The 72,089-nt window shown below is 36.9% G+C and overlaps 2 protein-coding genes and 1 long non-coding RNA gene across 5 annotated transcripts in view; 1 reads left to right on the top strand and 2 right to left on the bottom strand.

Moving 5' to 3' along the window:
* LOC141342102 (uncharacterized) overlaps positions 1-583 on the bottom strand; it is a 2,008-nt gene extending 1,425 nt beyond the window's left edge. Inside the window, exon 1 of the long non-coding RNA XR_012356660.1 lies at positions 197-583. This is a non-coding gene — a long non-coding RNA (uncharacterized lncRNA). The remainder of the gene's footprint in view (positions 1-196) is intronic.
* An 11,824-nt stretch (positions 584-12,407) lies between these two features.
* scn1ba (sodium channel, voltage-gated, type I, beta a) lies at positions 12,408-39,620 on the top strand. Of its 3 annotated transcripts, none has more exons than XM_073847200.1 (6): positions 12,408-14,163; positions 28,127-28,293; positions 31,156-31,393; positions 33,896-34,037; positions 37,112-37,183; positions 37,275-39,620. In XM_073847200.1, exons 1-5 carry the CDS (start codon positions 14,112-14,114, stop codon positions 37,176-37,178), a joined length of 666 nt encoding a protein of 221 aa, XP_073703301.1. In that variant the 5' UTR covers positions 12,408-14,111; the 3' UTR covers positions 37,179-37,183; positions 37,275-39,620. The 3 variants fall into 3 exon arrangements, with proteins under 3 accessions (XP_073703301.1, XP_073703302.1, XP_073703303.1); XM_073847202.1 differs by lacking the exon at positions 12,408-14,163 and adding an exon at positions 26,755-27,665; XM_073847201.1 differs by lacking the exon at positions 37,112-37,183.
* Positions 39,621-42,624: 3,004 nt separating this feature from the next.
* Positions 42,625-72,089, bottom strand: part of gramd1a (GRAM domain containing 1A) — a 126,686-nt gene continuing 97,221 nt past the window's right edge. The window contains exon 13 of the mRNA XM_073847753.1: positions 42,625-42,720. Within this exon, the coding sequence (XP_073703854.1) occupies positions 42,625-42,720 (96 nt within the window). The remainder of the gene's footprint in view (positions 42,721-72,089) is intronic.

Raw genomic sequence — 72,089 nt, 5'->3', positions numbered from 1 at the left:
GTAATAATGTTTTGAAAACTCAAGAGCAAGCAAAACAAGCAAACAAAAACAATGGTATCAATATTGGCATTAGATTATCGATAAACAACTACTTGTACCTCTAATAAAAGATTTACAAACTGACTGTTTGCAAACTTTGCTTTAATGAATTGCCCATAAATGGCCTGCGTTTCAAACACCATATAATATTCCTTACTTGCTGATGGCATGGGGTAATTATCTGGTTCCACCTATTTGAAATTGTAAAACACCAAGGCAGGCTCCACTGTCCCCTCGGATTCTGAGCTGCTGTCCTCTTCCGCTAAGGCATCAACTCTTGCCTTTCGACATCTCCACTTTCTTTGATAGTCAGAGGACATGTTTAGCAAATCTGAAATTACAAAATACTTTTAAAGCACTTATTGAAGTCAGCCATGCTCAAATTAATTTACAGATTTCAGTGAATTATTCCTGAGCTCCTTCTACAGTTTTAACATATCACAGTCTTTCATTTCATTTATTTTCAGAAATAAACTTTCAGAATGCTACATCTGAGTAGTACTTTTTAATTTAATCTTTAAACATGTTTAATCAACCGATGTGCTCTTATGTGCTGCATGTCATTGATATCAAAGCACATATATACATTTAACTATTGTTTTTTTCCCTTTTATAGCTTGCCTAATAATAAAGAAATATATATGTGTGTGTGTTTGTGTGTGTCAATGCATATAGTATACTGAATATATAATTTTTAATATATCTCATACAAGTCATTAACACAAACACACTTTAACATTCTGTGATAATGCTTACACATAAAACAACAAATTGAGAAAACTTAAAAATATTCGAAAGCTGGCTACTTCAACTTTTAATTTTCATAAACTTTTTATTTTGCCACTGATGAGTTTCTTTTTAGGGTTAAAAAAGACCATAGCATTAAACATTACCTTTTAGCATACTAGCTAACTTTAGCCCAAGTTAATTTAACTTGACAGTGTGCTTATACTTGCTTTTGGTTCCTCCGAGTAAAACAAGTAAAATTAAAATACATTAATTAAATATCTCAAAATGTACTTACCCATCGGTGAATTTTTAATGATTTGTAAACTCAATAAACTCTCTCCTCGTGTACGTTACGGCTCACTCCTCTTCTTCTGGTGTTTTTGGCGATTTTGCCAAACCAGCATAAAAAGATGCATTACCGCCACCTATTGATCTGGAATTTTGAGTGTACAAACTGTCATATCTCGAGATAATCTGCTGTAGAGATACCATATCGGGAGATTTGTAACAACATCTTGGCAGCAGTTTTTGCATCCAGCTCAGACTTTAAATTGTGACTTTATGAATAACTTATGTATATAGCCTATATATATTTAATCATTAAAAACGAAATAATTAAATCATATTGTAATGTATGGGAAACTAGTGGAATAATGGGTAAATGCAGTGATTTCACACTTAACTACAATCAATTTGTGAATAGAATTTGACATAAAACAAGATGTAAAACAAATGGAAGTTTTTTAAATAAAGATTTCCGTGCTGGTTTGCATGGGTCTTAAACGTTTAAAGGACGTCAGTGGACGTCTATTAACAACCTCTTAAGAAACTACTTTGGGCACTTAAATTAATTACTGTAGTATGCCAATGTGAATGTGTATGTAAGCACAATTGCTTTTGCATATTTCATAAGGATTTTATAGAGGTTGACGATGGACTATAAATGCACGTGAAAAAGACGTCACCTGCTGGACGTCCTTTCACAACCGAATCACAACCGGGTATATTTTGAATTACACTCAGCTAAAAGTCAAAGTAACAACTTTACATGCAACCACATATAATTGTAGACATGTACAAATGCATCTGAAAGCATTTTTAAGAAATATTTTGTGTTAAATTTTTTTGCATATTTTGTCGTCCTACCGCGACTATTTTTGGCCAGGGACAGGACGTCGCCGTCGGACCAATGTTTGCTGGGAAGGCATTTCAAACAGGGCAGGCAGTTCTGCTGCGCAAAACCGGAACATACAAAGTCGCAGTGGTAAAGTAAACGAATATTGAACAAATATATAAAGAATAAATAATAATATAGAAAACTTAAAAAACACAACTTTACCACGTGGCTGAAAATCTCTCTGCGGTATGTGAGCACAGTGGAGCGGCAACAATTTCCCCCGCACTCCTTGCATTTAATAATCCAGCTCCACTCCTCTCTCACTGATGTCAGAAACACCGCTCCGCGTCAAAAAACAAAACAAAAAAAAAAAAAAAAAATTAAGTATGTTTGAAATGTAACAGTCCTGTTCATAAAATATAATAAAATAAAATAACAGGAGAGTTTCAAACATAGTGTGCAATATTTGTTCCGACCACAGCTAATAATTGTCAGCATTAAAAGAGTATTGCTGCTTTATCCAGTGCAAAGTTTGTAATGAAAATAATACGTTTTCGTCAGTTATTTTACCTACAGATCACATTATTTCTGATTTGAGTGATCCATCTCTATCAAGCTAAACAGCGGTGGTGGAGCGCTCTTGAAGAGAGTGAAAACCATGACGCTCCGACTTTTAAAAAAATCCGCTCCTTCCTCCATTCAAAATCACACCGCTCCACTCCGCGCTCCGCTCATACTCTGCTATGTGCGAGAAATCACTGGCGCTTCCGGGGACGCACGCATGAAATCATGAAATCACGCCCGATATATGTGCAAGTTATGACGTGAAAATTGGCCCGAAGCCCGGCCCTAGGGGCAAAAAAAAAAAAAAAATTCGGGCCCCGACGGGCTCGGACTCAAATGCAGGGCTCTAGACTAAAGACCCAGGCAAACAATGATTTAATATTTTCTGTTTCTTATAGCATTATAGTTTTGTTTTGTTTTGTTTTGTTTGAAGTGTGATTAACGTTTGTGTCAGCAGTAGATGTGTTAGGGAGGTTAAAGGCTAACATTTGAATTATATTTATTGTTAAAATGAACGAAATTACTCGAAAAAAGATTCGTTCATTTTGCTGAACGAGACTCAAAGGTCCGAGTCGGTAAAATGATCCGAACTTCCCATCACTACTTCCTTCACTTTCACTTTCGTGTTTGCACAGGCGCAGTGCCAGAGTTTTGGGGTAATCAGGTCGTAGACGCTCGTAGCATTGCTTCAACGGTGCGATACACTCACGAGGGCCGACCAGAATTTCAAACCAGTTTGATTTTCATCCGACCATACGATTGTCGATCGTGAGAGGGTAATCGCTTCTCGTTACCCTGTGTATACTACACGATGTGAGACGCACGAGTCAGCTGAAAATCGGCCCGATCCAAGAAATTCTCGCACGAGTGAAAAATCGTGGCAAAAAGGGTCAAAAATCGTACAGTGTATGCCCGGCTTTAGGTACTCCTCTTAATAAAATATAGTGACTCAAAATGTGCTCAACCATTTGGTCGAGCGGGCAGTTAAAGGGTTAAAAGGGACATTATTAACCCTAGGATTACTTTTTAGTGCAATGTTCATGTGTCATATTCAATCTACTGCCTTTTGATCCAGAATTTTAGATAAACCAAGGTTATAGTCAGACTAGGCCTATGCAATGGAAATATGCAATTTCTGATAAAAAATAACTGTTTATTTAATGCAAAATTTTTCATACATCTTTTTCAACAACATGTCTTCTTTGTGTGTGGATGATTTATAAATTCAGGGTGTGAGGTAAATCAGGTTCAAGCAGTTCAAACGTTTCCCTTCACCATGCCCATTAGAAGGTCTGGACCCTCGACGTCCCGGAGGTCTTTCACCTGAAACTGATGATTTCTCTTTAGTTTCTTTTGGTGGCTGAGCCCTCTTTATCTTGACATCCTCATTGTCAAATGTACCCTGAAAAGACATTAGATTCCTTGCCACAGCAACACTGCCTCTTTTCTGTTGGCCAGCCAAAGGCTTCACAGGAACACGGGTTGCTTCTAGAACAGGCATGTTCACAGCAACAGGGTGTTCAAGCAGAGACGTACCTTTGTCCAACTTCGCAGGTCGACTTGCAAAACTGGGCAGCCGGGGTAAGGAGAGGCGAGTGGTAGTTTTCAGATCAGACTCACATAAAGGTTCAATGACGTTTGTCTCTGCCATTCCCATTAAATGGTGAGGAGGTCTGAACCCTCGACGCCCCGGAGGTCTTTCACCTGAAACTGATGTCTTCTCTTCAGCTTCAGGTAAGAAGAAATGTCCAGCAGTCTTGCTTTGTCCAACTAGAGGTTTCACAGGAACACATGGTGCTTCTAGAACAGGCATGTTCACAGCAACAGGGTGTTCAAGCAGAGACGTACCTTTGTCCAGCCTCCCTGGTCGACTTGCAAAACTTGGCAGCCGGGGTAAGGAGAGGTGAGTGGTAGTTTTCAGATCAGACTCACATAAAGGTTCAATGACGTTTGTCTCTGCCATTCCCATTAAATGGTGAGGAGGTCTGGACCTTCGACGCCCTGGAGGTCTTTCACCTGAAACTGATGTCTTCTCTTCAGCTTCAGGTAAGACGAAATGTCCAGCAGTCTTGCTTTGTCCAACTAGAGGTTTCACAGGAACACGGGTTGCTTCTAGAACAGGCATGTTCACAGCAACAGGGTGTTCAAGCAGAGACGTACCTTTGTCCAACCTCGCAGGTCGACTTGCAAAACTGGGCAGCCAGGGTAAGGAGAGGTGAGTGTTACTTTTCGGATCAGACTCACATAAAGATTCACTGACGTTTGTCTCTGCAATGCCCATTAAATGGTTAGGAGGTCTGGACCCTCGACGCCCTGGAGGTCTTTCACCTGCATGCAGAGACGTACGTTGGTCCCCTCTTGCAAGACTGGGCAGTGGGGGAACAGAAAAGTGAGCTTTAGCTTTCAGATCAGACTCACTTGAAGGTTCTGTGACGTTTCTCTCTGCCACATCCATTATATAGATAGGAGGTCTTGGCCTGCAACTTCCTGGAGGACTTTCACCTGAAGCTGGCTTCTTCAGTCCAGTCTCAGGCAAGAAGGAAGATCCAGAAGGTCTGCTGAAAATCCGTTTGCCTTTTAGGCAAGGAATGGCCTGACTCTGGAGAGTATTTCGGTCTCTGCACCACATCTTGAAAGTGAAGATTATCTCAACAACAACAACAAATCTGGCTTGAATGAGCGATAAACAAGCAGCAATCACAACAGTCAAATGCCAAATGAAGCTCTTTCCACCAGGATTCTTTGTAATGTGTAATGGCTATTATGATGTCATGAATGGATTGTTGGTCTGCTGAGTTCATTCTATTGGTGCTTAACTACTGATAAACAAATGTTATTTACCAATCAGATCCTTTTGAATAAAAATGTAAGATTTTTATTACTACAAGAAGAATTTTTTAAATAATGTTTTTTAATCATGCAATGCATGCATTCCTTTGCACATTAATTACGTTTTATCATGTTAATCGGTCATAAAATGTTATCCCCGCTGCAAAGAAAAGAATATAAAGTTTTATAAAAGAGTTTTGCAGAAATTAAAGATGTTTTGTCATTCAGGAAAATAAACAGGAGTAACAGTTCACATAAATATGTATTTTACTTTAAGAAATTGATGAGATTTTAATGCAGTGCCCATACTCTATTATAATGCACAGTAAGTCATCGATAATCGTGGTTCTCCTCGTAAATAAAAGTATGGTACCCTCTAGAGGTGAAAGCCTATATTACGACTGATTTTAAAGGGCTACTTCAGCATACAAGTATCCAAAATATAGGGTGAATTCAGGTAAAGTGGGCCGTTTGATTGTACTGTGCTCAATGGGTTTGCACTTTCAGAGCATAAAAATGGTTCTTAATTAAAGAGACACTATTTCTCCAAAGGTTTCTCTAAATTGGTCTTGGTTGACGCAATATAAAACTGGGGGTTGTGGCAACACATCTAAGGAGGACTGTGTCATGGTGAAAGGTAGAAAACACTTTGACATAAGATTTCAATTTCTAAATTATAAGGTTGCTCACTAAATGGAAACAAATATTATTGAGACAGGCCCTGCTGTTTTTGTTTCCACAGTTAACAGGGAATAAAATGCAAAGAACGACATTTTTTAAAAATGTGTTAGTTTTCTTGGTAGGTGTTTAAATATTGTTGGCCCATTTTTGCTGAATGTGTTAGATAAAGTGGGGCAGTGGGTTCAGGTAAAGTGGGTCGACCTTTAACCTTTAGTAAGTATACTCAAATTCATTAAATAAATTGACATTCACTGGTTATTTTATAGTTGACATGTATTATTTACTTTTCTTACAAAACAGAAATCAGGAAATTCAAGTCAGGAAATTCAAGTCAGACATGGAGGAAAGAAAATCGAGGCATGAAGTTCAATCTGTGGAGTGAAGAAAGGATAAGAGTAGAAGAATGTAGATGCAGAATATAAAGCGTTAAAATATGGACACAATTAAATCTACTTTAAAGTGTTTAGAGAACATAGACAAAAAAAATTGCATATGGTTACCATTTTAAATATTCCTCTAATTAATTTTTTATACTATTTGTTATTTTTTTATAGTCACATTTTAAACATATTGTAGAGTTAATTTATCAGTATTCTAATTTGGAATATTCTGATATTCAGATTTAATCAAAAAAATTTTGGAGTGCATCCTAAAATGTTTAACACTTTATATGAACTGTTTTCAAACTGAAATATTATAGCTGGACCTTAAAGTTAACAAAAGTAATAAAGAAAAGAAAAAAACAGCTAGATATCTAAATTTCACATTTTACAAAAAGTGACCCACTTAACCTGAATTCACCCTACTGTGTATTTACTCTCCCTTGTGTCGTTCAAACCTGTACTTTTTACTGGAAACGTGCATTTTTGAAGAATATCCAGACATCTATTTTTAATATAGTCTAACGAAGACTGATACTGTCAATTTCCAAAATGGCCAACAAAAATAAAAAAATAAACAAAATAAAATTATAAAGGTAGTCCACGTGACTCGTTCGTTGTAATACCATAGCTTTTTATCAACAGGTGAAATTTTAGTCACTAAAACTTTTTCCTTCTTTCTTGCTCTTCTTACTGCATTCGTAATTGTGAGCTTTGATTTGTGAATTAATCATTTGTTGTATTGTGAAATACTTTCATGAATCGGAACCAATTTACAAAACCGGTTGAAATAATTTGTTCTCGAATCTGACTATTCTGGATTCACGATTTCAGCTTCACTGACCGGAATACATTGAATTCTGTCTGTTTCTCACTATAAGTTAGTAATATGGTCTTAAAAGGGACATTATTAACCCTAGGATTACTTTTTAGTGCAATGTTCATGTGTCACATTCAATATACTGCCTTTTGATCCAGAATTTTAGATTAACCAAGGTTATAGTCAGACTAGGCCTATGCAATGGAAATATGCAATTTTTGATAAAAAATAACTGTTTATTTAATGCAAAATTTTTCATACATCTTTTTCATCAACATGTCTTGTTTGTGTGTGGATGATTTATAAATTCAGGGTGTGAGGTAAATCAGGTTCAAGCAGTTCAAACGTTTCCCTTCACCATGCCCATTAGAAGGTCTGGACCCTCGACGTCCCGGAGGTCTTTCACCTGAAACTGATGATTTCTCTTTAGTTTCTTTTGGTGGCTGAGCCCTCTTCATCTTGACATCCTCATTGTCAAATGTACCCTGAAAAGACATTAGATTCCTTGCCACAGCAACACTGCCTCTATTCTGTCGGCCAACCAAAGGCTTCACAGGAACACGGGTTGCTTCTAGAACAGGCATGTTCACAGCAACAGGGTGTTCAAGCAGAGACGTATCTTTGTCCAACCTCGCAGGTCGACTTGAAAAACTGGGCAGCCGGGGTAAGGAGAGGCGAGTGGTAGTTTTCAGATCGGACTCACATAAAGGTTCAATGACGTTTGTCTCTGCCATTCCCATTAAATGGTGAGGAGGTCTGAACCCTCGACGCCCCGGAGGTCTTTCACCTGAAACTGATGTCTTCTCTTCAGCTTCAGGTAAGAAGAAATGTCCAGCTGTCTTGCTTTGTCCAACTAGAGGTTTCACAGGAACACGGGTTGCTTCTAGAACAGGCATGTTCACAGCAACAGGGTGTTCAAGCAGAGACGTACCTTTGTCCAACCTCACTGGTCGACTTGCAAAACTTGGCAGCCGTGGTAAGGAGAGGTGAGTGGTAGTTTTCAGATCAGACTCACATAAAGGTTCAATGACGTTTGTCTCTGCCATTCCCATTAAATGGTGAGGAGGTCTGGACTCTCGACGCCCCAGAGGTCTTTCACCTGAAACTGATGTCTTCTCTTCAGCTTCAGGCAAGACGAAATGTCCAGCTGACTTGTTCTGTCCAACTAGAGGTTTCAGAGGAACACGGGTTGCTTCTAGAACAGGCATGTTCACAGCAACAGGGTGTTCAAGCAGAGACGTACCTTTGTCCAACTTCACTGGTCGACTTGCAAAACTGGGCAGCCGGGGTAAGGAGAGGTGAGTGGTACATTTCGGATCAGACTCACATAAAGATTCACTGACGTTTATCTCTGCAATGCCCATTAAATGGTGAGGAGGTCTGGACCCTCGACGTCCTGGAGGTCTTTCACCTGAAACTGATGTCTTCTCTTCAGCTTCAGGCAAGAAGAAATGTCCAGCAGTCTTGCTTTGTCCAACTAGAGGTTTCACAGGAACACGGGTTGCTTCTAGAACAGGCATGTTCACAGCAACAGGGTGTCCAAGCACAGACGTACCTTTGTCCAACCTCGCAGGTCGACTTGCAAAACTTGGCAGCCAGGGTAAGGAGAGGTGAGTGTTACTTTTCGGATCAGACTCACATAAAGATTCACTGACGTTTGTCTCTGCAATGCCCATTAAATGGTTAGGAGGTCTGGACCCTCGACGCCCTGGAGGTCTTTCACCTGCATGCAGAGACGTACGTTGGTCCCCTCTTGCAAGACTGGGCAGTGGGTGAACAGAAAAGTGAGCTTTAGCTTTCAGATCAGACTCACTTGAAGGTTCTGTGACGTTTCTCTCTGCCACATCCATTATATAGATAGGAGGTCTTGGCCTGCAACTTCCTGGAGTACTTTCACCTGAAGCTGGCTTCTTCAGTCCAGTCTCAGGCAAGAAGGAAGATCCAGAAGGTCTGCTGAAAATCCGTTTGCCTTTTAGGCATGGAATGACCTGACTCTGGAGAGTATTTCGGTCTCTGCACCACATCTTGAAATAGCGGAGTGAAGATTATCTCAACAACAACAACAAATCTGGCTTGAATGAGCGATAAACAAGCAGCAATCACAACAGTCAAATGCCAAATGAAGCTCTTTCCACCAGGATTCTTTGTAATGTGTAATGGCTATTATGATGTCATGAATGGAATGTTGGTCTGCTGAGTTCATTCTATTGGTGCTTAACTACTGATAAACAAATGTTATACAGTTACCAATCAGATCCTTTTGAATAAAAATGTAAGGTTTTTATTACTACAAGAAGAATTTTTTATATGTTTTTTAATCATGCAATGCATGCATTCCTTTGCACATTAATTACGTTTTATCATGTTAATCGGTCATAAAATGTTATCCCCGCTGCAGAAAAAAGAATATAAAGTTTTATAAAAGAGTTTTGCAGAAATTAAAGATGTTTTGTCATTCAGGAAAATAAACAGGAGTAACAGTTCACATAAATATGTATTTTACTTTAAGAAATTGATGAGATTTTAATGCAGTGCCCATACTCTATTATAATGCACAGTAAATCATCGATAATCGTGGTTCTCCTCGTAAATAAAAGTATGGTACCCTCTAGAGGTGAAAGCCTATATTACAACTGATTTTAAAGGGCTACTTCAGCATACAAGTATCCAAAATATAGGGTGAATTCAGGTAAAGTGGGCCGTTTGATTGTACTGTGCTCAATGGGTTTGCACTTTCAGAGCATAAAAATGGTTCTTAATTAAGGAGACACTATTTCTCCAAAGGTTTCTCTAAATTGGTCTTGGTTGACGCAATATGAAACTGGGGGTTGTGGCAACACATCTAAGGAGGACTGTGTCATGGTGAAAGGTAGAATACACTTTGACATAAGATTTCAATTTCTAAATTATAAGGTTGCTCACTAAATGGAAACAAATATTATTGAGACAGGCCCTGCTGTTTTTGTTTCCACAGTTAACAGGGAATAAAATGCAAAGAACGACATTTTTTAAAAATGTGTTAGTTTTCTTGGTAGGTGTTTAAATATTGTTGGCCCATTTTTGCTGAATGTGTTAGATAAAGTGGGGCAGTGGGTTCAGGTAAAGTGGGTCGACCTTTAACCTTTAGTAAGTATACTCAAATTCATTAAATAAATTGACATTCACTGGTTATTCTATAGTCGACTAGTTGACATGTATTATTTACTTTTTTAGAAAACTGAAATTAGTCAGGAAATTCAAGTCAGACATGAAAGATAGGAAAGAGAATAGAAAGAAAGTCGAGGCATGAAGTTCAATCTGTGGAGTGAAGAAAGGATGAGATTAGAAAAATGTAGATGCAAAATATAAAGCTTTAAAATATAGACACACTTAAAGTTGCTTTAAAGTGTTTAGAGAGCATAGACAAAAAAAAAAAAAAAAAAAAAAAAAAAAAAAAAACATTTTTACATATGGTTACCATTTTAAATGTTTTAGACTATTTTAAACATTTTTTAATTCTATCAATATTCTGATTTCTGAATATTCTGATAATCCCATACCTGATATTCTGATATTATTCATTATTATTCTGATAATATTCAAATTTAATGTCAACACAACATGTTCTTTCAGCTGTTTGGAATTTCGCACATGAATTGGGATTTACACATTTTACACGTTTATTTTACTCTTGAGCTGTAGGTTATATATTTTTGGATTTGTTAAATATGTTTGTCTGATAATGTGCTAATAAATCGTGTTTTTAATTAAGATGCAGAATATTTTTTGATAAATAAGAGATGGCCCACTTTACCAGAAATCCTTTTTTTTTTTTTTGGAGTGCATCTTAAAATGTTTAACACTTTCATACTGTCATTCAAACCTGTACTTTTTACTTGTACAGAACATGTGCATTTTTGAAGAATATCCAGACCGCTCTGTTTAATATAGCCTAACGAAGACTAATACCGTCAATCTCCAAAATGACCAAAAATAAATAAATAAATAAATAAATAAACAAACAAAATAAAACTATAAAGAGTCCACGTGACTTGTCCGTTGTAATACAGCTTTTTTATCAAGATGAAATTTCAGTAACTAAAACTTTTTCCTTCTTTCTTGCTCCTCTTACTGCATTTGTAATTGTGAGCTTTGATTTGTGAATGAATCATTTCATGTGAAATATGAATCATATGAATATGAATTTTCATGAATTGGAACCAATTTACAAAACCGGTTAAAATAATTTGTTCTCGAATCTGACTATTCTGGAATCTCGATTTCACAGCTTCACTGACTGGAATACGTGGAATCTGTCTGTTTCTCACTATAAGTAATATGGCTTTAAAAGGGACATTATAAACCTTAAGATTTCTTAACGTGCATATTAGCGCAATGCGTTCACATTCACTATATTGAAACATAGCGCACATGTTGTATGGACCACTAATTTTTAAAGATGGACAGGCCAGTGTTAAATATAGTCACATCACATTTTTCCCATATGACATTCAATAGCATTTTGGAAATATAACAATGTAAATGGGTGTGTTTATGTTTATGTGTGTGTGTGTGTGTGTGTGTGTGTGTACCTGGTATTCATCATGTTGTGGGGACCAAATGTCCCCACAAGGATAGGAATACCAGTAGATTTTGACCTTGTGGGGACACTTCTCAGGTCCCCATGAGGAAACAGGCTTATAAATCATGCACAATGAGTTTTTTTGAGGAAGTAAAAGTGTGCACAATCTCCTGTGAGGGCTAGGTTTAGGTGTAGGGTAGGTGTAGGGCCATAGAAAGTACGGTTTGTACAGTATAAAAACCATTACGCCTATGGAATGTCCCCATAAAACATGTAAACCCAACGTGTGTGTGTGTGTGTGTGTGTGTGTGTGTGTGTGTGTGTGTGTGTGTGTGTGTGAAAGAGATGGATTCAAGGTCGTGCTGATTAATATTAATGTGATGACATTGCTCTCAGTTTCGAGACTCTAGAATAATCTGTTCTCGAATAATCCCACCCTCATGTACTCTCTACCGAATACCTCAGAAAAGACGCGTCTTGCATCACGTTGCCTCACGTTTCAGCTCTATACGATCTTGCGCATCCGAAACACCGTGAATGAACGTAAATGTCGACAAACCACCTATTTACGTTGCCATAACGACTTGAAAATTTAACCCCCAGACATCTTGCTTTCCATCCATTCCACTACTGCAATGCATCAGTCTGCATATTCCTCCCCCATCTCTGCTCCCTCCCAGTCCCTCCTCGCCTATCCCAAACGCAGCATCCTTCTCTACAGCGTGAGATATCGCCCATGAACGCACCACGTTATGGCTTAACGCGTGGTGCTCCCGGGATTCTTTTGTGCATATACAAATTTATACCGAACATTTATCAGGGAACGGCAGCACAATTTGGTTAATTTCCGTGACCCACAAATAAACAACACCGGTGACCGAGGGAATGATTTAACGGCGCGGGAGAATCGACTTCATCCACAGAGAAGCCGTTTTTGGGGATTGTAACCAACTGAATGAAGACAAACGTGGGAAAGAAACGTTTTATTGACTAAATACGAGTGGTAATCGGTAACGGTAGGCTGAGAAATATTCAAAACACAAAACGAGCGTCCTGAGGTCACGTTTATTATTGTTGACAGGGGAAATACCGTCGACGTTGTTATAGTTATAGTATTTTATCAGTCGTTAATAGGAAACTTATTATTGTTTAAAAATATAGGGAATGTAGTTGAAATTATCTTTAAATCATTGAAATGTAACGCAGACGCATGAATGAGGTATTATTAGCTAATTTTAGTGATTATTATTCGCTGTTAGACGTATGCCTTGATGTTTGACAGTTGGAAATTACAGACGCTTTAGCAAAATAACAGATGGCATGAGCCATAACTACATCCGGTCATAGTAAACACTTACTGCATGTGTTAGCAACTTCATATGCATTTATTTAAATGAGACAAAGACCAACATTAAATAGCCTACAGTATTTACGTTCATTACATTGGTAGCCTGCTAAACATACAGTTGTTATTTTATGTACATTTTCTGGCTACAAGCCTTGAAACTGACTCTGAGAAATATATCTTCACATTCACACATTAGCATATGCAATAACTCACTAAATACATGAGCAATAAGTATCATTTAGAGTAGAAGGGGATGTCTGAATGTATGTTTGCATGAAGCCAAAGACACAGAATCATTAACAAGATTTATTTTCCATTCTCACTGTGGCAAACATTGCGTCACTTAAAATTGTTTTTTTCTCAGGTTAAATCAGCCAAACGATGTTTAACATAAACATATAAAAAAATCCATAATGTACTTGTCTTCCATTACCTGCATGGATTTCTCATTCTAAAATAATCACAGACCTCAGCTCGAAGTCTTCCACTGTCAAGAAAACATCGCTGTTTAGCGAATGTATCACTATATATATTTTAGAAATCAGATTAGAGTATTTTATCACTAAAAGTATATTAATATTCATTATTAAGAAAAGTACTTTACATATAATTAGGTCAAGAGGAACAGTCACCGACTGAAACTTGAGTCTGCCATCTCAGCTCTTTTTTCTTTCATGGAGTAACTGGATACTCTGTTGCCTGGACTTATTGAAGCGATCGCCTGCACAGAGGGCGTCACACCTCTCGGACTCCCTCACTGGACTTCCTTGCTCCTCATCACAACACTCATCTCCCTTCAGACTAGGAGGACAGGAGGAAACACCATTGGGGTCTAAACTAAGAGTGAAGCCCACCATCATCTCCCTGTTTTCTGTACTCATCTGTTCTCAGATCCAGAGGACGTATTTCTTTTGCAGAGATCCTGGACTACTTGCAGAGACCTCTTGCTCTGCAGTTTGAGCCTGTGTTTTGTGTGCGTGTGTTTGTGTGTGTGTGAAATAACAGAGACACGACTCCGAAAGCAACGCCTATCATCTGTGAAGATGTCTGCACTGCAGCTCCTGTGGTTCCCTGTGCTGTTGTGTTTAACACACGGTAAGTCACTTAAGCGCACCATGGAACATTGGAGACACATTTCAAGCCTCACAACCTTTGTCTCTGTCTGTCATTCAGGCCATGACAAAGCTGTAGGTACCGGTATAGCAGAAATCAACTGTCAAGATAAAATGTATCTGTTGTGTTTTGGATATAGATGGATAGATAGACAGATTTTAATATATATTGCATAGATATAGCAAATATATACACTATAATAATAAACTATCAATTGAAATTTTTACATACAGCTGAAGTCAAAAGTTTACATACACCTTGCAGAATCTGCAAAATATTAATTATTTTACCAAAATAAGAGGGATCATACAAATGCATGTTCGTTTTTATTTAGTACTGACATAAATAAGGAAAAATCATGCATTAAGAGCTGGGGGTGAAAACTTTTTAAATTTGAAGATCAGGGTAAATTTAACTTATTTTGTGTTTTGGGAAACATGTAAGTATCTTCTGTAGTTTCTGAAGGAAAGCACTAAATGGAAAAAACAAGATATTTAGGCAAAATAAGAAAAATGCACACATCTCTATTCTGTTCAAAAGTTTTCACCCTCTGGCTCTAAATGCCTTGTTTTTCCTTTAGGAGCATCAGTGAGCTTTTAAACTTTCTGTAATATTTGCATGTGAGTCCCTCAGCTCTCCTCAGTGAGAAAAGATGGATCTCAAAATCATACACTCATTGTTGGAAAGGGTTGAAATACACAAAAATGCTGTAAAACCACAGAATTTGTGGGACCTAAACGATTTGAAGAACAGCAGACAGATTATTTGTTCAGGACAAACAAAGGACTCATGAACAACTATCACTAAACAAAAAACACAGCTGTGGATCATGCAGGTAACAACACAGTATTAAGAATCAAGCGTTTGTAAACTTTTGAACAGGGTCGTTTTTTTATAAATTCAACTATTGTTTTCTCTTGTGGACTATTTTATGTGTGAAATATCTTATTCAGGTCAGCACTAAATAAAAAATAAAATGCATTTTGTATTGTCCCTCTTATTTTGGTAAAATAGTTAACAGTTTGCACATTCTGCAAGGTAAACTTTTGACTTCAACTTTACATGCATACATATAAATACACACACACATTTTATTCTTTTTATTACTATTATTCACTTTTCCCCCCCATAATGTTACATTTTTAATTTTATATTTCAATTATTTTTATATAATTAATATATATATATATATATATATATATATATATATATATATTATAGTGTGTGTGTGTGTGTGTGTATATATAATTACATATTTATTATATATAAAAATACTAGAATTATTACTTTATCATTATTATTATTATTATTACAAGAAGTAGCATTTGTGTTGAGTTATTTTATACTCTATTTAAAAAAAATCTTGCAGCTGAAGTGACATTAATTTCTTCATGGCAATGTTTTTTTTTTTTTTTGGCTTGGTGACCCGATCAGAGCAATTTAGCACCTGTTCAGTAGTGGTATGTCTTTGCATGTGTTTATTTAGTCTTAAATCACAGTGGGTGTGTTTATAGGTTTTGGGGTTCCCACACTGCTGAGTAAAACCCCAAACCAGCTGTCACCATTTGTAGACGCGTGTTAATGCTAAAATGGAGCCGTGTGCAATTGGGGTGGTCCAGACAGCAATATAGCTGTTCCCCAGAGCTTGGTTGCTTCTGTCACAAGCTGTTATTATCTTCTAGTTGCTTGTGAATGCTTTGTTTTGTATTGGTTCTGTAGTGGGTGTCCAAAATATGTGGCTGTCAGCGCTCACGCATTGCCTGAATATCTTTCATCTGTGACCAAAAGAAGGCCAGTGATGGAAATAAATCGCTCTCCGGGGAACAGGTGTTGTCAGTTATGCCTCAGCGTTAGATGTCCTAGTTTGCGCAGTGGGGATTTATATCCGTCCTCATGTCGTGTGTGTCGGGACGCCTATTATGAGGATATCTGTGTTTCCTGTACTAGTGGCAGGTTATGTAAACCACCAGCTATCAGCTGCTTAAATGTTACACTTGTTTGTTGAATCAATGCATTTAAATGTATCACCTTGCAAGTGATATATTAATTGTAAATTTAATCTTTATGCATAATGAACTGCTTTGTTGCAGTAATTTATTCATTTACATTAATATTTAAAATATCAAGCAGACTATTTTATCCAGAGCAACTCACAAATATGATAATAGCTTATTTTATATTAATAGCGGTTGTATTGCATTGATAATATCTATCTATCAAAATGTAATATTTCCTTAATGCTTGATGTTACGTATCATGCCTTAAGGACGGAGTACAAATATTGGAGCAGAAGGTTAAAATTAGAAGATGTGAAAGCTCAAAAGGAGAATTGTTACACAACTGTTTGTGTAACACCTTTTTGGTACAGTAAGTCATCTCTCAGGATTCTTTAAAGGGCTTTAAGAAATGTATTTAGAGGAGATGAAAGAGAGGAGTGAGTATGGGCAGATGGATAAACCATGTGTGAGAATGAAAGCGTGAGAGACAGAAAGAAAGTGCCCTGTGGTTGCCTTGGGTTATACAGTCTCAGAATATCCAAGCCACAGTATTTGATTGAACAGAATTGCTGCACGATTAGGGCTGGTGTAAATTGCTTCTGGAATTGAATGACAATGTCACCATTTAATGGCATCAAGCATGTTTTACAGCAACATTCCCCCTAGAGCATCCTGAGGTTAAATGCTTTTCAAGGACACAATGGTGATGGCTTATCATGACCTTCTGCTTGTCATTGCTGAGCCTTAAAGGAACAGTCAACCCAAAGTGGAAAATTCTGTCATTATTGTTATAAGGAATATTTGTAAGGGCTGTTTCGGGACCATGTCAGTGATGCTCCAAATAGGACAGAAAATACTAAAATAAAGCAATCGTATCCACCTTATTTTTCCCATAAGAGCGGGTGCAGCCATTTATAAATTTATGGTGTCTGGTTTTCAGTCTCATCCACGTCCAGCTATTTTTAGCCGTACAAAACAGCTAGTTTTGCTGCTTGGTATTGCAAACTGTTGTGTTTACTTACTTCTGCATTGAAAAATAAGGTGGACAGACTAAAATGTAAGACTTTATGCACTAGGTGAATATGCAGAATGGAGATTGAAATTATAAAGCTCAGACAGAGAAGAATACCAATAAGTACAACACAAACTTCAATCTGGTCCTTACAATTCAACGGCTTCAAAAGACATGAAATATGGCTATATCTCTTTGTTATATTCATTACTGTTGTTGTTTTTTAAAGAAATTAATACTTTTACTCAGCAAGATGCATTAAATGTATTAAAATTGCATAAATAATACATTTTTATTTACACAAAACAGTATCTAATTTTAATATTGGTCATTTATTGTTTATGAATTTATATAATTGCTACAAAATTTCTATTTCAAATGCTGTTGAACTTTCTATTAATTAAATAATCCTAAAATATACAGTACAGACCAAAAGTCTGGACACACCTTCTCATTCAAAGAGTTTCTTTATTTTCATGACTATGAAAATTGTAGATTCACACTGAAGGCATCAAAACTATGAATTAACACATGTGGAATTATATACATAAAAAAGTGTGAAACAACTGAAAATATGTCATATTCTAGGTTCTTCAAAGTAGCCACATTTTGCTTTGATAACTGCTTTGCACACTCTTGGCATTCTCTTGATGAGCTTCAAGAGGTAGTCACCTGAAATGGTCTTCCAACAGTCTTGAAGAAGTTCCCAGAGATGCTTAGCACTTGTTGGCCCTTTTGCCTTCACTCTGCGGTCCAGCTCACCCCAAACCATCTCGATTGGGTTCAGGTCCGGTGACTGTGGAGGCCAGGTCATCTGGCGCAGCACCCCATCATTCTCCTTCTTGGTCAAATAGCCCTTACACAGCCTGGAGGTGTGTTGGGGTCATTGTCCTGTTGAAAAATAAATGATGGTCCAACTAAACGCAAACCGGATGGAATAGCATGCCGCTGCAAGATGCTGTGGTAGCCATGCTGGTTCAGTATGCCTTCAATTTGAATAAATCCCCAACAGTGTCACCAGCAAAGCACCCCCACACCATCACACCTCCTCCTCCATGCTTCACGGTGGGAACCAGGCATGTAGAGTCCATCCGTTCACCTTTTCTGCTTCGCACAAAGACACGGTGGATGGAACCAAAGATCTCAAATTTGGACTCATCAGACCAAAGCACAGATTTCCACTGGTCTAATGTCCATTCCTTGTGTTCTTTAGCCCAAACAAGTCTCTTCTGCTTGTTGCCTGTCCTTAGCAGTGGTTTCCTAGCAGATATTCTACCATGAAGGCCTGATTCTCCTCTTAACAGTTGTTATAGAGATGTGTCTGCTGCTAGAACTCTGTGTGGCATTGACCTGGTCTCTAATCTGAGCTGCTGTTAACCTGCGATTTCTGAGGCTGGTGACTCGGCTGAACTTATCCTCCGCAGCAGAGGTGACTCTTGGTCTTCCTTTTCTTGGGGCTGTCAGCATGTGAGCCAGTTTCTTTGTAGCGCTTGATGGTTTTTGTGACTGCACTTGGGGACACTTTCAAAGTTTTCCCAATTTTTCGGACTGACTGACCTTAATTTCTTGAAGTAATGATGGCCACTCGTTTTTCTTTACTTAGCTGCTTTTTTCTTGCCATAATACAAATTCTAACAGTCTATTCAGTAGGACTATCAGCTGTGTATCCACCTGACTTCTGCACAACACAACTGATGGTCCCAACTTCATTTATAAGGCAAGAAATCCCACTTATTAAACCTGACAGGGCACACCTGAGAAGTGAAAACCATTTCAGGTGACTACCTCTTGAAGCTCATCAAGAGAATGCCAAGAGTGTGCAAAGCAATAATCAAAGCAAAAGGTGGCTACTTTGAAGAACCTAGAATATGACATATTTTCAGTTGTTTCACACTTTTTTGTTATGTATATAATTCCACATGTGTTAATTCATAGTTTTGATGCTTTCAGTGTGAATCTACAATTTTCATAGTCATGAAAATAAAGAAAACTCTTTGAATGAGAAGGTGTGTCCAAACTTTTGGTCTGTACTGTATATATCACAGTTTTTTTTTTTACAAAAAATATTAAACAGCACAACTGTATTCAACAATAATAATAAGTATGATAATAATAATACAATTTTTTGCAGGATTATGTGTCATTGAAAATTGGAGTAATGCTTTCTGAAAGTTCAGCTTTGCCATCACAGGAATAAATTCGAAAATTACATTTATAGGAGACCTATTATGCCTCTTTTTACAATATATAATATAAATCTCAGATGTCTCCTGAATATCTCTATGAAGTTTCAGCTTAAAATACCCCATAGATCGGTTATAATATAATTTTGAAAATGCCTATTTTGAGTGAAAGCAGAAACACACTGTTTTCGTGCATGTCTCTTTAAACGCAAATGAGCTGCTGCTCCCCGCCCCCTTTTTTAATAATAGAGCTGTGCTTTTACAGCTTATACCTCAGATACTAAAAAAACATCTGTTTGGTTTAGATTACCTCGTATATCATGCTGAAATCATGCGTTTTAAACCATATTTGTGACCCTGGACCACAAAACCAGTCTTAAGTCGCTGGGGTATATTTGTAGCAATAGCCAAAAATACATAGTATGGGTCAAAATTATTGATTTTTCTTTTATGTCAAAAATCATTAGGAAATTAAGTAAAGATCATGTTTTTTTGTTAAATTCCTACAGTAAACCTATCAAAATGTAATTTTTGATTAGTAATATGCATTGTTAAGAACTTAATTTGGACAACTTTAAAGGTGATTTTCTCAGTATTTTGATTTTTTTGCATCCTCAGATTCCAGATTTTCAAATAGATGTATCTCGGCCAAAAATGGTCCTATCCTAACAAACTATACATCAATAGAAAGCTTATTTATTTCTATTGAGCATATGATGTATATATCTCAGTTTTGTAAAAAATTAACCTTATGACTGGTTTTGTGGTCCAGTGTCACATTTGTTGAGTAGTTATGGTTTTCTGAGCGCACACATCTGAAGCACAGAGACAGAAAGCAGCTGTCACACGGCATGAGTACTAAACCAAGTTCTCTTTCATGTCTTATTACGCTTAAACTGTCAAATACACACAAGTTTATGTTAAAAACACATAATATACAGTTAATAAATCAATAAATCCACTGCTCTCTTGTGTTCTCTAAGGCTGGGACTCTAAATAGTGTTCTGTACAGCCAAAGACAGAACAGTTAGCATGCTTTGCTTGAACGTTCTCCATGGCATTAGAACTGGTACACTCTTGTTTGCTTGCGGAAAAAAAAAAGTTGATCTTTTTCATGTTTTCTGGGTTGGTAGATGCACTGGGGACCCAATTATAGCACTTAAACACAGAAAAAGTTTTTTATGACATGCCACCTTTAAAAAAGAAAACATGCATTTTGCATATTAATCATATTTTACAATGTTTTTATTGTATTGATCACATAAATGCAGCCTTCTTTCAAAAACATTAACTCTAAACCTTAGAAAAACAGTGTATTAGTTACATTATTAGAACTGGTAAAGTGCCTGTGCACTTTAGCAACCCCACAAAGATGATGTCCATTTACTGACTAAGAGCAATTTGTCAAACAAATGTAGTGCAGTCTCACAGTGGACATTCTTATGTTGCTGTGGATTCCATTATTTAGTGTTGTATTGTGTTACAGCATCCGGATGGGTTAAATGCAGACTAATAGAAATCAGGACCTGACATTATCACAGTCTCTGTGTGCTGCTCACACTGTGTGAGTATCCACCAATCTCAGCAGACACCTACTGTGATAACAATTTCGCCGACTGTTTAACAGCTGTATCATAAATACTACTCAAGGAGCGCCATTAGTGTAAGTTTAGACCGTCTGGTGATGGACAATGCTGTGGATGTTTGTTCAGTGTGTGCATGTTACTGGATGCTGATGATTAGCTGGCAGTGAGTGTTCAGTAGTTCTGGAGGAAACATGAAGTGATGCAGTGGGAGGTGAATGCAGATAGGAAACACTGGCAGAAAATAGTCCTGATTGAAACATTCTCATTGAAATGCATTACTATTTGAAGAAAAAAGCAAGCAACATTTCAGTAATGGCAAATATCATCAATGTTGTTATGGGTGGCTCCATTAAACAGTCTCCAAAAGTTAGATTACAAAGACACTAATAATTTAATAAAACTGTTAAATGTAAAATTTAGCAAATATCAAAATGAACATCCATTTTTCATACATAAATTTTAATGTCAGGATATTTAAATATATATTTTTATATATATATTTACTACCGTTCAAAAGTAGTGTTGCTTTCGTCAACGAAAATTATGACTAAATATCGTCGTCAACGAACCTTTATCACGTGACGAAAACGAAACGAGACGAAACGAAAATGCTGGTCATGTGACGATGACTATAATTAAATGTTTAATGCAATATCGTTGACGAATAAAAACGAGACTAAATGTGGTTTACAAAATAAAAACTATGCTAAAATGTCTCTTCCTTTTTGTTGACGAAAACGAGACGAAACGAAATGTTATAACGTTAGATTGATGTGCGCATGCCCATTAGCCAGAGCTGTATCCCTTCTTGCCTAAACCGCAGGCGACGTCACTTTCTCAAGCCCCACTCGCGGAATTATCTAGAAGACGACTACAAACGAAGTTAAGTCTGACACAGATAAACGGACCGATGGCCGGCCAGCTGGGGTTCGTCTTTGGGAGAAAAAGAAGAAAGGACATTTCTTCGAAGCGTTCCCCTCAACTCTATCATAAAAAGGTTCATTATTCAAAGCTTTTCAACACGTTGTACACTAATGACATCTTGTGGTCAAAGGTGGAAAAAGTTTCTTTTGCGTCCCAGATGCCCAAGCGATTTTTGGACAGTTGCATAAAATAGATCAATTTGTGCTACGAAAACCATAAAAAAATATTTTACTTACACAAGGTAAAAATGAATTAATCTGTAAATAAAATATAAGCATGATTCGTATTGGCATAGATGATCAAAGTAAATTAAGAATATTGTTAAGCTGACTAATATTATTATTATTAATTAGAAGTGCTTGTGAAGCGGGGATTACTACAAAATGAACATGCACAAAACTACACATGTACATATTTATTCGTTATGATTTATTCTTAAAAAGTGAATGACACTTGAAACCTCCGCAAGGGGTTTGTGTTATTTGATTTTGTTGTAAATTCAAATTAGAGCATCTTCCATGTCTGGAATTGATGTATTCTTGAGCCTATAAGGTAACAATAATATAATAAGATAACCTTGTTTGAAATGGGTTTGGCTAAATGAAAACTTTGGTTTCGTCTATACTACTAGGTACTTATGCTATATTGACTGGGTTAAATAAATTTGCATTACTAAAAAGAGACTAAAATACCATTTTTATTGACTAAAACTACACTAAATGTAATCAGTTTTCGTCGACTAAAACTAGACGAAAATAGTCATGGGTAATTCTGACTAAAATAAGACTAAAATGCTCAGACTTTTAGTTGACTAAAACTTGACTAGACTAAAAAGAGTATGAACGTGACTAAAGCTAATAAAAACTAAAATGACAGCTTCACACAAAGACTAGACTAAAACTAAAATTAAAACTGGCCGCCAAAAACAACACTATTCAAAAGTCAGTAAAATCAGTGAGATTTTTTATGTTTTTTAAAGAAGTTTCTTGCTCAAGGCTCCATTTATTTAATCAAAAATCCAGAAAAACTGCAATATTGTTAAATGTAAAATACCTGTTTTTTATGTGAATTTATTTTAAAATGTAATGTATTCCTGTGATGCAAAGCTGAATTTACAGCATCATTACTCCAGTCTTCAGTGTCACATGATCCTTCAAAAATCATTCTAATATGCTGATTTATTATCAATTTTGTTTAATTATATTTTGTTAAAAACTGATACCTTTTTTCAGGATTCTTAAATAAATAAAAAGTTAAGAAAAGAACAGCGTTTATTTAAAATACAAATCTTTCGCAAGAATATGAACTATTAAGTTTGTGGTCAGTAAACTTTTATTTTTTAGAAGTGAATACTTTTATTCACCAAGGATGTGTTAATATGATAGTAAAGACTTATATTGTTAGAAAATAATGATATTTTGAATAAATTCTGTTCTTTTTTTAACTTTTTATTCATCAAGAAATCCTGAAAAAATAATCACAGATTCCTAAAAAATATTAAGCACAGCACAACTGTTTCCAGCATTGATAATAAATCAGCATATTAGAATGATTTCTGAAGGATCATGTGACACTGAAGACTGGAGCAATGGCTGATGAAAATTCAGCTTTGCATCACAGGAATAAATTATATTTCAAACTATATTAAAATAGAAAACCATTCTTTTTAAATGTAAAAATATGTCACAATATTAATGTTTTTTTTCCTGTATTTTTGATCAAGTAAAGAGAATAAGAGATCCAGATAAGCATAACAGAATTTGTTAAAAAAAAACATAAAGAAATCTTACTGATCCCAAACTTACTGAACAGCAGTGTATACTTTAAAATCTTTTAATAGAACTCATATTTTAAGTTTACATTTCTATTTTGTCAGTGGATCCTGATGAACCGGATCGGAAACATGCGCAACAGTGATAAATATTACTTCTAAGGCATAACCATATAGTTAAAAAAAAATGACAACTCTTATTTTAATACTTCATTCAACATGTATGTCTTGCTGATCAAGCAGTCTATAATGGATCTACTGGCCAACTGTCAAGACAGCACCACTGAGCATTAGCAGACAGGATGGCTGTTTTGCTGATTAGACCTATTCGAACATCCTAGAAAGGCTGGGGCAGGGGGGTATTAATCATTTAACAGCGGTTAAAACAGGCCTAGAAACAGGCAAAGCAATGAGGAGTGAGTTCTTTGTATTCTAAGCAGATTTTTAGCAAAACCCAGCGCTGTCATGCTTGCTCAAAAAGCAGTGACGCAGGTTTTATGCACGCACAAGTCTGAAAAACTGATGTGCGTGTGAGAAAAGGTGTGTCTGGATGCGTGTGTGCGTGTCGGAAAGTGGATAAGACGTGGGGGAGGGTGCAGAGAACGTGAATGCTAAATCTGGGCAAGGGCGTGCAAGGACATAATGTATGAAGGACGTCTCGTGCTAGTTTTAAGATTTAAAGCTTGCATCAGTTCAATTGAGAAGTTGAGGAAATGGCAATTGCATGAGGTTGCAATAGAGAAAAACAGCATCTTAGAGCTCAGAAAGAACAGGCTTTGTCTTAAGATCTGGTCGCCTGGGGAAATATCACTGCCGTTTGCCATTTACCCTCCCCACCAGTGGGTCACCAACAGAATCGCTCATTGTGGATTCATTTTAGAGATTAGATTAAAGAGATGAGAACATGTGAATTCAGAAGGATGATTGTTAGACCTCAGTGACATACATGATATCACATATCGGGCGACGTATCAAAGAGCCCTTGTTTCTATGGAAAGTCTCCAGCCTGGAGCTTAGTGTTTGTCACAGATCTTTGCCATTTCCCAAGGGCCAGACTGTATATGTCACTGCTATACAGTTTGAGGCTGCTGGCTGGCATGGAAACGTTGTCCTCTGCGGCTTTTTTTAAGCCCTGAATTAGCTCTCAAAAGGGTTTTTATTCTCTATCTTTGTATCTGTTTCATTGCAACACAGTAGAGTAAACAACACTAGGGTCATGGGTTCAATTCCAAGGAAATGCATGAACTGATCAAATGTTTCCTTGAATGCAATGCAAAATGCTTTGGGTGAAAGCATTTGCGAAATTGTAGGACCATCCAAGCAGGAGCAGTCCTGAAGCAGTTGTTAAAATTGCTTAATTTGACTCTTGAATGCATTAATTCAATCCTGGGATTAAGCGGCCATTGTGCAGTCCAATCCGGAATAAATTGCATAATGTAATCTCTGTAAAAAGGGGTTATGTAATGACCCTGCCACCGCAGCGACACTGACAGAAGTTTTGACAGCTCTGAGGGCAGCTTATACTGCATATACCGTCCCTCCTTTGCTTTTAAAGAGCAACGTCTCTTTCCATCCCACTCTTTATAGTGTCCTTTGATGTATCTGCCTATTTCGATTACTTAAAATCCCCAGATCTTCTTTGCTGTCGTTTAAAGTCAGCATGAAATCGATATTTTCTTTTCATCTGTTTTGTAAATGCATGTTATTGAACTCTTTGTGACATATGTTGAACTATCCAATCGTTTAGTGTGCTTAAAGAGATAGTTCACCCACAAAATTTTATTCTGTCATTAATTACTCAACCTCATGTTGTTCCAAACCTGTAAGACCTTCGTTCATCTTCGGAACACAAATTAAGATATTTTTGATGAAATCCAAAAGCTTTTTTGACCCTGCATAGACAGCAACACTATTGACGCCTTTAAGGCCAAGAAAGAACGTAAGGACATCATTAAAATAGTCCATGTGACATCAGTGGTTCAACCATAATTGTATAAAGTATGAGAATACTTTTTGTGCGCAAAATGTCAGTTGCGTTGCTGTCTATGCAGGATCAGAAAGCTCTTAGATTCCCAGGGAACATTCTCAAAACTTTATTGTTCCAGCAAGATTTTCTAAACAAACGTTCCTTCGGTGACAATATAGTTTTATCTGATTATCCGGTCTGGGTTAGTTCACCTAAAAATTAAAATTTGCCCACTATTTACTCAGCCTCAATGCACCCTAGGCGTATATGACTTCCTTCTTTCAGACGAATGCAATCAGAGTTATATTAATAATTGTTCTGGTTCCTTTATAATGCAATAGGCAGGTGTTTCTCTTCATAAGTCAAAACAAGTTCAATAAAGATGAATAAAGGTCTACTGTAGCGAATTTATGCATTTTTGTAAAAATTTAAAACATAATAATCACTTTAATGTACCTTGCACGAACAATTGTACACGAAAGCAGCTTCGGACGGATGACGAGAAAGCAAAGAAAGCAAATGTTCCTGACTTTAGCAAAAGAAAACAAGTCTCCTCTTGGTTTCTATCAAAATCTTCCAACATTTTTCTTTATAAATCCTCCGTTTGTACTTCCAGTTCATGACTGTTGTTTTAATCTCACCATTGTGGGTCCGCGTTCATCACTTTTGAGCTTCTGTGTACAACTGTCAGCGCAAGCTAGAGAAAAGTGATTATTGCATTTTAAATGTGGATATTTTTGTTACAAAAATGCGTTGATTGACTGCAGGAGGCCTTTATTCACCCCCACCGGAGCTGTATGAGGCAGTTATAATAGATGGTTGCACTTTATTGGACTTGTTTTGGACTGATGAAGAGAAACACCTGCCCATTGCATTATAAAGCTTGAAGAGGCCAGAAAAAAATTTAATATAACTCAGACTGGATTCGTCTGTAAGACATAAGTCATATACACCTAGGATGCATAGGACGAGCAAATAATGGGCTAGTTTTAATTTTTGGGTGAAGTAATGCTTTAATAACTCAAAAAAAATTGCACAAAAAACGGTTATTTATACATTACATGTTTTTCTGAATTATTTTAGATGGATTCGTTTAAAGGAACTCTCCACTTTTTTTCTGAAGGATCAAAGTTTGCTGCCGTAATATGGCCCGAAGCAGGCGAAGTAATATCACGCAGTGCCTGAAATTAGTTCCTGGGTAGGTTAGCATTTGCACATGTGCTGCGTGATATTACTGACATTTAACATAATATTGAAATAATGCACCCCCATAGTCCAAAATAGTATAAACGTTGTGGATTTGTTATATAAAGTAAGTCTTTCATGGGTTCATGTAACATAATTTACATTTTAATAAGCCATAAAACTCTTAATACTCAGGGTTCCCTGTAAAAAAAAATGTAATCAAATTTAGATTCCAGCCATTTGTTAGCTTGTTTTAGGAGTGTGTCAGAATGATATGTTTATACCCTTCCTCCCCTTTCCTCTGAAACTGTAGTAATTCAATGACGATGAATGTCTTTCCTCCCCAATCTACCCTTTTTCTTCCTCTCCGCAGCCAATCAGAAGCCAATAAATCAATAATCTGTCAATGATGATCAGTGATGTCATGGATGTAACACTGAAAACATTTAACTCTCTGTCTTCCTCTTTCTCTCTCTCTCTTGTTTTCTTCCTCCCTTGTCTTACAGTTGGGTGTGACTCAAATTTTTTCACTTTTTTTTCCCACCTTCCTTCTTTCCTGTCAGGCATCAAAAGCAAATTATAGCTAAATGTTGTTTTCCTGAATATTGCAATGAAGAGATGCCCATAAAAAAAAAAGGCAAACTAGCAGAAAGTCCGGCAGGACGGCTTTAGTTAATAATGTAAATCTGTAGCTGTGATTGATGTGTGTGCGATGTTTCCCTGTCCCTCATCTCATTGCATATATTAAAATACTTCTCCAGAGGTCAGAATTGCAAAAAGATCATTGGTTGAGATCGATGCAGATGTCTTTGTGGAAACAGCAGGGTGAAGTGTGAGAGAAAAGATACTTGGAATATCAGGTGTGTTATTTTTTGCTAGTGTTTGCGACTTCCTAGCATATATAGAGACTTGCATCTATATATGAAAGTAGATTAATGACTCGAAAAAAGGATCACGGCTCACCGCTAACCATTTATTTCCCCTCAGAGCTTATTTTCTGTTAGGTCAACAAAAGCTAAGCAAATATACTGTGCTCTGAGGTCACAGTTAATTCGGACTATTTTAATACACAATCAGTTTTCATGAGTGGAAATAAAGCTTGCAAGAAAACGCTCTGCCTTGAACTAAAAAAAGCCAGCATGCATAATTCCAAAAAATGGGAACGCACGCAAAAAAAAAACTAATTTAAAGAGAAGATTTCAACATACTAATGCCTGTCAGTTCAAAACAAAAAAGTGGGCATCGACCTAACAGAGTGTTTTATGAAGTCAACCAGAATGTGTGTCTGCTTCTGTCACTGAATGTTTTGTTCTTCCTCTAGCTTGGCTCTGCCATGGGGCGTGTGTGGAAGTGGACTCCGACACGGAGGCAGTGACGGGTCGTGGCTTTAAAATGAGCTGCATCTCTTGCAAGATGAGAGGGGAAGTACCGGCCTCGGCCACAGTGGACTGGTGGTTCATGGCCAAAGGCGAGAGTGAATTTTCACACGTGAGTTTGAGCCCAAACACCAGACATTACAGCTTGATATGGTGCATTACGTCAGTTAACATGTAGTTGCTTTTATAAAGTGTGAAATGCACAAAATAATCTATGCACGTTAATTATGTGCATGGTAAAATAAAACATCACAACCTCAAAGCAGATCTAAAACTGCTGCATTTTTCATGCAAAGCCAAGATCATGCATTTTTTTTGACAGTCTTCATGGTCTGAAGTGAATTACTGCACACCATTTCCAGCGAAGAACAGTTTGCAGTGGAACTAGCAGGCGCTTTGTTTATGAGGAAGGCAGTTTAAAGGCATAGTTCACTCAGAAATGACAATTCTGTCATTAATTACTCACCCCATGTTGGTCCAAACCCGTAAGACCATCATTCATCTACAGAACACAAATTAAAGATATCTTTGATGAAATCCAAGAGCTTTCTGACCCTAAATATACAGCAAGAGACAAAAAGTATTCTCATAGCTTCATAAAATTACGTCACATAGACTATTTTGTCGATGTTCTTGGTACCTGTCTGGGCCTGGTTCGTGGTAGGCTGTTTATGGAGGGTCAGAAAGCTTTTGGATTTTATCGGAAAAATATTCATTTGTGTTTCGAAGATGAACGAAGGACTTACAGGTTTGGAATGACATGAGGGTGAGTAATTAAATGACAGAAATTTCAGTTTTTTGGGTGAACTATCCCTTTAAATCCCACTTTTTGTATGTTTAACTGCCAACTATGTAAATAAATGGCTATATTGACTTAAATTGAAATTATTATATTATTTGAGATGATAGAGTGCGTCAAATGGTGAGAAACATCAAACTAGTACAGTTTTTCAGAGATATATACAAATATTTGACTGCAGAATGCTGTGATCGACCAATTAGAATAAAACATTCCAGAGTAACCTAATAGTTTCAGCATATTTCCAAATTAAGCAGAATATTCAGCAGGAAATTGCTGAATTTAAGTTGATTTGCTCAGATTTGTTCCATGAAGATATTTTGTAAATTGCCAACTGTAAATATAATCAAAACAATTTTTGATTAGTAATATGCTAAGAACTTAATTTGGACAACTTTAAAGGCAACTTTCCTAATATTGTGATTTTTTTTGCACCCTCAGATCAGGTGGTTTATAAATCTCAATTTAAAAGCAAAAAGACCCTTATGACCTTATGTTTGTTATGCAACAATGAATGAGAATGAGAGATAATTACATAACTTGAGGATTGATAGCATGATCTATTCAAAAAAATAAGTTATTGGTGTATTAAATGTAATGCAAAGCAAATTCTATCTCCTGAAATTTTCAGTTGCCACAATTTTTAGCCAATTTATTTCCATGACTTCTCCGAAGTTTTAAAAATAATACATTATAAATGTAATCGGCATCCAATAGAAACTATGTTATCACTGTTGAATGTTGAAACCGTCTACACTATAAAAACAATGACTAATGCAAATAAAAGATAACAGTTTTACAAGGATTCTTTCTACTTCAAAATGTAATGTTTAATTCAATGTGTCACTTTCTACTGTTTTGTAAATATGTGTAGAATTTATTAGAAATTGAGTGAAATTATAATCAATTATATATTAAATTATATTATATATTACATACAGGGTGTGTGAAAGGTAACTAGGCAAATAATTAACTTGTAGTATCAATAATTATATTAATCATTTATATAATTATACAATATTAATACATAATAATAATTTAATAATTATTTTTTAAATAAATTTGTATTAGAAATATAGACTAATACCCATTTTTAATGTGTTGGTTTAAAGATGTCCACGTCAAATGTAAAGTGTCTACTTTTAAGTTTTTGAAGAATAAAATGTCATTTAGTGTAATACAATATTTATGTAAAAATTCAATCAACATGCTTATTCTGACTTGTGCATATTAAAATATATAAAATAATAAGGGAGCATATTAAATTTTATTGTGTTTTAAATAGTAAAAAACACCTTACTGACATATGGGCAAAAGCCAAGATATGTGGCACATTTTAAAAATGTAGAATTACAACTAATCAGTATTTGGGGTGAAAGTAATTTGTCTTTTAGGATGTCACAAATTGATTTTTGTTGTAAATATGACTGACAAGACTGTTACACTAAATGACATTTTAGTGGGTTTCTTCTGTAAATTAGGGAAAAATTTATAATATTTATTTTTTGCTCAGAAAAAACAAAACAAAATGCAACTAAATTAAATAGAGAACTTTTTAATATTTTTTACATTTGTTTTTATGTCTAAACCTTTTTTCGTCTTCTTAGTTTTTTATTGATTATGATTTTTATTTATTGATACATTTTTCTAATTTACATGACACTGAAAACGTCAAATTAAAAATTACTTGATATTTCTTTTTTCTGACCGTTAAAGGGACAGTTCACCCCCCCCCAAAATAAATTCTGTCATCATTTACCATTAACCTTTCTTTCTTCTATTGAACACAAAAGTAGACATTTTGAAGAATGTTGGTAACCAAACACCTGATGGTAGCCATTAACTTCCATTTTATTTTTTCCACATTGTTGGGTTACCAACATTCTTCAAAATATCTTCTTTTGTGTTCAACAGAAGAAAGAAACTCATACAGGTTTGGAACAACATGAGGGTGAGTAAATGACAGATTTTTCATTTGGGGAGAACTATCCCTTTAACCCAATTGTGCAGACAGGGGGCAGTGTAGCCCACAGTCAACAGCTATTTTTAGAGACCTGAAATGCTGGAGAATTTAATAATGGCTCTTTCGTGTGCTGAATCAAATACAGTGTCCTTCACACTAGTTATTTGTCATAGCAGTCTCACATGCTAACAGTACCTTTTTTTTACAATTAGATCTACAGTTATGCAGATATGACAGGCTACATCATGGATGACCGCTTCGATGAACGCCTGGCTTGGAATGGCAGTAAAAAAACCGAGGATGTGCAGGACGGCTCAATTTACATCCTTAACGTCACCTTCAATGACACTGGCACCTATCGATGCTTCTTCGACCGCATCCTTGTCTTCACCAATTACGAGTACCGCACCAACGCCACCAAGTTTATCAGCCTCAACGTAGTAGGCAAAGGTATGTTCATTAAAGCAGACAGTAAGAAATTTACATGAGAGGATACAAGTGCACAACAGACCCAAATCAAAGTAAGGAGGCCTGACAATATCCTCGATTCAGCCTTGAAAGGAACACAAGAGTGTGTCCATAAAGAAAGATGAGCCAACACTGAATAGAAATGCCTTTGAAACGTCAAAATCAAGGACACTGTCATTGGCTTTACACGGCCCTGAAAGCAAATAGTTGTCATAGCAGCAGCATCAAGGCTTTCATCGTTGGTGTCCTTAACTCACCAATGCTTATCGGTTTGAAAGCAAGGATGTTTGAAATCTAATGCACATATTTTATTTGCCCAGAGTTATTTCAATATGTTTACAATATTTCTATTGTGGATTGATGTAGCAACAATTTTTTTTTCTCAAGATGGAAGAATGATACAAGAAAAATATAGAAAATGTGCAGGAATTTAGAATAAACAAATATTAAAATACAAATTATAAAGCAGTCAATGATGTTGTTATTGTTGACTATAACAAAAACTGTCTACTAAATAAAGCTAAAATACGATAAAATCTAATTATTAGACAGAAAACTTAAAGATGTGAAAAAAATGTGCAGGAAAACTGAATAAACAAATATTAAATTACAAATTATTTTACAAATTATTTTTAAAAAATCATATTCTATTAGTCAAGTAGTCAAGTGATGTTATTGTTAACTACAACAAAAACTAAGTCTATTGAATATAATATTTGATAATTGAAAAAAAGCTCAAATACAATACAATATCATTATTAAATGGAAAACTTAAATATTAAACAAAATTAGCCATGGCAACTAACTAAAATAAAATATTAAAAGTACTAAAACTACAAAAACAGATATAAATATCAATTAAAGCTGAACAGAAATATTGGTAAAAAATTAATAAAATGACAAAAACAGAAATACTAAAAAAAAAAAAAAAATCCACTCCACTGAACATTTTTTGCAAGATAAAACATGACAATAGAAAAAAAAACACCTATGCTAAGAAAATGTGCAAAAAAACAGAATAAACAAATATTAAATTATAAATTATAAAAAAAAAACCTTGTGTATAAAATCATGCCCCATTAGTCAAGTAGTCAGTAAGTTATTGTTAACTAAAACAAAAACTAAATCTATTAAATATAATATTTGATCATTTAAATACAGCTAAATTCAATAAAATATAAACATTTGGTGGAAAAATGTAAAATTTAACAAAATTAACCATGGCAACTAACTAAAGTTAAAACATTTAAAGTACTAAAACTACAAAAACTGAAATAAATATGAATTAAAGCTTATTTTTTAAATATAAAAAACAATAGAAATGACAAAAAAATTTAATTACTAAAATTTTAACTAAAGTTCAAATAAAAACAGAAAATATAAAAATAACTAATGTATAAAATCATGTACCATTAGTCAAGTGGTCAATGATGTTGTTATTGTTAACTAAAACAAAAACTAAGTCTATTAAATATAAGATCTGATTATTGAAATAAAGGTAAAATACTTCAAATAAAATTATTAGATGGAAAACCTAAAAATTGGCCATGGCAGCTAACTAAAATAAAATATTTTAATTACTAAAAATACAAAAGCGAAATAAACAAGGCTAAACAGAAATGGAACAAAAATGACAACAAAATAAATTATTATTATTCAAAAAATAATAATTATTAGATGGAAAATATAATCAAAATTAGCCATGGCAACTAACTACAATAAAATGTTTAAGTACTTAAATAAAAAGCTAAACAGAAATATATAAAAAAAAAAAACTAATAAAAATGACAAAAACATATATTAACTACAATATAAACTAAAATTAAAACGAAAACAGAAAATAATAGTTACAGGTTTAGACTGAATGCAAGGCATTTAATCTCATATATAATTTTTTTTTTTTTTTTTGGAGTCTAATAGTCTTCTTGAAAAGTCTAGAAGATTTGAATAAAATGCTAAATAAACAGCCTGTACTTTTTTTTGTTGTTGTTGCACTCAAAATCAGCTTCTGGAAATCGGCGCCACATGCCCAGTTTTAATGCTTCTGCTGAGAACTTCTGTCTGTCCACTTGGACAAAAGCCGTCATGTCATATATGCTGACGGTGAGAATTCAATCTCACGTGTCTTTATTTCCTGAGTCAGGTCTACATCAGCACTATTGTCACTACTGATCATTATGTGAGTCGGCATCTATCTTACACAATACTGACAGTGCTGAAATCTGCACAAATGCTACAAAATGACCCTGAACCACAAAACCAGTCATAAGGGTCAATTTTCAAAATTGATTATACTTGCTGAATATATGCTAAGCTGAATATATAAGCTGTTTTGACCCATACAATGCATTTGTGGCTATTGCTACAAATATACCTTGTGCTACTTATGACTGGTTTGACTGGTCTTATGACTGGTCACAAATACTTATATCATTGAATCTTTGATCTGAATTGATTTTTAATTTTGTTCTCACTCACCCCCAGCTACACGAGGCACGGCGTCCATCTTATCTGAGATCATGATGTACGTATCCATCATTGGACTGCAGTTGTGGCTGGTGGTGGAGATGGTCTACTGTTACAAGAAGATCGCAGCGGCTGGAGAGGAAGCCCTGAGAGAGAGCGAGTGAGTCGCATGTCTTTACATTTCCATTTTCCTCAGACTTCCTTTCTGTTTGCTCTTCCTTTAAACAAACACCTGTCTGCCTCAATGAGGATGTCCAGCTATTAAAACACAAAAATGGGATTAAATAGACAAATTTGTATACCACCATGAATGGACGAGAAAGTCTATAGAGGTTACAGTGGTGTGAAAAAGTGTTGGCCCCCTTCCTGATATATATATATATATATATATATATATATATATTTTTTTTTTTTTTTTTTTTTTGCATGTTTGTCACACTTTAATGTTTCAGGTCAAACTAATTTAAATATTAATCAAAGATAACCCAAGGCCTGATTACTGCCACACCTGTTCGCAATCCAGAAATCACTTAAATAGGACCTGCCTGACAAAGTGAAGTAGACCAAAAGTTCCTCAAAAGCTACACAACATGTTGAGATCAACCTCCCGCTCTCTCTATTGCAGTGGTTCTCAATCCTGGTCCTGGAGGACCCCTGCTCTGCACATTTTGCATGTCTCTCTTATTTAATTCACCTGATTGAGATCTTCAGCTTGTTAGTTCAGTTAATGGATCTCTACTAATGAGCTGATGATCTCAATCAGGTGTGTTAAATAAGGGAGACATACAAAATGTGCAGAGCAGGGGTCCCCCAGGACCAGGATTGAGAACCACTGCTCTATTGAAACCAACACGCAAGTGGCTTAAACTGCAATTCATCGACTAGCGGCTAGAGACTGGCTGCAAAAGGGAGTCAGTCCCATTGACTCCCCATGTTAAAATGCCCAACTTTACAGCAGAAAAAAACATGTTTACAGCCTGGTTCAAAAAGTGGTTTTAGACTATATAGCTAATCTCGCCCTTCATGTCAACTGTGAGGGGGGTGAAATTTTTTATAACTCATCCGTTTAAGTTATATTAAGCCGTAAAGTTCTGCATAATTAAGGGCGTGGCCACTTGAGTGGCAGGGAGATTGCCGTTGCTGTCACCACTGGCTCGCTAAGTGGGCGTGGTTTCAGCACCCAGCTCCACCCACGTCCCGCCTCTTTGCCCATTTTCGATTATCCGGGAGAGACGCGCGATGACACGATTCCAAGATGGCGACGGCGAATCCTGCCCACTATAGGCTTCAAAATCGCTCTTCAGAAACCTACGGATGACGTCACGGACACTACGTCCATATTTTTTTACAGTCTATGGTTGAGATCCAAAGAAATTCAGGAACAAATGAGAAAGAAAGTAATTGAGATCTATTAGTCTGGAAAGGGTTATAAAGCCATTTCTAAAGCTTTGGGACTCCAGCGAACCACAGTGAGAGCCATTATCCACAAATGGCGAAAACATGGAACAGTGGTGAACCTTCCCAGGAGTGGCCGGCTGACCAAAATTACCCCAAGAGCGCAGAGACGACTCATCCAAGAGGCCACAAAAGACCCCACAACAACATCTAAAGAACTGCAGGCCTCTCTTGCCTAAGTTAAGGTCAGTGCTCATGACTCCACCATAAGAAAGAGACTGGGCAAAAATGGCCTGCATGGCAGAGTTCCAAGACGAAAACCGCTGCTGAGCAAAAAGAACATAAAGGCTCATCTCAGTTTTGCCAGAAAACATCTTGATGATCCCCAAGACTTTTGGGAAAATACTCTTTGGACTGACGAGACAAAAGTTAAACTTTTTGGAAGGTAAGTGTCCCATTACATCTGGCGTAAAAGTAACACAGCATTTCAGAAAAAGAACATCATACCAACAGTAAAATATTGTGGTGGTAGTGTGATGGTCTGGGGCTGTTTTGCTGCTTCTGGACCTGGAAGACTTGCTGTGATAAATGAAACCATGAATTCTGCTGTCTACCAAAAAATCCTGAAGGTCAATGTCTGGCCATCTGTTCGTGACCTCAAGCTGAAGCGAACTTGGGTTCTGCAGCTGGACAATGATCCAAAACACACCAGCAAATCCACCTTTGAATGGCTGAAGAAAAACAAAATGAAGACTTTGGAGTGGCCTAGTCAGAGTCCTGACCTGAATCCTATTGAGATGCTGTGACATGACCTTAAAAATGCGGTTCATGCTCGAAAACCCTCCAATGTGGCTAAATTACAACAATTCTGCCAAGATGAGTGGGTCAAAATTCCCGCACAGCGCTGTAACAGACTCATTGCAAGTTATCGCAAACACTTGATTGCAGTTGTTGCTGCTAAGGGTGAAGTTTAGGGGGCAAACACGTTTTCAGACAGGGCCATGTGGCTTTGGATTTTGTTTTCCCTTCATAATAAAAAACATTCAAAAACTGCATGTTGTTTACTTGTGTTTTCTTTGATTGATATTTAAATTTGTTTGAAGATCTGAAACATTAAAGTGTGACAAACATGCAAAAAAATCAGGAAGGGGGCCAACACTTTTTCACACCACTGTATATGGTAAACTATATGGTTAATTTTGCAAACTTGGGAGTGCATTAGCACTTATATTAATAATATATATTAAAAATATATATGTATAAAACTTTTAACATCTACGGAAATGGCAATTCCACAAGAGATTCTTTACAATTGAAAAGGTTTCATTAGTACCTTTATTTTTTAAAGGAAAAGTTTACCCAAAAATTAAAATTAGCTGAAAATTTACTCACTCTCAGGCCAAGATGCAGAGTTTGTTTCTTCATTGGAACAGATTTGAAGAGATTTAGCATTACATCACTTGCTCTCCAGATCCTCTACAGAGAATGGGTGCTGCCAGAATGAGAATCCAAACAGCTGATAAAAACATCACAATAATCCACACAACTCCAGTCCATCAATTAACATCTTGTGAAGTGAAAAGCTGGTTTCAAAGCAAACAAACAAATTTAAAACATCTGTTTTATGGATTAAAAAAAATAATAATTAAAAAAAAGATTGAAAAAAATTACATTTCAGCCTCTAGTTTCCACTGCTTTTCTTCCTTCAAAACTATATTTCCCTTAATCCCAAACAGATCTGTATTTTTCTGCAAGCTGCTGTTTTCAAAACCTGCTGTTCTTCTCTTCATGACCTTTTCTGTCCCTTCTGTCTTTCTTTCCCTTCTTCCGTTCTCTTAGGGCGGAATATTTAGCTATAACCTCGGAGAGCAAAGATAATTGTGCAGGTGTAGCGGTGGCAGAATAACACAGGTGGGTTAGTTAAAATGTAACCGTTATGCTGACATTTAGACTATTCTGTATTCCCAGTAAGTTTAACAATCTGTCTTTCATTTCATTTCAGGTCCAAAAAAAGTCTCAAGCCAAAAGCTTGATGCTCTGTCCATCACCAACGGCCTCCTCCGTCACCCTCACCGGCTCTCTGTGAAACCGCAGGGCTGCTGTTTTGACCTTTGTGTACGGCTGTGATAGAACCGCCATCAGGGAGAAACAGAGTCACACATTACATAAAAAGGAAATGTTTTGTTTTAAGGCTGTAGATGACAACTTTGAGGTTAACAAATGAACGTTGCATCCATTGGTTCAAGGATTAATCTGTAACACAGAACACTGACTTGTACATACGTGTTGTAGCTTTTAACACCTCTTTGCTTTTTCCACATAATGAGAACTCAGCTTTAAATGTGATCACCTATCTACTGAGCCACAGGACATCACAAAATATTATAAAGTGTATAAAATCATTAGTATATTTACTGAGCCAGAGAAAAAAAATGAAAACATATCTATTAATATCATTATTTAAAGATCAAAAATACATATTGAAAAATAGACAATTCATAAAATATGAACTCTGTTATAGCCTATATACATTAGGAGTGTAATGGTACACATATTTGTTGCGAAAAAATAAAAATTAAGAGCTTCAAACTAAGTTTTCATCAGCGTATAACTTACATTTTACGATTATATCCTATTCTGTAAATGTTTAAAATGAGTCTTGCCTAAATTTCACAGACTTCACTGAAGAATCGCTGGTGTGCATTGTCGCATTCTGGCTAAAATATCCAAATTATTCTTCAACACAAAAGTAAGCCTATGGGCAAGCCTTCTGGTTCATTAGCCGCTATACGAAACAAGAGAATAACAACAACATGTAGTAAACTTAAAACTGTTTGCACTACAAACTAGTGTGTTCATAATTAAGATAAAGCATTAATATGCTAAAAACAAGCGTTGCTGGACGCCAGTGAGACCGGAAACCGCGCCCACTTTTACAGGAAAAAAAAAAAACTTTTTAAAATTTTGCTAAAATATGTTTCAAAAGTGGAAGCATTTAACATGTCTTCCCTCATTTTACAACAAAATCAAAAAGTGCATCACGTTTTTTTCCCTAACAGAACTTTAGGCTAGTTTGTTGACTAAAGAACTCTAATACATTTACGCTGAGTAAAATTGCTCGATTTCCGCTGTAGCGAAATATTTGTGTACTGTTACACCCCTAAATATACATACATAAATCATAACATCTCATGTTTGGCAGCTGAGAACTTTTATTAGCATTACAAAGCTAATGCCAACCACTATTAACGCACATTTACAAGAGTTTCCTATCTGAACCAGAACTAACCAAGCTAGCAATAACATTTCCAACTTTCTCACTGATACGTAATAGTTCACTAAAAATGTCATTGCATCTACAAAACATCACGACCAGCACTCTATATTTAGTCTTTACTGTCTTGGTATTAAATAGGACCGAGTTTTGGAACGGTTCAAATTATTCTCTGAAAAGAAATAATGCGATGCTAATGTCACATTATATATGTTAATACCATAGACGTCAAGAAAGTGCATTGTTGTGTAAGATTCATAGCCGAATTCAATCACTAATGTGATACATATATTATTAAAATACAATGTGCCGTAGACGATGTGTGCTATTAATCATTTCCCATGTTGGCCTCACAAATCCTCCCGTTTTCTTTTCGTCTTCGCTGACAAGATAATCAAGGGCTGCATGAAATCGATTGATAATGACTCAAAAGTTTAAAGTGTGCCTCCTGTAGGAACGATGATTAAGCCTCTGGCTCTACATGCATGATGATTTCAAAAGCAAACGGAATGAGAAGGCATGAATCAATTGTACTCATTCACAAGTGCAGTAAAAACGCTTCCAGTTTTTCCTCTCCCTCTTAGTAGCCAATTTTCTGGTAGTGACTATAGAGGGCAGCACAACACTGCCAAAGTCTCACTGCCTTTATGCATGAATGAACATTCTTGAGACTTCCCAACTCTGGTTTTTCTTACTTTTTATATCTTTCATTCGGTGGTTGTTCCATTGGTAGATTTCTACTGCATGATTTTAAATAGACTTTTATGAATACCTTAAACACTCACAGTTGTAACGCCGGATCCGTTTCATTCTGGACCGAGTACAACTGACTCCACAGCTGCTTTTAGTGCTGTGATTTCTAAAACATCGATGGTTATCGTATTAACACTTAGATGTCACAGAATATCGTCACTATTTGACAATGTCTGCACCTCTGTGGGAGTCTGTACAGTATCAGCAACGACTAAACGGCCTCAACGATTCCAGGATGCATTTCATGTTGAAGTGAAAATGTTGCTTGCCAAATCAATTATGGACAAGATAGTATACAATAAAATACATTTAAAAATACAACTGATGTGTTTTTCTTATCTTTTCTCTCTTGAGATCTACCCTTTTTTTTTTATCGAGTGTTTTTCACTTTTAGTCAAAGGCCTATAACTCCTGAATGGAATGAGATATCTTCGCCAAACTCAGAACACTTATGTAAGAGCTCAATCTGAGATCACAGGACAAAAATCACATAGCTTGACTATATGGTGGCACTATAAGAAGAAAAAAAAATGGCTATACCTACTCAACCATGTGTCCTATCAACATGAAAATCGCTGGAAATGTTCTTGGTCCAAAGTGCCACAAGTGTCTATAAGGACATTTGCATCTCTCAAAAAAACATGGCCCCTGTTGGCTGACAAAGTTTGAGCACCTATTAGACAAGGTTAACGGACTGTTTGACTCACGGCCCCAAAGGTCTGTGAGAAATTTGAAAGAAATCAGCCACTGGGAGGGCAATATCGCATTTTTCAAGGGTGTAAACTATTGTACATTGCGCTGTTTTCCACACATATATGCAATATTTGTATCATATGATAGACCTCCTCATTCCAGACAACTTTGCCTGTAGAACCACTGCTGTCAGCTGACAAGATGTATAAAAAAACTAGTCCTAGGTGTCGCTCTGGAAAAAATAAACATTGCAGTACAATTCTCTGGACTCTCTAGGTCAATAATTATCGAAAAGAAAGCTTAAATTTACCCTTTGGCAAGCTATAATGGCGTCATTTAGACTAGGGGCCTGTTGAAATGTACCCAAAAAGCCTATAAAGCCTAAAGAAAAACTCAAAACTTCACAAAACCTGGTAAACACAGGTGATTCTAAACAAGCATGCAAAGTTTTAAGGAGATCAGACCACAGTTAGTGCTATAACAGTTAAAAATGTTAAAACACATATTTCAATGGTCAATTACCTGGATTTGCCTAAAATTATTTACTAAATCATTGATTTAGATGGTTACCGGCTTGCTAAATAATGTATTTTTTCATGTGCTTAAACGCTTAAATCACTTGAACCCTGGTAATCGCTGCTTGCAGCTATATTTAAAATATATTTAGATTACAGCATCATTACTCCAGTCTTCAGTGTCACAAAATCCTTTAGAAATCATTCAAATATGCTGATTTGCTGCTCAAGAAACATTCTTTTTTTTTTTCCATAATCATACCAATTTCCTCGCTTCTTAGAAAGTATTAACCTGTGAAAAAAGGAAATTATTCATTCAGTAATACACCACATAATTGTACAATTTTTTGGCATTTTTTATTATACATTTGTGACCGTCACAAATCATCTTTACAATCATGTCTATACAATACATCCCACCTTCGCTCTCTCCCTCCCTGACCCGAATAAATAGCACACGCTTCCATCACTCAGAGCAAGGGCTTTGCACAGCAGCGCCCGCAGACAGACAGACAGACATACATAACACACTCAGAGGAGGGAGAGCTCACTGAGGCTGAAGGGCACGACAGAGTGAGACCACAAATACAGGGACAAAAATGAAATGGCTGGACAGGGGACATCCGTAACAGACAGTCCAAATAAAAAGTAATGAAACAAAGGACCAAAAAAAAGAAAAGAAAAGAAATCCAACTCAAAGCCTCTTGGTGAATCTCACAAAGAACACGCACATCATATTTCACATTAAAATCTTTTTTTTTTTTTTTTGCATTACGGCATTGATTTTTAATTGTTTATACCACTATTTATATAACGTACAGTTTCTGAATTATGCTTATTTTAATGTAAAATAATAATTGCCTGCATAGGATGAATTTAATACAAATTAAAATTAATTAAGGAGTGCTTATTTGCAACAAAAATGCCACAATGCAAAAATATATATATATACACATATATATATATATATATATAATCTTATTTTCTTTTGACTTGAAGGTGAAACACAGACATGTTCTGTGTGAGACTGGCCTACAGTGTTAAGTGAAATCACAATAGTCCTCCTGACCTTGAGTTCTGGTTGGTCCCAAACATCCAGCCTGAGGAACGACTGAAGTTCTTCAGTCTGTGTGCACGTTCAGCTGCTCAAGCTAATAGTAACCCTGAACAGTTCAAGTTTGATTCCAGTGAAACTCGACAAGTTTCTCAACACCTCGACTACACGAAACAGCTCCTTTCACCCCTAAGTCAAAAATACACAGGGATTTAAAACAAAAATAGTTACTAAAACGTTCGGGAGAAAGAAGAAACTTTTAAAATTGTAACAGTGTGTAAAAACGATCTTCAATCTGGTACTCTAGCCTAAGTATCAGTTGCACATTTGACTTTTTTCTTGCATTTTCATTGCATTCTTTTAGATTATCTTCTAATTGTCATTACAATTGTTCCTCATGATTATTGCTAAAATGGGAATTCATATTCATACCACTCAATCCACCCATTTCTACATTGGTCCTTGTTTGAGAAACACGATGTTAGACTGTAATTCAAGTCTATTAAATAAATACTGTAATGGTCTGACACACTTTAAACAAGTTTCAGTAACAGCTCTGAAAACAATAACAAAACAAGAAGAGAAAACAAATTTCTCTTCAATGAAAACGTAAAAATAACATTTGTGAAAAGACCAGTTGATTTCAGACACTTCCCTCTTTGAAATCTGCGACGCATCTCTCCCAAGATCTTTTTTTAAAAGGTTCATGATGAAAATCAGTTTTGTAAAGCTCGTGTTCAGCTTTTTCAGAAACGCAGTACGGCCCAAACGGCTCAAGATGCAGCACAGCTGAAAGTCCAGACGCTCCCATACATGTGTGTTATTGCTTCAGACCCAAAGTTCATGGTTGATAAAAGAGTTGAATGTGGTTTATACAGCTAGTATGAAGACCTGTAGCTGCTGCTGAGACACTTGGGTAGGCTAAAAGATACCCACATTAATCCCAACATTAATGTCACTGAGTTAAGCACCGTCTCCCGTTTATTATTTGGCCCCTCGTGGACGGCTATGTCACGAGGTCCACAGTCTGTAAACGGTGGGGTGAAGGGGTTACCGTAGGCTTTCACTGATCAGTCAGTGTTTCTGGTTCTGGATCAGACTCCTGCTGCACCTCAGGTGTGATCATTCCTCTGTGGAGCTTCTCCAGAGACTGTTTCATCTACATGAGAGAGGACAAACGGCATTAAAAACAGTATGAAATCAAAATAACCCTTTTTACTTGCACATGATTTATCATAAAAAATACCCTTGCTGAAAAATACTAAAGCCAAAGCCTAAGCTGGTTTGATCCTCCAGTCTGGTCGTATAAGTCTATTTTTATTGGTGTTTTTGGCACTTTTCAAAGAGACAAACTGGCCTCCCAACTAAACCAGCTGATGACCAGTTTGGCCAGACTGACGTCAGAAGGTCTGGGATCCTTGACCGCTTTGAATGGCAATATGACTGACTAACACAACACACACATCTCCCAGAAATCCTGTATAATTCAACCAATCCAATGCCGACTTTGAAACCCCTGTGTGCCATATGCATCAGCCATTCAGCCAGTGTTCTGTGTGAGGCTGACTCTAGGCCAGACTAGAAGACCATCTTAACCCTTGTGCATTGTTCACATTAACTACCCTCTCGTTATGTTCGTGGATGAAAACATCCACTAAATTGAACTGCTGTAAAAATTTATCAGATAAATATTTTTTGGATTTTTTTTTTGCATAAATCTGTTAATCAACCTCAGTCCTGATCAAAACTACCAAATCTTTTGAAAAAATTCAGGATTTTGACTCTAATTGCCAAGTTCATAAATGATGTCACTGATTTTGGAAAAAACACACACAAAATAACTTATTTTCAATAGAAAAGGTAATTGTGGACTGGATTTTTTTTTACCTTTTTAACAGTCTTGGACATGTGAAAGATTAGTAAGAAGATTGGTTTTCATGCATTGTTAGTTTTGGCGCAGCATCAGATTTTCATTTTTTCTCCCTCATTTGTTGTTCGTGGCTGTTTTTGCCCCATTGACTTCCATTATAACCACATTTTTTGATTGCAAAGCCATGACACCATATTATGATGAATTCTTGATTGTTTGTGGTTTTCCCTGTTGGGAAGGGGTAAAATTAGTAAATTTTACTGTTGATTATCAGTTGGCCCCATTAACCCTTTAGATAGGCCTTTGCAAAAAAAGCTTAGTTTTTACATAGAGTTCTATGGAGTACAACGGCATATTATAGTGTGCGTGTGTGTGTATGTGTGTGTGAGTGTCCTGTCCTAATAAATCCATACATCAACGGAAAGCTTTTTTATTCAGTTTTTATATGATGTATAAATCTCAATAATAAATTAAAGCTGCAAGCAGCGATGAACGGGCCCTCGCACCCGGGCTCACCGCCGACCGGTGGCTTTAGGAAAACAGCAAACGGTGGGCAGTATGCTTTTAATACAGTAAATATATGAGAAATATGTCATAAGTCATTTAAATGTGCCAAACTTCCCATTGGCAGCTGGTGGCGCTATGCCTATAAATGGCATGTAGATGTGTTCAGGCTAGCACTATTATCAAACATATGAAGTTTGGTGCAGATTGACCTTGGTATGTTTGAGTTAGTGAAAGATATGATATATCCTGGTGTCAACAGGTGGCGCTATGATAATATCTGAATATTGGCCTTTAGGTGTCTTCAGGCCAGGACTCTTACCAAACCTCTGAAGTTTGAGGCAGATCAGACATTTTATGGCTGAGTTATTACACCTATGTCCATGGCAAAACATCAAACTTTGTCAGGCCGCCACGGACACGCCCTTTACTGAAACTCAAGATCTTCACAATTTAACATCTCTAAGGCCTCTAGATCAGACTGACCAAATATAATGTTGATTTCATTAAATGTCTAGGAGGAGTTTGCTATAAACCTAATCCCCTGCAAGGACTTCAGATAATGCCAACTGTGAACCAAATGTGAACATTTTCCCTATATTCTGATTATGATGGTAAGAACATGATTCATGATGATAACAAAATGTTATTATTGCTTGCATTACATTCACCACTTCTGCTTAAATCGTTACCTATCTGTACAATTTGTATGTGGATATTGCTTTGCTGGTGACTCCTGTTATAAGACATCACTCTTAAGCGCTACATAACTAAGAATCAATAAGGAAAACGGTGCACAGTTGGCAAATGCATTCACAGTAACCCTCTGCTAGTTTGGATTTTAAGTTTACTGAATTGAAAGGGTTACACTTTAAAATCAACACAGAGACACATACACACAATATATAAAATGTTGCCATCCAGTTTCATTTGTTAACATTAACTATATTAGTTAACATGAACAATAATTAAATAGCATTTATTAATGTTAATTAATATTAAGCTAAAAAAAAGTATTCATATATTGTTTAAAGGTAAATTAGTTTATGTACTGTGAATTAACATGAACATGAACACAGTTCATGTGGGTGTACAGCAATACACAAAGTGCTCTATAAACGCTTAATTCTTTCAAAATATCTTTAAAAATCAAGTTGAGTGTTTTAATGGGGCGATATATATATAACTGATCTTAAAATGATGGTTTTCGGATGTTTTGAACAGATAACAGCAAAGTTTGTTTTGTTGTCAAAGTTTGTCTTGAAATTTTTAATTATTATAATTTTATATTCAATAAATAACACTATGAAAATATTGTCTACAATGAAGATTATTCACTCATGCTTAAAAGTTGTATTTTTCTTAATCTTTTGCTATGTGACTGAATAGGACAAGTTCATGGTACAGTTCAGTAAAAATAAATAAAAAACAACAACTGCAAAATACAAACAATGAAAGATTTAATGACCCTTTATATTTTCTCAAAATATCAGACATATTTATGTCGATTACGCTACAGCAATGTGCATCTTCCTCAAAGATGGTCTGAAGCAAAACAGCATGATCCACTGGTCTCTCTCCCATACACCCCTCCCCCCTTCAGTCACTCTTCAGTGACTCAATGGTGACTGAACACAGACAGGCACAGGCAGAGTGACAGCAGGTTTCTAATTTCTTTTTTTAATTTTCTTTAATTCATAGAAGCTTGTATAAAATTGATATTTACACCACTTGCTCAGAATGATAAGATCTCTGTGTGAAAAAAGTTGTAAAGAGTTTGGATGCTGCACTTTAAAGATATAAAAAAATTACGGTTATGTTTTTTACTACATCTTTAAAAAATCACCACGTCAACACCGTTCAAGATATCCCAAATTAGCTCGCAATTTAACATCTTCAGAATCTTCTCTTCATGTTAAAAAAGTTTGGTGTGAATACCTTATTTTTCTTAGAAGGAGTGTGAATTTGTTTACAGCCTGATTTTTCCAAAAATCCACATTCAAATCAAAATAGCCGGCTTCCTGTTGGTCTTAGCTAATGAGTTTGATTTAGAAAGTTGTCCAGATTGATGAGAACAATATATGTACAGAGTTTGGTGACTGTAGGAAAAACTAACCCCCCAACTTTTGTCAAAAGATGGCGCTATAGAGTGCCTGCTCCACGCCCATTTATGACCTTTTGCCAGTGTCTAACTATCATTAATATTGACGTGTGTGTTGAGTTTCATGAAATTCTAAGCATGTTATCTGCCTCGAAAAGACAGGAATGTAATTTTAAAGTTTGACACGTTGCCATGGCAACAGCATTCGATTTATCATCGACCCCTTTACATATTCTTATCGGCCGTGTTTTGACATGATTTTGATGAAGTTTAAAGAAAATCGAGTAAAATTAAGAGGCTGATTTCAAAGCATTTTGAAAATGACACACTTCCTGCTCCCAGTTGGTGGCGCTATAACTTTGACTCATAATAGTCACATTTATGGAATCGGCATCATACAACGAACAAACTGGTGAAGTTTCATCAGAATCAGGCAATGTGTGCAACAGTTATTAGACACTTCCTGTTTCTCATTTCTCGCCATAACTTTGTCGCCTTGCCACGGCCAAACCGTTCGAGATATCAAAAATCTCCTCGCAATTTAGCGTCCCCAATGTCTTGAGATCATGCTGACCGAGTTTGGTGACAATCCCATGGAATTCCTGGGAGGAGTACGTTAAATTCCAGAGCATGCGCTTTTTAAACAGCCCTAAATATCTCACTTCCTGTCAGGTGGAGCCTATGACATAGAGTACAAAAGTTGTTTGGCTCAGTGAGATCTATATGTGTACCGAGTTTCATATCAGTACGTGCAAGTATGTGTGCGCAGTACATCAAGTTTTCAAACTGTGTTCCAGGGGGCGCTGTAGAGGCCCTGAACCACGCCCGGGTCCCAGCCTCTGTGGCGTCCTGATGGCCGCAGATTCCGACGTGTGTGCAAATTTTCAAGAGTTTTTGAGTATGTTAAGGCCCCCAAAAGTGCCCGGAAGGTGTAAAAAAATAAAAAAAAAAAAAAAAATAAGAACCCTTAGAAGAACAATAGGGCCTTCGCCCTTTTGGGCTCGGGCCCTAATAAGAATCCTTAGAAGAACAATAGGGCCTTCGCCCTTTTGGGCTCGGGCCCTAATAAATATAGCTGCAAGCAGCAATTACGGGGCCAAGCACTCAAAGCGGAAAATGAGGAGCTAAGGATGGCAGGAACAGCAGACCAACTGCAACAATAAGTAAAAAGAAGCCATTTTAGGATGATTTTAGTCAAAACGACAGAAAAATTATGTAGAACGCCTACTGATATGATTTAATGGCTTATTAGGTTTGACCAACAGGTGGCGCTGTTATCAAATCGATGTGGTGTGTTTAGTGTGAGGTGACAAACGTGCACACAAAGTTTGGTGTCATTATGTCAAAGTTTTCCAAAATTATAGCCTTAGAGTCATTTTCACATCAAGCCTAAAATTTATAGAGGCGCTGTACGAAAACGGTTCCATCTATCAACATGAAATCCATAACTTTTTGTCAGCACAGTCTGAAGATGATCTGACTCGATTTTGGTGAAAATCGGACGAACGGTCTAGGATTAGTTCGAAAAGGTAGGTTTTCAACATAAATCAAAATGGCGGACAGGGAGTTTGGCCAACTGTTGCATAATTGGTATCTATGTTGTCGGCATGACCCAAGGAATATTTTGAGACCAGTTTCATTACAATAGGCTAATGCTATCTATAGTTATTAGCATTTTTGTTCATTTTAAAACTAATAGTTAATGAATGCTTCGTTACTCTTGACCAATAGGTGGCACTGCTACCAAATTGATGTGGTGTCATCAGTGTGAGGTGTTAATGCCACATACCAAATTTGGTGCAAATATCTCAAAGCTTTGCAGAGATACAGCTTCCGATGCGCTTTGGCATCTTACCTGCAAATTCGTTGATGCGTTAAATGAAAACGGTTTCGAATATCGACACGAAATCCATAAATTTTTGTCAGCATGGTCTGAAGATGATCCGAGTCAAATTTGGTGAAAATCCGACTAACGGTCTAGGAGGAGTTCGAAAAAGTAGGTTTTCTACATTCATCAAAATGGCGAACAGGAAGTTAGGCCAATTTTGGCATAATTGGTATCAATGTTCTCGGCCTGACCCAAGGAATATTTTGAGATCACTTTTATTACAATAAGCCATTTTTTTCAGAAGTTATTAGCATTTTTAGAAATTTCGTTATAACTTTTGACCACAAGGTGGCGCTGGCCCCAAAATTGGTATGTACATTCAGGGCATGGTGCCGAACATTTTTGTAATTATTGTCGAAACGATACGTTAATCCGTTCTCAAGATACAGCATTTTAAAGCTAAATTCAAAATGGCCGACACCCAAAATGGCTGACATGGGAAAATTGGATATGGTTCGACTCGGCATGCTCCTCCAAATCTAACAAGACCAGTTTTGAGATTTTTGGTCAAACCACTGAGAAGTTATAAGCAAAAATAGCCATTTTTCATATCTCCTGACCACTAGGTGGCACTGTGACGAAACACTGCAGGTAGCCTCAGGTCATGCTTGTTATAACACACACCAAGTTTGGTCTCAATATTCCAAAGCGTTCCAGAGATATTGCCTCACTTCCATTTTTGAACGCTTTTCGTAGAATTAATTAGCGCATTATTCGAGAACGGTTTGTCCAATCAACTTGAATTCCATAACTTTTTTCCTGCATGGTCTGAAGATGATCTGAGCCAATTTTGGTGTAAATCAGACAAACCGTCTAGGACGAGTTCGAAAAAGTAGGTTTTACAAACAATTAATTATAGAAAAAAAACTAATCCCTACGATTTTTGAAATTTGGTGTTCATTCGACTCGGCATGACCCAAGGATTCAGGGAAAATTGGAATTTTGATTTTGTGGCTTACGGTTCAAAAGTTATTAGCAAAAAGAAAGTGAAAGTTTGGACAAATGGTGGCGCTAGAGAGTTTGAGTTAGAGACTCCAAACTTGCTATGGTTAATGTTGGGACGGTCCTCTATCAGTGTGCCAAATTATACAACTTTCCCGCAAGCGGTTCTATGGGCTGCCATAGACTTGCGGCGGAATAATAATAATAATAAATATAGCTGCAAGCAGCAATTACGGGGCCAAGCACTCAAAGCGGAAAATGAGGAGCTAAGGATGGCAGGAACAGCAGACCAACTGCAACAATAAGGAAAAGGAACCAATTTTAAGAGGATTTTAGTGAAAATTACAGAAAAATGATGTAGAACGCCTACTGATATGATTTAATGCTTATTACGTTTGACCAACAGGTGGCGCTGTTCTCAAATCCATGTGGTGTGTTTAGTGTGAGGTGACAAACGTGCACACAAAGTTTGGTGTCTTTATATCAAAGCTTTGCAGAAATACAGCCTCAGAGTCATTTTATCATAAAGCCTTAAATTTATAGAGGCGCTATACGAAAACGGTTTCATCTATCATCATGAAATCCATAACTTTTTGTCAGCACAGTCTGAAGATGATCTGACTCGATTTTGGTGAAAATCGGACAAACGGTCTAGGACTAGTTCGAAAAAGTAGGTTTTCAACATAAATCAAAATGGCGGACAGGGAGTTTGGCCAACTGTGGCATAATTGGTATCTATGTTGTCAGCATGACCCAAGGAATATTTTGAGACCAGTTTCATTACAATAGGCTAATGCTATCTACAGTTATTAGCATTTATGTTCATTTAAAAACTAATGGTTAATGAATGCTTCATTACTCTTGACCAATAGGTGGCGCTGCTACCAAATTTATGTGGTGTAATCAGTGTGAGGTGGTAATGCCACATACCAAATTTGGTGCAAATATCTCAAAGCTTTGCAGAGATACAGCTTCCGATGCGCTTTGGCATCTTACCTGCAAATTCGTTGATGCGTTAAATGAAAACGGTTTCGAATATCGACACGAAATCCATAACTTTTTGTCAGCATGGTCTGAAGATGATCCGAGTCAAATTTGGTGAAAATCAGACTAACGGTCTAGGAGGAGTTCGAAAAAGTAGCTTTTCTACATTCATCAAAATGGCGAACAGGAAGTTAGGCCAATTTTGGCATAATTGGTATCAATGTTCTCGGCCTGACCCAAGGAATATTTTGAGATCACTTTTATTACAATAAGCCATTTTTTTCAGAAGTTATTAGCATTTTTCGAAATTTCGTTATAACTTTTGACCACAAGGTGGCACTGGCCCCAAAATTTTTATTTACATTCAGGGCATGGTGCCGAACATTTTTGTAATTATTGTTGAAACGATACGTTAATTCGTTCTCAAGATACAGCATTTTAAAGCTAAATTCAAAATGGCCGACACCCAAAATGGCTGACATGGGAAAATTGGATATGGGTCGACTTGGCATGCTCCTCCGAATCTAACAAGACCAGTTTTGAGATTTTTGGTCAAACCACTGAGAAGTTATAAGCAAAAATAGCCATTTTTCATATCTCCTGACCACTAGGTGGCACTGTGACGAAACACTGCAGGTAGCCTCAGGTCATGCTTCTTACAACACACACCAAGTTTGGTCTCAATATTCCAAAGCGTTGCGGAGATATGGCCTCACTTCCATTTTTGAACGCTTTTCGTAGAATTAATTAGCGCGTTATTCGAGAACGGTTTGTCCAATCAACTTGAATTCCATAACTTTTTGCCTGCATGGTCTGAAGATGATCTGAGCCAATTTTGGTGTAAATCAGACAAACCGTCTAGGACGAGTTCGAAAAGGTAGGTTTTACAAACAAATAATTTTAGAAAAAAAACGAAACCTTACGATTTTTGAAATTTGGTGTTCATTCGACTCGGCATGACCCAAGGATTCAGGAAAAATTGGAATTTTGATTTTGTGGCTTAGGGTTCAAAAGTTATTAGCAAAAAGAAAGTGAAAGTTTGGACAAATGGTGGCGCTAGAGAGTTTGAGTTAGAGACTCCAAGCTTCCTATGGTTAATGTCGGGACGGTCCTCTATCAGTGTGCCAAATTATACAACTTTCCCGCAAGCGGTTCTATGGGCTGCCATAGACTTGCGGCGGAAGAATAATAATAATAATAAGAATTCTAACGGTTTCAATAGGTGCCTTCGCACCTTCGGTGCTTGGCCCCTAATAAGAAGAAGAATTCTAACGGATACAATAGGTGCCTTCGCACCTTCGGTGCTTGGCCCCTAATTAAAGCTGCAAGCAGCGATGAACGGGCCCTCGCACCCGGGCTCACCGCCGACCGGTGGCTTTAGGAAAACAGCAAATGGTGGGTAGTATGCTTTTAATACAGTAAAAATAGGAGAAATATGTCAAAGTCACTTAAATGTGCCAAATTTCCTGCTGCCAGCTGGTGGCGCTATGCATATAACTGATTATTGGCATGTAGATGTGTTCAGGCCACCACTTTCATCAAACATATGAAGTTTGGTGCAGATTGACTTTGGTATGTTTGAGTTAGTGCAAGATATGATATATCCTGCTGCCAATAGGTGGCGCTATAATAATATCTGTATATTGGCCTTTAGATGTCTTCAGGCCAGGACTCTTACCAAACATGTGAAGTTTGAGGCAGATCGGACATTTTATGGCTGAGTTATAACAACTTTTATGTCCATGGCGAAACATCAAACTTTGTCAGGCCGCCATGGACACGCCCTTTAACGAAAACTCAAGATCTTCACAATTTAACATCTCTAAGGCCTCGAGATCAGACTGACCAAATATAATGTTAATATCATTAAATCTCTAGGAGGAGTTTGGTACAAGTCATTTCCTGTTGCCAACAGGTGGCGCTGTGATTATAATAGAATATAGGCCTTCAGATTGGTTCAGGCCAGGACTCTTATCGAACATGTGAAGTTTGAGGCAAATCGGACATTTTATGGCTGAGTTATAACAAGATTTATATCCATGGCGAGACCACGAAATTTGCCAGGCCGCCACGGACACGCCCTTCAACGAAAACTCAAGATCTTCGCAATTTAACATCGCTAAAGCCTTTTTATTAGACTGACCGATTTTGGTGTTGATCTGATTAAATCTCCAGGAGGAATTTGTTGCAGAGTATAGCATGTCACTTCCTGGTGCCTGCAGGTGGCGCTATGAGTAAAACTGAATATGGGCATGTAGATGTCTTCAGGTCAGGAGTGTTATCACACATGTGAAGTTTGGGGCAGATCGGGCATTTTATGCCTGAGTTATAGCAACTTCCTTTTTCATGGCGAAGCATCGAAATTTGCGAGGCCGCCACGGACACGCCCTCTGATGAAAACTCTAGATCTTCGCAATTTAACGTCACAAAGGGCTTTAGATTAGACTCAGCAAATTTGGCGTTGATCCGAATAAATCTCTAGGAGGAGTTCGTTCAAGTATGACGCCTGAAAATGGCAAAAATGACACAAAATTTGCTGAGAAAATTAAAAATAACCGACTTCCTGTTGGGTGTCAAATTTTGCTCCAAGAGGCTTTTTTGTAGGTATTGGTGAGTTACATGTGTGTACCGATTTTCGTGCATGTACGTGAATCACAACTGAAAGCGCACACCGCGGAACGTGTAAAGGTGGCGCTATCGAGCCATTTTGACACACCCATCTCTGAACCCCATATCAGACGTCCATTTTCGCCAGGTTTGATGTGTGTGCAAAGTTTCATGAGTTTTCGGGTATGTTTAGGCCCTCAAAAATGCGATTCATTCCGGAGAAGAAGAATAATAATTAAAGCTGCAAGCAGCGTTGACCGGGCCCTCGCCGTCTGGCAGTCGCCATCCCGATAGCATCAGGAAAACGGTGCCCAGTTGGCACATGCATTCACAATAACCCTTTGGACTAACCCTAACTGTCTCTCCTCCTGTCTGACTCTTTCTCTTACCACCCATCCCACCTCCTTACACTCAGACACTTACCACACAAACACACACATAGAGTGCAGAGCAGAGTGAGATCAGATTTGTTTTTTAATTTTCTTTCATTCGTGGAGTTTTGTATAATTATGAAATGAACTGTGTTTAATCAGAATGAATAGTTATTTGTATGAAAAAAGTTTCAAAGAGTTAGGATGCTGCACTTTAAATATATAATAAATCATTGAAAATTGAAAATGGAAAATAAAATTCTAGGCACGCTATCTGCCTCAAAAACACAGGAAACAAATATTTGAATGTATTTTGTATTTTTATTTATTTGCCATGGCAACAGCATTTGATGCATCAGGGACGCCTTTACAGACTCTCATCGGCCGTGTTTTTACATCATTCTGATGAAGTTTGAAGAAAATCGAGTACAAATATATTGTTCGTTGTTCGTTCGTGTGTTAGTTCATTAACCAATGTTAACAAAAGAGACCCTATTTTAAATAGTTACCATGTTTTATGATCTACATCCATTTTTAAATATTATTTTAATGATCTATAAGCATCTGTGAAATAATTATAAACAAATATATTAAAAATAAATACATATTAACTTAGTTGATGTATTTGTTTCTCATTCTAATTAAGTGAACTGAGCAGTATAGTGTCATACTTATAAGATTTTTTATTCTATCAGTGAGATTGTATATATGTATATAAATCATATAATTTTTCCTTAAAAGATTAAAAAAAGATTTTAATGCTCTTTAAGCACCTATACAAAATAATTATGTAAAAGTACACTGACAGTACAGTCTATATCAACTGATTCTATGGATTATTTTCATTCTTATACACTGAGAATGAGCTAAATAGCATTAGAGGTCAAACGATTCCTTATCTTATGAGGACCTCTAGTGTTCATCCCTGGTATTAGAGCTTTAATCTGACAAATTTATGTGACACTTTTAATGTTTTTGGGGCCTCTGAGCATGATAACATTTTGAAACTACACGTATTTCCTAAGAATTTCTTGTTCTTTATATGTAAAAAGTTTTGATGAGTTAGAATAATGCAATTTAAAGATATATGAAAATAACTCTTCATCTTTTTTATTGTTACTTTCATAAATCACCACATCAACACCGTTCAAGATGTCCCAAAAGCCGTTCACAATTTAACATCTTCAGTATCTTGGCATCATGTTGACAAAGTTTGGTGTGAACTGTCTGATTCTGCTATGAGTGATATGAATTTATTCACAGCTATATTTAAAAACACAGGAAACAAATGTTAAAGTTTGACATGTTGCCATGGCAACAGCATTTTATGTATGAAGGACCCCTTCACAGATTCTCATCGGCCGTGTTTTGATATTATTCTGATGAAGTTTGAAGCAAATTGAGTAAAATTAAGAGGTTGATTTAAAAGCGTTTTGCAAGCAACACACTTCCTGCTGCCAGTTGGTGGCGCTATAACTTTGACTCATAATAGTCACATCTCTGTGATCGGTATCATACGACGAACAAACTGCTTAAGTTTGGTCAAAATCAGATAAAGTGTGTCAAAATTATTAGACATTTCCTGTTTCTCATTTCTCGCCATAATTTGTCGCCCTGCCACGGCCAAACCGTTCGAGATACCAAAAATCCCCTGGCAATTTTGCATTCCCAATATCTTGAGATCATGCTGACCGAGTTTGGTGGCCATCGGTGGAAAGGTCTAGGAGGAGTATTTCAAATTCCACAGCTTGATTTTTCCAAAAATCCATATTTAAATAAAAATAGCTGACTTCCTGTTGGTCGTAGCTAATGGGTGTAAATTAGAAAGTTGTCCGGCTTGATGAGTCCAATATATGTACCGAGTTTGGTGACTGTAGGACAAAGTAACCCCCCAACTTTTGTCAAAAGGTGGCGCTATGGAGCGCCTGCTCCACGCCCATTTATGGGCTTTTATCAGTGTTTAACTGTCATTAATACAGATGTGTGTGTTGAGTTTCATGAAATTCTAAGCATTTTAAGTGGCTCAAAAACACAAAAAACTAAAGTTAAAGTTTGACACGTTGCCATGGCAACATGATAAAAGTTATGGATAACGCCCTTCACAGATTCTTATCGGTCGTGTTTTGACATTATTGGGATGAAGTTTGAAGCAAATTGAGTAAAATTAAGAGGCTGAGTTTAAAGCGTTTCAAAAACGTCACGCTTTCTGCCGACAGTTGGTGGCGCTATAACTTTGACTCATAATAGTCACATCTCTGTGATCGGCATCAGACGGTGAACAAACTGCTGAAGTTTGGTCAAAATCAGACAAAGTATGTCAAAGTTATTAGGCACTTCCTGTTTCTCATTTCTCGCCATAACTTTGTCGCCCCGTCACGGTCAAACCGTTCGAGATATCAAAAATCCCCTGGCAATTTTGCGTCCCCAATGTCTTGAGATCATGCTGACCGAGTTTGGTGGCCATCGGTGGAAAGGCCTAGTAGGAGTATTTCAAATTCCATTGCATGCACTTTTTAGACATGCCTGAATAGCCGACTTCCTGTTTGGCGAAGCATGGACTATGAGTGTGAAATTTGTTCAGCCCGATGAGGTCTATATGTGTATGAATTTTGGTGACTGTAGGTCAACCGTTGTGCGCTCCAGAGCCCTTCAAAAGTCGCAATTTTCAACGCTGTGCCATGCCCCCCCCCCCAGGTGACCCCCCCATGTCAAAGTCTGTCCGGCCCTGATGGCCGCAGGTTCCAATGTGTGTGCAAAGTTTCAAGAGTTTTCGTGTATGTTAAGGCCCCCGAAATCCCCCAAAACAATGAAAAAAAAAAAATAAAAAAATAATAATAATAATAATAATAATAATCCTTAGAAAAACAATAGGGCCTTCGCCCTTTTGGGCTCGGGCCCTAATAAGAAACGGAGCAGATCCAATAGGGTCCTCACACCATCGGTGCTCGGGCCCTAATAATAATAAACGGAGCAGATCCAATAGGGTCCTCACACCATCGGTGCTCGGGCCCTAATAATAATAATAATAAACGGAGCAGATTCAATAGGGTCCTCACACCATCGGTGCTCGGGCCCTAATAAACGAAGCAGATCCAATAGGGTCCTCACACCATCGGTGCTCGGGCCCTAATAATAATAATAATAAACGGAGCAGATTCAATAGGGTCCTCACACCATCGGTGCTCGGGCCCTAATTAAAGCTGCAAGCAGCGATGGTAGGGCCCTCGCACTCGGGCTCACCGCCGATCGGTGGCGAATGGTGGGCACTATGCTATTAACACAGTAAATGTAGGAGGAATATGTCAAAGTCATTGATATGTGCCAATCTTCTTGCTGCCAGCTGGTGGCGCTATGCCTATAACTGAATATTGGCATGCAGATGTGTTCAGGCCAGTGCTTTTATCAAACATATGAAGTTTGGTGAAGATTGAACAAGGCATGCTTGAGTGTAAGTCATGACATATCCTGCTACCAACAGGTGGCGCTATTACGAAATATTGGCTTTTAGATGTCTTCAGGCCAGGACTGTTGGCAATCATGTCAAGTTTGGTGCAAATTGTACATTGCATTCTTAAGTTAGTGTAAAACAAGTAATTTGCTGTTGCCAGCTGGTGGCGCTATGACTATAACTAAATATTGGCATGTAAATGTATTCAGGCCAGGACTCTTATCAAACATATTAAGTTTGGGGCTGATTGGACATTGCATGCCTGAGTTACAGTAACTTCCTGTTTCATTGCATTAAGAGTATGCTTTAGCACTTAGCTAAATGTTGCTAACATGTTTCTAGCATGTTGCTACCCTATTTAACACTTGTTGATATTTTTAAAATGTTGTTGGGCATCCACATCGGTATTAAACATGTGACTTTCTGTTGCCAGCAGGTGGCACTATGACTATAACTGAATATAGGCATGGGCTTGTGTTCAGACCAGGACTCTTATCAAACATATTAAGCTTGGGTCAGATTGGACATTGTATGCATGAGTTACACTTATTTTTCTTTGTATTAATATCATGCTTTAGCTCTTAGCTAAGTGTTGCTAGCATGTTTTAACATGATTCTAGCATGATGCTAGCCTATTTAAAACTTGCTAACGCTTTTTAATATGTTGCTAGGAGTCCGTAATACCATTAAATGTCACTTCCTGTTGTCAGCAGGTGGCGCTGTGATTATAACTGAATATGGGCATGTATATATCTTCAGGCCAGGAGTCTTATCAAACATGTGAAGTTTGGGGCTGATTGGACATTGCATGCCTGAGTTACAGTAACTTCCTGTTTTATGTCTTTAACAACATGCTTTAGCACTAAGTAAGTGCTGCTAGCATGTTTGGGTACGTTTTAAACTAGTTTAGCACTCAATGGCTTTTTTAGTGTGTTGCTAATAATGTGTCACAGTGTTAAACATGTCACTTCCTGTTGACAGTAGGTGGCGCTATGACTATAACTGAATATTGGCATATAGATATCTTCAGGTCAGGACTGTTATCAAACATGTGAAGTTTGGGGCTGATTGGACATTGCATGCCTGAGTTAGAGTAACTTCCTGTTTCATTGCATTAAGAGTATGCTTTAGCACTTAGCTAAATGTTGCTAACATGTTATAGCATGTTTCTAGCATGTTGCTACCCTGTTTAACAGTTGTTGAATTTTTTTAAAATGTTGCTAGGCATCCACAACAGTATTAAACATGTGGCTTCCTGTTACCAGCTGGTGGCGCTATGACTATAACTGAATACGGGCATTGGCGTGTGTTTAGGCCAGGATTCTTATCAAACATGTTAAGTTTGGGTCAGATTCAACATTATATACATGAGTTACAGCAATTTTCTTTTGTATTTGTATTAATAGCATGCTTTAGCTCTTAGCTAAGTGTTGCTAGCATGTTTTAGCATGTTTGTAGCATGTTGCTAGCCTATTTAAGACTTGTTAACGCTTTTCAATATGTTTCTAGGAGTCCGTAACAGTGTTAAACATGTAATTTCCTGTTGTCAGCAGGTGGCGCTATGACTATAACTGAATATGGGCACTGATGTGTGTTCAGGACCGGACTGTCATCAAACATGTGAAGTTTGAGGCAGATCGGACATCGTATGCCTGAGTTATAGCAACTTCCTTTTTCATGGCGAAACATCAAAGTTTGTCCGGCCGCCACGGACACGCCCTTCGACGAAAACTCTAAAGCTTCGCAATTTAACATCGCAAAGGCCTTATGATGACACTCAGCAAATTTGAAGATGATCGGATAAAAACTGTAGGAGGAGTTTGTTAAAGTATGAGGCCTGAAAATGGCAAAAACTGCACAAAAATCATACAGGAAATTCAATATAACGGACTTGTTTCGGATGTTGCACCAGGAGACTTTTTTGTAGGTATTGGTGTGTTACATATGTGTACCGAGTTTCGTACATGTACATGAAACGTAGCTCGAGGGGCACTCCGTTGAAATTTTATAGGTGGCGCTATCGAGCCATTTTGCCACACCCACTTTTGAAAACCATATCAGATGTAAATTTTCGCCAGGTCTGATGCGTGTGCAAAGTTTCGTGAGTTTTCGGGCATGTTTAGGCCCTCAAAAAGACTTTTCACTTTGGAGAAGAAGAAGAAGAAGAATTAAAGCTGCAAGCAGCGATGACCGGGCCCTCGCCGACTGTGCAGTCGCCATCCCGATAGCATCAGGAAAACGGTGCCCAGTTGGCACATGCATTCACAGTAACCCTTTGGACTAACCCTAACTGTCTCTCCTCCTCTCTGACTCTTTCTCTTACCACCCATCCCCCCTCCTTACACTCAGCCACATACCACACAAACACACACATAGAGAGCAGAGCAGAGTGAGATCAGATATGTTTTTTTTATTTTCTTTCAGTTGTGGAGTTTTGTATAATTATGAAATGAACTGTGTTTGATCAGAATGAATAGTTATTTGTATGAAAAAAGTTTCAAAGAGTTAGGATGCTGCACTTTAAATATATAATAAATCATTGAAAATGGAAAATGAAATTCTAAGCACGCTATCTGCCTCAAAAACACAGGAAACAAATATTTGAATGTATTTTTTATTTTTATTTATTTGCCATGGCAACAGCATTTGATGCATCAGGGACGCCTTTACAGACTCTCATCGGCCGTGTTTTTACATTATTCTGATGAAGTTTGAAGAAAATCGAGTACAAATAAATTGTTCATTGTTCGTTCGTGTTTGTAAGTTCATTAACCATTGTTAACAAAAGAGACCCTATTTTAAATAGTTACCATGTTTTATGATCTACAACCATTTTTAAATATTATTTTAATGATCTATAAGCATCTGTGAAATAATTATAAACAAATATATTAAAAATAAATACATATTAACTTAGTTGATGTATTTGTTTCTCATTCTAATTAAGTGAACTGAGCAGTATAGTGTCATACTTATAAGATTTTTTGTTCTATCAGTGAGAGTCTATATATGTATATAAATCATATAATTTTTCCTTAAAAGATTAAAAAAAGATTTTAATGCTCTTTAAGCACCTATACAAAACAATTATGTACACTGACAGTACAGTATATATCAACTGATTCTATGGATTATTGTCATTCCTATACACTGACAATGAGCTAAATAGCATTAGAGGTCAAACGATTCCTTATTTTATGAGGACCTCTAGTGTTCATCCCTGGTATTAGAGCTTTAATCTGACAAATTTATATGACACTTTTAATGTTTTTGGGGCCTCTGAGCATGATAACATTTTGAAACTACACGTATTTCCTAAGAATTTCTTGTTCTTTATATGTAAAAAGTTTTGATGAGTTAGAATAATGCAATTTAAAGATATATGAAAATAACTCTTCATCTTTTTTATTGTTACTTTCATAAATCACCACATCAACACCGTTCAAGATGTCCCAAAGCCGTTCACAATTTAACATCTTCAGTATCTTGGCATCATGTTGACAACGTTTGGTGTGAACTGTCTGATTCTGCTATGAGTGATATGAATTTATTCACAGCTATATTTAAAAACACAGGAAACAAATGTTAAAGTTTGACACGTTGCCATGGCAACAGCATTTGATGTATCAAGGACCCCTTCACAGATTCTCATCGGCCGTGTTTTGATATTATTCTGATGAAGTTTGAAGCAAATTGAGTAAAATTAAGAGGTTGATTTAAAAGCGTTTTGCAAGCAACACACTTCCTGCTGCCAGTTGGTGGCGCTATAACTTTGACTCATAATAGTCACATCTCTGTGATCGGTATCATACGACGAACAAACTGCTTAAGTTTGGTCAAAATCAGATAAAGTGTGTCAAAATTATTAGACATTTCCTGTTTCTCATTTCTCGCCATAATTTGTCGCCCTGCCACGGCCAAACCGTTCGAGATACCAAAAATCCCCTGGCAATTTTGCATTCCCAATGTCTTGAGATCATGCTGACCGAGTTTGGTGGCCATCGGTGGAAAGGTCTAGGAGGAGTATTTCAAATTCCACAGCTTGATTTTTCCAAAAATCCATATTTAAATAAAAATAGCTGACTTCCTGTTGGTCGTAGCTAATGGGTGTAAATTAGAAAGTTGTCCGGCTTGATGAGTCCAATATATGTACCGAGTTTGGTGACTGTAGGACAAAGTAACCCCCCAACTTTTGTCAAAAGGTGGCGCTATGGAGCGCCTGCTCCACGCCCATTTATGGGCTTTTATCAGTGTTTAACTGTCATTAATACAGATGTGTGTGTTGAGTTTCATGAAATTCTAAGCATTTTAAGTGGCTCAAAAACACAAAAAACTAAAGTTAAAGTTTGACACGTTGCCATGGCAACATGATAAAAGTTATGGATAACGCCCTTCACAGATTCTTATCGGTCGTGTTTTGACATTATTGTGATGAAGTTTGAAGCAAATTGAGTAAAATTAAGAGGCTGAGTTTAAAGCGTTTCAAAAACGTCACGCTTTCTGCTGCCAGTTGGTGGCGCTATAACTTTGACTCATAATAGTCACATCTCTGTGATCGGCATCAGACGATGAACAAACTGCTGAAGTTTGGTCAAAATCAGACAAAGTCTGTCAAAGTTATTAGGCACTTCCTGTTTCTCATTTCTCGCCATAAATTTGTCGCCCCGTCACGTTCAAACCGTTCGAGATATCAAAAATCCCCTGGCAATTTTGCATCCCCAATGTCTTGAGATCATACTGACCGAGTTTGGTGGCCATCGGTGGAAAGGCCTAGTAGGAGTATTTCAAATTCCATTGCATGCACTTTTTAGACATCCCTGAATAGCCGACTTCCTGTTTGGCGAAGCACGGACTATGAGTGTGAAATTTGTTCGGCCCGATGAGGTCTATATGTGTATGAATTTTGGTGACTGTAGGTCAACCGTTGTGCGCTCCAGAGCCCTTCAAAAGTCGCAATTTTTAACGCTGTGCCATGCCCCCCCCAGGTGACCCCCCCATGTCAAAGTCTGTCCGGCCCTGATGGCCGCAGGTTCCAATGTGTGTGCAAAGTTTCAAGAGTTTTCGTGTATGTTAAGGCCCCCGAAATCCCCCAAAACATTGAAAAAAAAATAATAATAATAATAATTAAAGCTGCGAGCAGCGATGAACGGGCCCTCGCACCCGGGCTCACCGCCGACCGGTGGCTTCAGGAAAACAGCAATCGGTGGGCAGTATGCTTTTAATACAGTAAATATAGAAAAAATATGTCATAAGTCATTTAAATGTGCCAAAATTGCTGCTGCCAGCTGGTGGCGCTATGCCTATAACTGATTATTGACATGTAGATGTGTTCAGGCCAGCACTATTATCAAACATATGAAGTTTGGTGCAGATTGACCTTGGTGTGTTTGAGTTAGTGAAATATATGAGATATCCTGCTGCCAACAGGTGGCGCTATGATAATATCTGAATATTGGTCTTTAGGTGTCTTCAGGCCAGGACTCTTACCAAACCTGTGAATTTTGTGGCAGATCAGACATTTTCAGGCTAAGTTATAACCACTTCTATGTCTATGCAGAAACATCAAACTTTGTCAGGCCACCACGGACATGCCCTTTAATGAAAACTCAAGATCTTCACAATTTAACATCTCTAAGGCCTCAAGATCAGACTGACCAAATATAATGTTGATTTAATTAAATGCAATCAATGCAAGGACTTCAGATAGATGCCAACTGTGAACCAGTATGCTACAAATAAGAACATGTAATTCATGATGATAGCAAAATGTTATTATTGCTTCCTTTATATCCACCACTTCTGCTTAAATGTCATTGTTACCTATCTGTACAATTTTTGTATAATATATTTTTGTATAAAATCAATTGTTGTCATAACTAAGAATCAATAAGGAAGACGGTGCCCAGTTGGCACATGCATTCACAGTAACCATCTGCTAGTTTGGATTTTAAGTTTACAGAATTGAAAGGGTTACACTTTAAAATCAACACACAGACACATACACACAAAATATAAAATGTTGCCATCCAGTTTCATTTGTTAAAATTAACTATATCAGTTAACATGACCAATAAATAAATAGCATTTATTAATGTTAATTAATATTAAGCTAAAAAAAGTATTCATATAAAGTTTATGTACTGTGAATTAACATGAACATGAACACAGTTCATGTGGGTGTACAGCAATACACAATAAAGTGCTCTATAAACGCTTCATTCTTTCAAAATATCTTTAAAAATCAAGTTGAGTATTTTAACGGGGTGATACATATATATAACTGATCTTAAAATTATGGTTTTCAGATGTTTTGAAGAGATAACAGTAACGTTTGTTTTGTTGTCAAAGTTTGTCTTAATTTTTTATTATTATGATTTTATATTCAATAAATAACACTATGTAAATATTGTCTATCAATGAAGATAAATTGATCATGCTAAAAAGTTTTATTTTTTAAAATCTTTTGCTATGTGACTGAATAGGACAAGTTCATGGTACAGTTAAGTAAAAAATAAATAAAAAACAACAACTGCAAAAAATGAACAATGAAAGACTTAGTGACCCTTTATATTTTCTCAAAATATCAGACTCTCAAAGATCAGACATATTTATGTAATTACACTACATACAGTATGTGCATTTTGTTCAAAGATGGTCTGTAGGATGGCTCTCTACTCTGTCACCCTCTCTGCCTCTCACCCCTCCCCCCTGCAATAATGAGCTTCTCTGTGCCTGACTGAACGCACACACATACTGTAGAGACATTCACCAGAGTGACAGCAGGTTTCTGAGTTCTTTTTTAAATTTTCTTTAATTCATAGAAGCTTGTATACATTTTTTATTTCCAGCACTTGCTCCGAATGATTAGATCTCTGTGTGAAAAAAGTTTTAAAGAGTTTGGATGCTGCACTTTAAAGATATAAAAATATTTTTTACTATATCTTTAAAAAATCACCACGTCCACACCGTTCAAGATATCCAAAATCCGGTCGCAATTTAACATCTTCAGAATATTCTCTTCATGTTAAAAAAGTTTGGTGTGAACAGCTGGTTGTTCTTAGAAGTAGTGTGCATTTGTTTACAGCCTGATTTTTCCAAAAATCCACATTCAAATCAAAATAGCCGGCTTCCTGTTGGTCTCAGCTAATGAGTTTGATTTAGAAAGTTGTCCAAATTGATGAGATTAATATATGTACAGAGTTTAGTGACTGTAGGAAAAACTAACCCCCCAACTTTTGTCAAAAGATGGCGCTATAGAGTGCCTGCTCCACGCCCATTTATGACCTTTTGCCAGTGTCTAACTATCATAAATATTGATGTGTGTGTTGAGTTTCATGAAATTCTAAGCATGTTAACTGCCTCGAAAAGACAGGAATCTAATTTTAAAGTTTGACATGTTGCCATGGCAACAGCATTCGATTTATCATCGACCCCTTTACATATTCTTATCGGCCGTGTTTTGACATGATTTTGATGAAGTTTAAAGAAAATCGAGTAAAATTAAGAGGCTGATATCAAAGCATTTTGAAAATGACACACTTCCTACTGCCAGTTGGTGGCGCTATAACTTTGACTCATAATAGTCACATTTATGGAATCGGCATCATACAACGAACAAACTGGTGAAGTTTCATCAGAATCAGGCAATGTGGTCAACAGTTATTAGACACTTCCTGTTTCTCATTTCTCGCCATAACTTTGTCGCCTTGCCACGGCCAAACCGTTCGAGATATCAAAAATCTCCTCGCAATTTAGCGTCCCCAATGTCTTGAGATCATGCTGACCGAGTTTGGTGACAATCCCATGGAATTCCTGGGAGGAGTACGTTAAATTCCAGAGCATGCACTTTTTAAACAGCCCTAAATATCTCACTTCCTGTTGCGTGGAGCCCATGACATAGAGTACAAAAGTTGTTTGGCTCAGTGAGATCTATATGTGTACCGAGTTTCATATCAATACATGCAAGTATGTGTGCGCAGTACATCAAGTTTTCAAACTGTGTTCCAGGGGGCGCTGTAGAGGCCCTGAACCACGCCCGGGTCCCAGCCTCTTTGGCGTCCTGATGGCCGCAGATTCCGACGTGTGTGCAAATTTTCAAGAGTTTTTGAGTATGTTAAGGCCCCCAAAAGTGCCCGGAAGGTTGAAAAAAAAAATAATAATAATAATAATAATAATAATTAAAGCTGCAAGCAGCGTTGACCGGGCCCTCGCCGCCTGGCAGTCGCCATCCCGATAGCATCAGGAAAACGGTGCCCAGTTGGCACATGCATTCACAGTAACCCTTTGGACTAACCCTAACTGTCTCTCCTCCTGTCTGACTCTTTCTCTTGCCACCCATCCCCCCTCCTTACACTCAGCCACTTACCACACAAACACACACATAGAGTGCAGAGCAGAGTGAGATCAGATATGTTTTTTTAATTTTCTTTCATACGTGGAGTTTTGTATAATTATGAAATGAACTGTGTTTAATCAGAATGAATAGTTATTTGTATGAAAAAAGTTTCAAAGAGTTAGGATGCTGCACTTTAAATATATAATAAATTATTGAAAATTGAAAATGGAAAATGAAATTCTAGGCACGCTATCTGCCTCAAAAACCCAGGAAACAAATATTTGAATGTATTTTGTATTTTTATTTATTTGCCATGGCAACAGCATTTGATGCATCAGAGACGCCTTTACAGACTCTCATCGGCCGTGTTTTTACATCATTCTGATGAAGTTTGAAGAAAATCGAGTACAAATATATTGTTCGTTGTTCGTTCGTGTGTTAGTTCATTAACCATTGTTAACAAAAGAGACCCTATTTTAAATAGTTACCATGTTTTATGATCTACAACCATTTTTAAATATTATTTTAATGATCCATAAGCATCTGTGAAATAATTATAAACAAATATATTAAAAATAAATACATATTAACTTAGTTGATGTATTTGTTTCTCATTCTAATTAAGTGAACTGAGCAGTATAGTGTCATACTTATAAGATTTTTTGTTCTATCAGTGAGAGTCTATATATGTATATAAATCATATAATTTTTCCTTAAAAGATTAAAAAAAGATTTTAATGCTCTTTAAGCACCTATTCAAAATAATTATGTAAAAGTACACTGACAGAACAGTATATATCAACTGATTCTATGGATTATTTTCATTCTTATACACTGAGAATGAGCTAAATAGCATTATTGTTCAAACGATTCCTTATCTTATGAGGACCTCTAGTGTTCATCCCTGGTACTAGAGCTTTAATCTGACAATTTATATGACACTTTTAATGTTTTTGGGGCCTCTGAGCATGATAACATTTTGAAACTATACGTATTTCCTAAGAATTTCTTGTTCTTTATATGTAAAAAGTTTTGATGAGTTAGAATAATGCAATTTAAAGATATATGGAAATAACTCTCCATCTTTTTTACTGTTACTTTCATAAATCACCACATCAACACCGTTCAAGATATCACAAAGCCGTTCACATTTTAACATCTTCAGTATCTTGGCACCATGTTGACAAAGTTTGGTGTCTGATTCTGCTATGAGTGATATGAATTTATTCAGCTATATTTTTCCAAAAATCCACATTCAAATCAAAATAGCTGACTTCCTGTTGGTCGTAGCTAATGGGTGTAAATTTTTTGCAAAAAAAATCTGGTGACCAAAAATTATTAGGCTGTAGTTGAGAACTGTTAGTTTTATGGACAGTTAGAATGTTTTGTATATGCAGACAAGGGCTTTATGATGGGCCTGATTTGAATTTAGAAAAAAAAAAAAAATTCTTAAACATGTTTGAAGTTCTTAATAGATTTCACTGTTGCACATTTAGTCTTTTTATTTTTTTACAGTAATGTGCATTTTGCAGTTTGTTTACATGGTGTACATTGGATGCACATATTTATGACTTCTTGTTACAGTATTTATTTAAAATAAAAGTTGTTTAAAATAAACAACTGTGTGCACCCTATTATTAATGTAGATGTGTATTTCAGTAATAAACTTAAGTAGGGGAGTTACCAGCATTTATATCAAAATAGTGATCCCATGTCTGCAAAACTAACATTTTAAATGAAATATTGATAGCTAATCGATATCGAATCGAATTGAATCGAATCGAAACCATAAAAATAACAATTGAATCGAATTGCCAAATTGGTCACAATACCCAGCCCTAATTCACATCCTAATGAATAAACAACCAAGAGTTTAAATATTCCCTTCTATCTCCTCCTCTCTGACTCTCTTTTTCCACCCATCCCCCCTCCCCACTGTCACCCTAACACTCAAAAAACACACACCCACTTACCACGCACACACATAAGTGCAGAGCAGAGAGGGATCAGATTTGTTTTTTAATTTTCATTAATTCATAGATCTTTGTATAATTATGAAATGAACGTTGTCTGATCAGAATGACTAGTAGTCTGTATGAAAAAAGTTTCAAAGACTTTGGATGCTGCACTTTAAAGATATAATAAAATTACGGCTATCTTTTTTTACTCCGATTTCAATCAATCACCACATCAACACCGTTCAAGATATCCTAAATCTGTTCGCAATTTAGAATCTTCAGAATGTTGGCATCATGTCAAAAAAGTTTGGTGTGAATTGGTTGGTTTTCCCGAGAGAAGTATATAAAATTCCACAGCCTGATTTTTCCAAATATCCACATTTAAATCAAAATAGCCGACTTCCTGTCGATCGTAGCTAATGGGTGTAAATTAGAAATGTTTCTGGCTTGATGAGATCAATATATGTACCGAGTTTGGTGACTGTAGGACAAACTAAACCCCCAACTTTTGTCAAAAGGTGGCGCTATGGAGCGCCTGCTCCACGCCCATTTATGGGCTTTTATCAGTGTCTAAAAATCATTAATACAGATGTGTGTGTGAAGTTTCATGAAATTCTGATTATTTTAAGTGGCTCCAAAACACAAAAAGCTAAAGTTAAAGTTTGACACGTTGCCATGGCAACATGATAAAAGTTATCGATAATGCAATTCACAGATTCTCATTGGCCGTGTTTCAACATTATTGAGAAGAAGTTTGAAGCAAATTGAGTAAAATTAAGAGGTTGATTTAAAAGCATTTAGAAAACGTTGCGCTTTGTGCTGCCAGTTGGTGGCGCTATAACTTTGACTCCTAATAGTCACATCTCTGTGATCGGCATCATAAGATGAACAAACTGCTGAAGTTTGGTCAAAATCAGACAAAGTGTGTTAAAGTTATTAGACACTTCCTGTTTCTCATTTCTCGCCATAACTTTGTCGCCCCGCCACGGCCAAACCGTTCGAGATATCAAAAATCCCCTGGCAATTTTGCGTCCCCAATGTCTTGAGATCATGCTGACCGAGTTTGGTGGCCATCGGTGGAAAGGTCTAGGAGGAGTATTTCAAATTCCATTGCATGCGCTTTTTAGACATCCCTGAATAGCTGACTTCCTGTTTGGTGAAGCACGGACTGTGAGCACGGAAGTTGTTCGGCCCGATGAGGTCTATATGTGTATGAATTTTGGTGACTGTAGATCAATTGGTGTGCGCTCCAGAGTCCCTCAAAAGTCGCAATTTTTAACGCTGTGCCACGCCCCCCCCAGGTGACCCCCCCATGTCAAAGTCTGTCCGGCCCTGATGGCCGCAGGTTCCAATGTGTGTGCAAATTTTCAAGAGTTTTCGTGTATGTTAAGGGCCCCAAAATCCCCCAAAACATTGAAAAAAAAATAATAATAATAATAATCCTTAGAAAAACAATAGGGCCTTCGCCCTTTTGGGCTCGGGCCCTAATTAAAGCTGCGAGCAGCGATGAACGGGCCCTCGCACCTGGGCTCACCGCCGACCGGTGGCTTCAGGAAATCAGCAAACGGTGGGCAGTATGCTTTTAATACAGTAAATATAGAAAAAAGTCAATAGTCATTTAAATGTGCCAAACTTGCCGCTGCCAGATGGTGGCGCTATGCTTGTAACTAATTATTGGCATGTAGATGTGTTCAGGCCAGCACTATTATCAAACATATGAAGTTTGGTGCAGATTGACCTTGGTATGTTTGAGTTAGTGAAAGATATGATATATCCTGCTGCTAACAAGTAAGAACAAGATTCATGATAACAAAATGTTATTATTGCTTGCTTTACGTCCACCACTTCTGCTGAAATGTCATCGTTACCTATCTGTACAATTTTTGTGTGGATATTGCTTTGCTGGTGACTCCTGTTATAAGACATCACTCTTAAGCGCTACATTACTAAGAATCAATAATGAAGACGGTGCCCACTTGGCACATGCATTCAAAGTAACCCTCTGCTAGTTTGGATTTAAAGTTTACAGAATTGAAAGGGTTAGACTTTAAAATCAACACACAGACACATACACACAAAATATAAAATGTTGCCATTCAGTTTTATTTGTTAGCATTAACTATATTAGTTAACATGACCAATAAATAAATAGCATTTATTAATGTTAATTAATATTAAGCTAAAAAAAAGTATTCATATATAGTTTATGTACTGTGAATTAGCATGAACATGAACACAGTTCATGTGGGTGTACAGCAATACACAATAAAGTGCTCTATAAACTCTTCATTCTTTCAAAATATCTTTAAAAATCAAGTTGAGTATTTTAACGGGGTGATATATATATTTATAACTGATCTTAAAATTATGGTTTTCAGATGTTTTGAAGAGATAACAGTAAAGTTTGTTTTGTTGTCAAAGTTTGTCTTAATTTTTTATTATTATGATTTTATATTCAATAAATAACACTATGTAAATATTGTCTATCAATGAAGATAAATTGATCATGCTAAAAAGTTGTATTTTTTAAAATCTTTTGCTATGTGACTGAATAGGACAAGTTCATGGTACAGTTAAGTAAAAAATAAATAAAAAACAACAACTGCAAAAAATGAACAATGAAAGACTTAGTGACCCTTTATATTTTCTCAAAATATCAGACTCTCAAAGATCAGACATATTTATGTAATTACACTACATACAGTATGTGCATTTTTTGTTCAAAGATGGTCTGTAGGATGGCTCTCTACTCTGTCACCCTCTCTGCCTCTCACCCCTCCCCCCTGCAATAATGAGCTTCTCTGTGCCTGACTGAACGCACATACATACAGTAGAGACATTCACCAGAGTGACAGCAGGTTTCTGAGTTCTTTTTTAAATTTTCTTTAATTCATAGAAGCTTGTATACATTTTTTATTTCCAGCACTTGCTCAGAATGATTAGATCTCTGTGTGAAAAAAGTTTTAAAGAGTTTGGATGCTGCACTTTAAAGATATAAAAATATTTTTTACTATATCTTTAAAAAATCACCACGTCCACACCGTTCAAGATATCCAAAATCCGGTCGCAATTTAACATCTTCAGAATATTCTCTTCATGTTAAAAAAGTTTGGTGTGAACAACTGGTTGTTCTTAGAAGTAGTGTGCATTTGTTTACAGCCTGATTTTTCCAAAAATCCACATTCAAATCAAAATAGCCGGCTTCCTGTTGGTCTCAGCTAATGAGTTTGATTTAGAAAGTTGTCCAAATTGATGAGATTAATATATGTACAGAGTTTAGTGACTGTAGGAAAAACTAACCCCCCAACTTTTGTCAAAAGATGGCGCTATAGAGTGCCTGCTCCACGCCCATTTATGACCTTTTGCCAGTGTCTAACTATCATAAATATTGATGTGTGTGTTGAGTTTCATGAAATTCTAAGCATGTTATCTGCCTCGAAAAGACAGGAATCTAATTTTAAAGTTTGACATGTTGCCATGGCAACAGCATTCGATTTATCATCGACCCCTTTACATATTCTTATCGGCCGTGTTTTGACATGATTTTGATGAAGTTTAAAGAAAATCGAGTAAAATTAAGAGGCTGATATCAAAGCATTTTGAAAATGACACACTTCCTGCTGCCAGTTGGTGGCGCTATAACTTTGACTCATAATAGTCACATTTATGGAATCGGCATCATACAACGAACAAACTGGTGAAGTTTCATCAGAATCAGGCAATGTGGTCAACAGTTATTAGACACTTCCTGTTTCTCATTTCTCGCCATAACTTTGTCGCCTTGCCACGGCCAAACCGTTCGAGATATCAAAAATCTCCTCGCAATTTAGCGTCCCCAATGTCTTGAGATCATGCTGACCGAGTTTGGTGACAATCCCATGGAATTCCTGGGAGGAGTACGTTAAATTCCAGAGCATGCGCTTTTTAAACAGCCCTAAATATCTCACTTCCTGTCAGGTGGAGCCTATGACATAGAGTACAAAAGTTGTTTGGCTCAGTGAGATCTATATGTGTACCGAGTTTCATATCAATACATGCAAGTATGTGTGCGCAGTACATCAAGTTTTCAAACTGTGTTCCAGGGGGCGCTGTAGAGGCCCTGAACCACGCCCGGGTCCCAGCCTCTGTGGCGTCCTGATGGCCGCAGATTCCGACGTGTGTGCAAATTTTCAAGAGTTTTTGAGTATGTTAAGGCCCCCAAAAGTGCCCGGAAGGTTGAAAAAAAAAAATAAAAAAAAATAATAACCCTTAGAAGAACAATAGGGCCTTCGCCCTTTTGGGCTCGGGCCCTAATAATAACCCTTAGAAGAACAATAGGGCCTTCGCCCTTTTGGGCTCGGGCCCTAATTAAAGCTGCAAGCAGCGATGAACGGGCCCTCGCACCAGGGCTCACCGCCGACCGGTGGCTTTAGGAAAACAGCAAACGGTGGGCAGTATGCTTTTAATACAGTAAATGTAGGAAAAATAGATCAAAGTCACTTAAATGTGCCAAACCTCCTGCTGCCAGCTGGTGTCGCTATGCCTGTAACTGATTATTGACATGTAGATGTGTTCAGGCCAGCACTTTCATCAAACATATGAAGTCTGGTTCAGATTGACCTTGGTATGTTTAAGTTAGTGCAAGATATGATATATCCTGCTGTCAATAGGTGGCGCTATGATAATATCTGAATATTGGCCTTAAGGTGTCTTCAGGCCAGGACTCTTATCAAACATGTGAAGTTTGAGGCAGATTGGACATTTTATGGCTGAGTTATAATAACTTCTATGTCCATGACCAAACATCAAACTTTGTCAGGCCACCACGGACATGCCCTTCAACGAAAACTCAAGATCTTCGCAATTTAACATCACTAAAGCCTTTTTATTAGACTGACCGATTTTGGTGTTGATCTGTATAAATCTCTTGGAGGAGTTTGTTGTAGAGTACAGCATGACACTTCCTGTTGCCAGCAGGTGGTGCTATGACTATAACTGAATATGGGCATGTAGATGTCTTCAGGTCAGGAGTGTTATCACACATGTGAAGTTTGGGACAGATCGGACATTGTATGCCTGAGAAACTTCCTTTTTCATGGCGAAACATCGAAATTTGCGAGACCGCTATGGACACGCCCTCCAATGAAAACTCTAGATCTTTGCAATTTAACGTCACAAAGTGCTTTAGATTACACTCAGCAAATTTGGCGTTAATCCGGATAAATCTCTAGGAGGAGTTCGTTCAAGTACGAGGCCTGAAAATGGCAAAAATGACAAAATTTGCTGAGAAAATTAAAAATAACCGACTTCCTGTTGGGTGTCAAATTTTGCTCCAAGAGGCTTTTTTGTAGGTATTGGACCCTATTTTAAATAGTTACCATGTTTTATGGTCTACAAGCATTTTTAAATATTATTTTAATGATCTATAAGCATCTGTGAAATAATTATAAACAAATATATTAAAAATAAATACATATTAACTCAGTAGATTTTTTGGCCTTTTTGTATTTGTTTCTCATTCTAATTAAGTGAACTGAGCAG

The sequence above is a fragment of the Garra rufa genome, chromosome 9, assembly GCF_049309525.1.
Source record: "Garra rufa chromosome 9, GarRuf1.0, whole genome shotgun sequence".
Classification (NCBI taxonomy): domain Eukaryota; kingdom Metazoa; phylum Chordata; class Actinopteri; order Cypriniformes; family Cyprinidae; genus Garra; species Garra rufa.
This window is presented reverse-complemented; position numbering and strand designations above follow the sequence as displayed.

Excerpts from the sequence above, each read along its gene's own strand:
- scn1ba (XM_073847200.1), top strand. The coding sequence starts at position 14,112 with ATGTCTGCACTGCAGCTCCTGTGGTTCCCTGTGCTGTTGTGTTTAACA. Across the intron at positions 28,294-31,155 it reads GCGAGAGTGAATTTTCACAC|ATCTACAGTTATGCAGATAT; the intron begins GTGAGTTTGAGC and ends TTTTACAATTAG. Across the intron at positions 34,038-37,111 it reads GAAGCCCTGAGAGAGAGCGA|GGCGGAATATTTAGCTATAA; the intron begins GTGAGTCGCATG and ends CCGTTCTCTTAG.